The sequence below is a fragment of the Homalodisca vitripennis genome, chromosome 3 (genome assembly GCF_021130785.1).
Source record: "Homalodisca vitripennis isolate AUS2020 chromosome 3, UT_GWSS_2.1, whole genome shotgun sequence".
NCBI classification, from domain to species: domain Eukaryota; kingdom Metazoa; phylum Arthropoda; class Insecta; order Hemiptera; family Cicadellidae; genus Homalodisca; species Homalodisca vitripennis.
In genome coordinates, this window is record NC_060209.1 from 198,852,936 (window position 1) to 198,925,024 (window position 72,089).

The following is a 72,089-nucleotide window of genomic DNA, read 5'->3' on the forward strand; positions in this document are numbered from 1 at the left end:
TACAAAATATTCTAATTAACCCCGCTCAGTTTTTTAAAATAGACTATCCTCATACTGACCGTACTAAGTTCAAGTGAGATAATTATTTTCTTGTCTTCTACTGAAACTAAAAATTGGTTTTGACATACATTGTTAACACCACATATTAATTATTAATTTATTAGTTTTAAGTTTAATTTCGGTTTAAATTCTGTGCACTAAAGATGGATTCCCACAATGAAGCCCAGTCATTCATAAATTCAATAATTGTATAAGCAATATTATGAAAATGTTTAAACCAGAAGCCATAGATGTTAGTTATATAGAATCGTTAGTTATATTGTTCAGTTTTGCATCTACCGTTTTCCCCTAGTTACAATACAATTGTATACGCGATGTTACGATGATGTGAACCATACGACAGATATTAGTTACCCAGAATCGATAGTTGTATAGTTCAGTTATGTATTATTTATAAAACTTCTATTTAAAAATAGTCTTTACTATATGACAAAAACTATTGTTATAACGAGATAAAATAACGAATTAATATTTCGAAGTTATTTAAAAGAACAATGCTGGGGCAGCATTTAACTAGTTTGCCCTCGGATATGCAGTTTTGAATCGAGAGATTTGGAATTGCGAAATAGGAAACCTTTCTGATCTCAAATGAAACTCTTTGTTGAGGAAATGGAGGTCGTCTGGGACTGATTGTAATTATCGGACTTTATTCAGTATCGAAACCATTGAGTAACACCTAACATTGTAATTTCGGGGGTGTGAAGTTTTGCATTTTACAATAACTTTCCAAAAACTCATGGAGTATTAAATTTATTGTGTGAGTTTCTTTTATAAACTTTCTATGCGCTTTTAAATAATTTAATCAAATTAGCTAAGTGTTATTAATACTCAATTATTTACATCTCATATATATATATATATATATATATATATATATATATATATATGAAATTATATGAAGTAATTGAGAGCTGCCTTTTATTCAGTAATTCAGTGTTTGTATTGTTGGCAATTCACTGAAAACCTCAATGTGGCCCACGTCTTGTCACAGCAAATCTGCTCTAAATCACCTACTTATCATTTGATTTAAAAAATGTTGGTGTTATTAGCTTTTTGACAAAATCCTACAAATACTGTTATTCTTATGATTCTAGAGAAAAATTGCTGGTTTTTAAGATATTTTTAAATTAAAAGGTTTTAATGGCCGCCATTTTAATAATAATTTCATGATAATATTTTAAGTAACTGGCCGTCTTATTATAATTATTTGAGCCAAATTGGGTATTATTTTATTTATTACTTTTTAAGATATTAACGAAAACAAACACATACAGACAGACAGATGGGAAACTAAGTATCGGAGACCCATGTTCATATGGTGAAATATGTTTGTCTCGACTTGAGCAATAACGTGATATACCTTTGTCCAGAGAGTTACGGGATACCCTGTACATACGAGTAAATACTAATACAAAATTGAACACAGTAAAATATATAAGCATACATTCAGACAATACTGTATAAAAAAATAAGTACCAGTATGGGTTTTAAGCCTTTGCTCTAGTACTAGTAAAATATAGGTATAATAAGGAGAACACTCAAAATCTAGAATAAATAAAAGAATAAATTCCACTTCTCACTTAATCACTTTTATAATGCATTACACGAATTTAAACATAGTACAATATTGCTACATAGACTTCATCAGAAATTGTTTGAACTAGATAATCAAACGTAATCGTGGAATAAAAATGTACCATGGACAACAGTTGTACGATAACCCAAGTAGTGAACACCGTACAACCGTCGTAACGGTTACAATTACGACCATACAACCATATTCGTATGGTCGTTTATAGGAGAGTGAAGTATCAGAGTCGGATTGGCGAGAGTCAGGACAGTCTGTCTATAGTCCGACACTCAGCCACGTCTCTATACTTGGCTGAGCGTTAGGCAATATTTTTACAATGGTCTTATGAGTAGCAATGATGGCTACGAGAAAATTCTAAAATTATTATTATAAATGCGAAAGTGTCTTTGTTTGTTTGTTTCTTTTTCTTTCACGTAAACTGTACAATCGATTGTAATGAAATTTTACATGGACATTCTTACGGTCCTTGGAATGGATACAGGGCTACTCTTATATTGGATATCCCTCTGAGATATGCCCCACTGGTGTCTAAGGTAGCGAAATCCCATTTTGATCTCTAAAATTGTGGAATCTTAATGGAAAGGGCCTGTCAAATGTAATCAACTGTTCTGTGTAAATATTGCATTTATAACAGCACAACTTTATATTTACTTAATTTAACAATTTTTTAATTTTTTACATTTACAGTGTATATCGTTTCTAAGAAGTAACGATTAACTCTTACGCAGCTTTTTTATATTAGCGATTAGATAATGTGCTCTACCTTAGAAAATGTCCTAAAACATAGATGATCAGAATTTTACTCCGAAGACTTCCTTTGAAACAGTCGGCAAGAACTATACCAGATGACAGTTCGCTGGACTGCGATTTGGAACAAAGGTACCAACTCCAGCTCTAAATATTCTAAAATATTTAAATATATTTTTAACTTTATAAAGAAACAAACATGTAAGGCAAACTCACCGTGTACCTCAACGTTGGCGTCGGAAATATAACTCACTCCAACCAGCAGTGCTGAAACAGGTACAAAACCTGCAAAATTGCAGGTGATGCCGTGGGTAACTGCTAGTAGTGCAAGCATAAAACATAAATGTGTTCAAACTTTACTATACATTTAAACACTTATCTTAGTTTTCTTTGACAAAAGTATGCTTCTCAAAGCTGTTTATTTATATATTTTTTCACGATCGGGAAAAAGCAAAATCAGCTATAAAACAAGATATACTAAGACCGGAGTAAATTACACTGGCCATAAATATAAACTTTTTAACATATTTTCTTGATCGTGAAAAGATGGCAAACTGAACAGTGGCGTCAGAAATAGAATTCATTCTTACCTGAAGTGCAAACTGTATGACAGGTGCAAACCTGCGAAATTGCGGATAAAGCCGCGGGTAACTGCTAGTGCAGAGTGAATAAATTTTTAAACATACTGAGTACAATCATAAGAGATTTTAAACATATCACTTTTTTATGCATAGAGTTAAAGAAAAAAGTAATAGAGTGGAAATTTAATGTTATACTTTGGCGCCCTTGCTTTGTTATTTAGCTCACTGGACCTGGTATTATTTGAACAGTGCTGTGAAATTTAACTTAATGAACGTATGTGAATGCATCATGTGGCAAGATATCCCGAGAAATGGTTTCATTCGTAGACTTTTAATTTTGCACAAAACTTTATTTTTACATGCACAAAAAAGTATTCTATGATATTGCATGTCCAGTCATAGAATTTGGCTGAACGTAAATGTTGTGTAAACTCCCTTTTCTGTATGATTGCATGTCTTTCGTCTGTCTGCAGAACTTCTCGAGAGCGAAATGAGCTTCAGATTTGACATTTTGCACGCGATTTCAAGGAAGCCTGTTCGTGACATGTACACCACCCGTCAATCCTTCTATCTTGTTAATATCCATTTGTGTACTAACATCTAGCAATCCTCTTACATTCCTCAAGTAGTTCACTTAAGCAGTGTGTACTTACAACAGATTTCTCGTAGGAACTATATTTACTTTGGTGTCTATACTTACCTAACCCACACTCTATGTAAAGTACGTACATGAGTCCTATTAAGTTTTTGGATTCTTGTAAATATATAGTACAATTGTTTTAACGAGAACTCAACAAACAAATCGGTTGTGGAAATTGTCCTTACTCACAAATGAGTAGTAAATTTTTGGATCTACATGCGCAGCTTCAAGAATCTACTATTTCTTAAGAAAACAAGTGCAAGGGTTGAGCTATTAAATATGATTTTGCCAGTCGGGACATGCAAATTGTCGTCCATCATTAGTCTCATTGTATTGTCGTCCACTATTGGAGGTCTTCCATCTTTAGAGGCTCACTGCATTACTGTCCACCTTTAGAGGTCCACTGTGTTGTTCACCGTCAGAGTTCCACTGTATTGTTGTCAATCAATGGTACCCACTGACTAGTCGTTCATCACTGAATATGTACTGTCTTGCAGTCCTGTCGTGCTTAAAAATAACTAAGCAATATTAAATATAGAATATACATGTTGTATACTGATACCCTGTTTTCACTTAAAATTAATGGTGTTCTTGCCGTTTCTCGATCTGTAGGGACGCCGCGCCACTATCGCGGTCGTTTATTCGACACTAAAGTAAGTCCCTTTTTCTCGTAAATCATGTTTCCCATATTTAATACACGATGTGTGATAATGCAGTTTATAAACTTGACAACCAAATCTGTATCCTTCACTTTGAAACCATACGATGAAAGTATAAATTAACAACACATCTCATTGTTCTGAAAGAAAAAGAATTATCAGTCTGTTTGTTTAAATTTAAATTGAACAAGATAAATGTAGGCAGCAAGAGGTCTTACAGATAATATCTAGGACGTTACACAGATAAGATAACGAGACGCTTCCTTATTGGGAAACTGATAGCGATCAGGTTTTTACCGTGACTTGGGTCAAGTTTCAAACATTTAAAAAGTAAACATTGTAACAGAACAATAATACATAAATGGTCCAGGAATTAAAGGGATATAGAACCATTTTAGCAAACACTTCGGAAGCTAATATAAGTCCGCAAATGTTGCAATACAATACCAGAGAGCAATGATTGGCAATTAGTGAAAATGTAGCTTTCGCGTGTTAGAGCTTTTAAATGCGTTAAATTGCATGCCAAAACGCTTGCAACGTAATGTTCGCTTTTCCAATTTTTAACAAAAATGAATTTAGCTCTTTCTCTTCCCTCTGCCTTAAATGTAGGTATAATGGTTTAACATTATTGGACTTTATTCAATCCTAACTAAACAGGAGCATCCAAAACTCAGTTGCCATCACTGTCTTTTCTAGACGTTTTGACCAACTGGAATAAAAGATCCCCACTTTGTAGGTTAATGTGCTTTACTTTTTTGCGTTTCAAAAAATGTAAGAGGTGCTCCATAGCTCCAAGGTGACAGGCGTTAAATGGCGGAAATGGAGCTATTTATTTGTACGGAACTTGGTTTGTCGGTTTTTTTTTACCATTAGTTATTTGCTAAGCACCAATGAAAAACTAAAAGTTAAACTAACCAAAAACTATTTTATTTTGTTGCTAAAAAGTCTCCGTAATAGAATCGTAACGTAAGTAAAACATAGTAAAATTATCATAAACTTTAAGTACATTCACCATCACGTAATCACATATCCCACAAATTTAATTTTTACATAGTATAATCTCGTTTTTAAATTATGAGAAGCAAGGTAATAATTTTAGTGAGAATTAGAATTTCGGTGTTCATATTGGTGTTGCGTTTATAACAATATGATTAGTTACAATTTTACAGTTTAAAATGTAGGGTCATATTACAAACCCTTGGATTTTTGAATGTATTATGATATCTGAATAATGTAATAGTAAAAAAGTAAATTTCCTTTTTTGTAGCAATAAGGCCTACGGAGGTTTTACGAACTATTTTATTAATTAAATAAAAAAAATTAATGAATTAATTAAAATTAAACATTAAATTAAAGCTGAATTTTAATTTAGAAATAGTCTATAAATTAATCAACACCATAAAATATATTATTGGTTAAAATTAGTTTTAATTTAGATTTAGACAACTGAGAATGTTGTTAATTTTTAATCTTTTCGGGTAAAAGATTAGAAAGACATCCTTCAGAATAAGGTGGAAGATTTTCATACATGTTCAGTTTATGCTGATGTGGCCTAAAATGTCCATTAAATCTAGTAATACATAATCGAATAATTTTCTCTAAAGTGAATGAAGGGAATGAGAAGATTTGTCTTCTACAAAGAAACACGTAATCATTAGTTCAAATTCAAGTGCATAGATACAGGATATTCTTATACGCGGTGTACTTAGGGACAACTTTAATATTTGATTTATATTCTGCTCAACATAAACACGAATATAAGTAATGAAATTTGTTACCTAAAGTAAGACACCGCCCAAGGATCATAAATAATTGCGCAAACTGAGGCCTTAAATGTCAAGGACCAAGTTGATTGGTCACGTTCGCCAAAGTTGATTAGCTTCTTCTTCTGCTTGTCAAAACCGTGGCGGAAGGACTTCATATTGCTGCCGCAACCAGGAGAAGGAACTAATTAAGTTTTACGTAATGAGTCACGTTGGTTTTGCATATCGCCTTGTATAAATTTTGTGTTTAAAATAACTGGAGTGTCCTTATGATTTGGATTTGACCTATATTTGATTTTGTAATGAGAATTATTGAGTTAAACGAAGATTGTAGTGAAACACTCGTAATTATTATTTATAATTAGGTGTTATGTAACCAAATCTTAAGATTCAAAATGAGATAATTGTAGTTTTTAAAATTATAAAATATGATTATATACAAGAATATCGTACCTACACTTAACATTAGGGAGGTAAAGTTTTACTGTGTTTAAAAAAGAATGTGTTTTCGACAACATTTTATTCAATAAAACCTAAACCCATAAGAGGACATAACTGGAGTGTCCTTGTGATTTGGATTTTAACTGTATTTCATTTTGTAATGAAAAGTATTAAGCTAAAGGAAGATTACAGTGAAAAACTCGTAATTATTATTTATAAATGGCTGTTATGTAACAAAATCTTAAGATTCAAAGAGAATTCCCATTAGTTTTAAAATTATAAAATATAATTATTTACAAGAACATCGTAACTATATTCCATCATAGCGAGATCAAATCTTACTGTTTGAATTACTTTGGTGCTAAAACATTTTAGTCAATAAATTAAAAATTCATCAAACACTTGTCTTTTTTCCATTTAATCATTATAATTGAGGTTAAGTAGTAGAGAGGACTTTATAGTCCTAACTTCGCCTCTAATACAGGCATGTTTCATTTCATTATCATAAACAAATTTCCATATAAAACAAAATTATAACACTTCCTTCAATTTATGTATTTGAATGTCTAGTTTTTCTAAAACATAATGTTAGCATATTTCCCAATATTTGAACTGGTTACACGCTGCGCCATACTGATTACCAGTATCCAATACATAACTTAAACTTTACGAGGAAGGAGCTTATTACTCCGATATGAAATTTTTCAATGCCCTTCCAATGCATCTGAAGCGTGAGATCTTTTAGGGCTTCCCTCAGAAACCACCTCATAAGCAAGGCGTTTTACTCTGTGGCTGAAATTTTAAATAACGGATAACTAGTTTGTTTATGTCAGATATTTTAGTTTGTTTGTGTAATTAGTTCGTAGATTTCTAAAGTGTAATAAGTGTAATCTCTACAGTTTTGGAACCATTGGAGATAGAGACAAACTTTAAATGTAGGAAATGGTTATTTTTTAAAGACCTTTCTAATTATGTACAACATAACCTAGGTTGCTATTTTTTTTTTTTTTAGATTGAGGCTGTTAAGTATTTTAAAATTCTATGTATTTTTAAAATGTGTAAATTTTGGGGTAGGGTGGCATTTGATGATATTTTTTCGATAAGCCGTCTCATCATTAGTTTTGAATAAAAATATTGTCTCTCTACATTTGTGCAGATAGTTGCAATAAATTTACCCACAAACCCCTGATTCTTTAACTTTTGGTGAACCCTGTACGTAAGCGGCAAGATTGGTTCAAACTTTTGCATCAAAATAATCAGTGAAGAAATACCTTTAAAATGAGGGTATAACTCAACATACCTGTACATTTGAAAATTTTCCAAAAACCACCCCTACCCCCCAAAAACTACCCTTTTGGGGAGTTTTAGAGATTTCAAAATAATTTGTCCAAATCCTTTGGGGTGGAAATAGGGGGGTTTAAGTTATTACGAATAATCTACCTCGTTTGGCCGCTATAGGTACTATACGGGTGGTGTGCCTCACCCAATAATTACTGACAATTAATTCACAAGTTTACTTCATGTATTTACGTGCATCTTTTAACATATGTAAAGCTAATAAAGAAATAAAATAAATTATTTCCTAGCAACGTTCATTATGTTGTTCCAAGCTAGTGCATGTCACTTGAAAATTTGATTTCCTAGAAGATATATTATGAACATAAAATTCCTTGCCTGTAAAATAAGTTTGTAACTCACTGATTACACCTTTGAGTTAACTCGCCAACTCGTGAAGGGGCGCCACATCAAACATGGCTTTGAATGTCGGTAGGGTTGAGTGAGTTCGGTGTTGTTAGTTCTACGTAGTATAACTAGTTAAATTGTTGCTCATATAATTCATAGGGAGGGCAATAATTGTTCACAGGAGCGAAAACGTGTACTTAACCATAAGGTTGACGATGTGGAATGGGGAAACGGTATAAATAAAGTCGATGCTAATATAAATGTTGCTTCCAAAAACTTTTTCAACGTGGTATTAAACTAAGAAGGGTTATTATTGGGAAAAAGACACTTCTTTTACAGAGAGCTATGCTCTTTCACTTTTTGTGCAATTCAGGAAATGTGAAGCACCAATGTGTGCGTGAAATTGTTACTTCTACTAATAATAATTTATTTAAAGAATTATACTTTTTTGCACTGGAAAAATTCTGTTTTTTATCACATTTTATGAAATAGTACAGTATATTAAACAAGTATGAAAACATGGCGGTATACATACATACTCCGTTATTGAGGTCTTATTAGGTATTTAGGTGCTATTAAAGGTAATTAAATATTCTTTACCAAAATAAGCAATTAAAAATTAAATTTGAATTTAAACCTTTATTATGTATAATTTTTTTAACACTAGACATTTTTATGGCATTTAATTTAGAAAATTTGCCTGCTGCACGATTTCAAAATATATTATTGATCAAATATAAATTTTTAATCAAGTACTTTATTTGAATACTTAATACTAATAATTTATTTCGACGTCAAAGGATATTTTTAAAATTTTAATTTGTCTCCTCAAACCGCGTCTGAAAAATTAATTATTTTTTTTTTTAGAAAAATGTGACTACCAGATTAATTGACAATTATAGAGCCTGTTTTCTTATATTGATTTAAGGAACAATATCCTGAAATAATGGAACAATAGTATGGATTCACCTAAACAGGGTACAGCGATATTGTAGTTTTAAAATATTCTTAGTCTTTTACAGTCTTTGAACATAATGTAAGCATTAAAGAAATTCGAATATTAAATATTAGGTTCTGTCTCCAGAGTGTAGCTTTTAATATGATTAGTGAATTTTTCAGTGTTTGTGGAACACCATTGTACTACTCCTACCATATTTGGAACTGAACTCGTTAACTGTTTATTGTTTTTGTGTATAGTTATCCAGTAGGTTGTACATGAAAATCGAGCTTAAGAAATCAGTGTTTTAATTGACACCTGCGCCTATTTACGACTGCACCCATTGACAACTGCGCCCATTGACACCTGCTCCTATTCACAACTTCACCCATTGATACATGCGCCCATTGACACATGCGCCCATTTCCAGATACGCCTATTGACACCTGCTCCTATTGACACCTGCTCCTATTGACATATGCGCCCATTGTCACATGCGCATATTGACGCTTGCTCCTATTGACATCTGCTCCTATTGACATCTGCGCCTATTGACAAATGTTTCTATTGACACCTGCGCCCATTGACACGTCATGTTTCTATTGACACCTGCGCCCATTGACACCTGCTCCCATTAACAATTGCGCCTATTGATACCTGCGCCCATTGACACATGCGCCCATTGACAGATTGATTTTAATATTGTAATATTCATTTACGTTAAAAAAATCATTTGTTTCCAAAGCCTAGTTTAATTTAAAGAACTTTCCAAGGCTGAACACCGACAAACAAATAAAATAGTAAAAAGATGTTATAGATGTTCAGAGTAAATGTTATAGATAACACGTGTGTTGTGACGCTAGAATGAACTTGTTTGAAGTTTACAACGCTCTGCCTCGTATCGTAACATACGAGTACGAGTAGCTCGTGCACTATGGCTATCGTAATACGAGCATCACTGTCCCGTGTCTTTTACACCTCTCTTCCATTTTTATAAAGCTCTCCGACTAAATACCGGCAAAAGGTTCATTTTATACGACGGAAACTAAACAATTACAGTATAATATGTATAACGTTTTATTGATTTCAGTTTTTATTTTTGTTTATTTATAGTTTTTAATTTACAACTGCAACAACGTATAAAATATTTTTCATGAAAAAGTCATTATATTTTAAGTATTTCATAATAGTTCCTAAATTTAGTAAATAAGACGTTTTATAATTACTATATTGATGTTAAATTTTCAAAATGTAATAAGTACCGATAACAATTTTATTTTGTTACAATCGTTGAATAGCGTAACGCAAAGTATTGATTTACCCTTGTAAAACATTACCTACTATCTCTAAATAAAACTTCGTAACACATAATGAGCATGACAATTGCTACTAGTACAATCGTTGAATCCCGTGACATAAAGTATTGATTGACATTTTTAAAATATTACCGATTATCTCTAAATAAAACTTCGTAACATATAATGACCATGATATATTGTTACTATTACAATCATCACGTAACATAAAGTATTGATTGTCTTTCGAAAAATAAATTAAAATATATCTTTTTCTTTATTCCTTCTAAATATTAACTACTATAACTAATTATAACATCGAAACCACAATGAGCACGATCATTGCTACTAGTACAATCGTTGAATCCCGTAACATAACGTATTAATTGACCATTAAACATATGGACTATAACTAAATAAAACGTTTTAATCCATAATGACTATGATAAATGACTATTACAATCACTAAATCACGTAACAAAGTATTGATTGAAAGTATTGAGTGATTTGATTGACAAATATTAATTACTATCACTAAATAAAACGTTGTAACCCACAGTAAGCTAATAATTACTTTACGAATTTACTTTGGAAGTGAACCGATTACCGATAGAAAAGGAACAGGTCTGTGGTTAATTACTTCACTCTCAATTCCCCTTTTTAAAATTGGCGTTATTTTGGCGAGTTTACATTTTTCTGGAAAAGCTAGTTTTCAAACATACGTTAAGATTAATCTGAATAAATTATTTGTCAAGACATTTCGAGAAAGATTATAAGAGATTATAAAAGATTTTATTCGTATGCATTATATTTTGCATGAAACTTAGTTTCCACGAAACAAGATTATCAAACCATGTAATTTGGCTGAGCGTTATTTTTGTTTCAATTACGTTTTTGTATGATTGCCTATATTTGTGTCCCACAAAACATTTTGAGAGTTATAGATTAGAAAATTTTCACCCAAGCCTTGTAAAATAAATATAACTTCGGTTTGTAGAACAAAATATTTAAGACTGCTAATGTACCTGTAGACAGTTACTGCAGATGACAACCGTACACGGAATGTACCTTCCTTCCGAGTGTGCGGAGCGGAAATTACGTTCATTTCTATATTCCTTATCATGAGTTTCAGTTTGAGAGAAGAATATAAAGTTCCCTATTCTACTGCTCAGGGCATTTCCGATTCTTCAATCTCCAACAGAACATCAGAAAGACTGATGATGACAGATGGGTGTATGTTGGCGTGATTTCACTTCTTTATTCACAATATCCTGATACCGCTGTAAGTTTTCCAGTTTCAAACAGAATGATGAATCGCTGAATTATTCTATCAGTTTTCTCATCACTTTACATTAAACATGGCAACCCTCTCCGGAGTTAATTAACAGGGTAAAATATCTGAATAACAGTTAATTAAGTTTAGTTATGATAATAAAACGTGTAGATAAATCATCTGGAATATCATTTTGAATATAATTGGTTGCTCGATAATAATACTTTATTTAAGTAATAAAAAATCAATCTAGTCTTCATACTAGATTTTGCATTAATATTATTTAAACAATAGAAATAATATAGATTGTTACTGTAATCATGTAAAATATCTGAATTACATTTAAATAAGTTTAGTTATGATAAAAAAACATATAGATAAAACATCTGGAATGTTATTTTGAATATAATTGATTGTTCATTAATAATACTTTATTTAAATCAAGCAAAAAGTCAAAAATGTTTTCATACTAGATTTTCATTATTAATTTATAAATAATATAAACAATGCGGATTGTTATTATTTGAAATTGTAAGAAAAAAGTTGTATACTTAAAATTTTTCCTGAGGAGGAAAAAATATCATATTCCGGAATGGTTAGTACAAAGTCTGCAGTAAATAGGAATAATACAAACGTAAACAAATAACATTTTAATCTATGATAATTATAATGTGTTATAAATGTCATAAAATAAATATCCAAACTGCGTCTGTTTGTTTTACTCTACTTCGAAATGTTTACAAAGGGAGATCCTTCCGAGATGTCTTTAATTGATAACGGTCGGTCAATGTAGATAACGGAAGCAAACCGGAGATTATCGTTTCTCAGAACTAAAGCATCTCTCCTATGAAGTATCGCTCACTTGCCGTTATCTGCTCTGTATTATCTGACTTGACCTAATTTTCTAAGTGGTAAACATCTGAAATTTATGAAATTATACATTTAACCTTTTAGATCAGCGGTTTAGGTAAGGTTTACACTTTTATTTCTAAAAGTAGGATGCTGCAATGGCTTCCCGCAAATTATAACTACATCTTGACCAAGTGAAAAGCTCCCGTTTATGTCTAAATTCCGAAGAAATATATTTGTAACTTTTACCAGTAGAAGTTTCATCCTTTATGTTCAACAACGTTATCAAGAAGTCTGAAATAGTATACTTTCTGAAGCTAGTTGTAAATAAAAATACTGTGTTTAGTAGAGGGCACGATAGAATTTATTATTCGCCTAACTCTTTCTCTCGTTATATATAAAATACAAACATCGCTAAATTTCCTGAGAAAATGTAATAAATACACTACAAGTTTTGTGATAAAAATAAACAACATTGTTGAATAGATTGTGATTGCAAAAGTATTTTAATTAGTTCAAATTTGTAAGCAACTATTTATTAGAAATCTCTTGAAAAAGAATCAAAAAACCAAAACCAGATGTCAAAAATTCCATTAAAAATGCCAAAGAATTACTCAAGTTGCAAAGTCAATACTTGCTAGCTTTGATAAAGGACCAATAAATCCTGCCTGTGTTTTTATACTTGATAGCTACGACGATATTTACAAGTCGAAAATCTTTCTTTCATTCCAGACATTTGAAGGACTGGCAGTATTTCGGACTAAAAATACGGCAACGAATTAAACCTATAAGTATCCCACACACAGGGGAGAGTATAATAATTTTAGAATGTCCCTAAATGTATCATCAACCGAATTTAAATTTAAAAGAACGTACTTTAAAAGGGTATAACCACGTCACTTTTTTGTAATGTCTAGAGGAAATTCCCCTAAGAAAGCAACCTACCCTCAGCCGCTAGTTTTGGTGAATGTCAAAAAAGGAGAGTATCAAAGGGGTAAAAACAATAAATTAATAATTTCTTTCAGAGATTATATTTTTGGCTTGATACTGTTACGTTGACATTGACTACCTCTGTGTTAGTTCCGCACGGCCTCTGAATGTGGTAATGTTCACGCTAGAGTGCACTGTTCTTTTGTCTAGCCGAGCTTTAGAATTCATCCCCTCGCAATAATGAATCATCAGGCCAGTGGACAGGCTTTGTTTGTATTCTGTACCGTTTCCTGAGTCATATTATATTTTTATATATTCAGTATTTATTTTTTGTTTAATTTAAAGAATTTATAAAATCGAAATTTGCATACGTTTTTAAATATTTTGATTCCTTCCTAATGCAAGGTTACTAATGCAATAACTTGTAACTAAAGTTTCCTAGATTTTATGACTAGCTAGATTTGTGAACATATTACTTCCGTTTATGTTCTTGACAATGTTAAAAAACGTATTATTGTTACAGTGTTACACGTACTTCGTTACTGTTGTAACAAATGTCATCAATATCTGATGAGAGATCATGAGTTTCTTTGTATACGGTCTTAACTACCCTTTCTTATCAAGAAGTTTGGAATCTTATATGCTTCTGAAGCCAATGGCGTAGTCTAGCGTGTACAACGGTTATCGCAAGATAACCGGATCAAGCAACGTCGAGCGTGGCTGCTGCTTTGATGGGTGACCGCCGAGCGATCCTGTCCTTGCAAGCAGCCCGCCTGCCCGGCCATTGGTGGTGGTTCGGAAGTCCCCTTTAAGCCGTTGGTCCCCAGGTTAAGTGTTAGAGAGGGCTTCTTAGCCCTAATTTCACCTGGTAAATTAAGACATCTTTAAATGAGTTTTTTTTTTAAATTATACGTCCTAGGATGATTATGGATTGACCGCGACGTCATTTATTAGTATTTTGGAGTTAATAAAAATAAAATATGAAATTTAATATAAATAACGCAAACCTCGAGGACAAGGTTGTGGGGGGGGGGGTAAAATCCATAATGGTTCATTTGCTCTATCAGTGATTGTGAATATTTTAACATCAGGTGTTTCTTATTGAGAGATGCAAAACAAAATTAACATAAAGATTATAATAAGATTCAATAATACGAGATTTTAAGCAATAAAATGAATTTACCATAATTTGTATCTGGAAGGACGAGAGCCCATCCGCTTAGGTCCTTTCGCACCGGATTTTACAAAACAGTTACTCGTACTTGGTGTAAGCTGTTGATTACTTATCGTTTGGGGGTGGGAACCGATTTCATCGATAAGAAGATTGATACTTATAGAATAATGATCCAATATGGGTCGTAATCCGCGCAAATTGAGTGGAATGAGGGTTGAAATGAGAGGATTAAATTACAAAATTTTTCACAGATAATACTTTTTTATCTTGATACACTTATAACCATTGACCAGATGCGTCGTTTAATAACCGTCAACGAGCGCAAGAAAAAACGAGACCGTTCAATCTATACCTCGTTGCTAATGCTGATATAAATTTGTTCTTTATGTCTAGCAGTTTCAATTATATAAAGGTAATAAAGTATCGCTTCTGAAAATGCATGTTTTGGAATTTGTACTGTTGGTCAAAGTTAAAGTAATAGCGCTATAACTTTGCATTACTGGTTGGTTTCAAAACGATGATAAGTTTATAACAAATTTCACACAAAATTGTCTAATTTAAAAAGGATAAGACACTCACGATAACAAATTGGTTTCCTTCCATAATCATTATTTTGAATAAATGGTTAAGGAATGTGTAAGAGAATGTATTTTTCCAACTAACTTAAAACATTTACTCCAGATTTATATTCAGTTTAGCTGTAATAATAGTTGTTATTTTTACTTTTATCTCATCTCAAGAAATGAGATAACAGAAGATTAATATCGATATCTCATGATATGTTTGATATTGCATTAGTGTTTCTGAAATTTTTATTGAACATGTTATATTGCAACTCTTTTATTATCAATGAGAATACACAACCTTTACATCCGAAATATTTTTTATATTTTAAAACATTAAAATTAAAGTGTGATAAAGTGAGTCATTTCAGGTTGTATTTTAAATTTGAAAAACCACACAAAATAAACACAATTAGATGGAACATAATGGTTACGGAAGTATTGTTAATTACTTGTATGTCTCTTACATATTAAAGGTGGCTTCTACCTACAGGTTGAGGTTAGTTTACGTATGTGAAGGGTCGAAGCAATGTCGCTTAACAGGATTCGCTAAGGTTACATGCAAAATGTCTAGTCTATAGCTCATTCCTTTAGGCTACATATGTTACTGTGTCATGATGAGATATCATATGATCGTACTACTTTTAAAAATTCATTTTTATGCTACTCTCTCGTTGCCATCGTGGTCGATATAACATCACATAAGAGTTATTTTAAAATGTTCGTTAATTCTCCAGAAAAATCTATAGATATCGTGCTGACAGACAAATAAACAGATAGATGTACAGAAATAAAATTTGTCTAACCCTCGAGCAATAAGCTTTGATAACGCTCAGCCGGTAATTTTTACACGTGAAATGTTATAGCAAATAGCAATATCCTACACATTACCGGTAAATCTAATAACGGTAGTTTCCTCGTCTCTGAGTGAGACTGGGGCAATAAGCTTCCAGTGAACGTTGACGCAGACAGCAATATTCAAGTTTGTTTGATATAAGCTTATCGGAGCGCCTGTAATTACCGAACGACAATATCCGCCTTTCACTGCTGTCATGTCATTGCCTACGTCATCTGTTGAAGGAAACGAGTAATACGAGCGGGGAATAATATATAATCCAGTGTCTGTAACAGTTGATTTGTCATGGAGCATGTTACAATATTTGGTTACACATTTGTTACAACAAAGTTCTAGAACATTTGGCGTTACTATAGATTCATACCTAATATACAGTAGTAATGTATGTTACATTATTGTTATTTACTATCAATGTTAGTCAATAAAGTATTACTGCCCTACTAAAAAGTAAAGTAAAGACTTATTTTACCAGGTGAAGTTAGGGCTACGAAGAACTCTCTAACACTTAACCTAGGGACCAAAGGCTAAAGGTGACTTCCGAACCACCACCAATGGCCGGGCAGGCGGGCTGCTTGCAAGGACAGGATTGCTCAGCGGCCACCCATCCAAGCAGTAGCCACGCTCGACGTTGCTTTATCTTGTGATAACCGTTGTACCCGTTACACTACGCCAATGGTAGCTCTTTTGCTACTGGCAATGCTCAAAATATACTCTTTTTTTCAAAGTATTTAATGATCCACGCCTTGGTTTAATGAGTGCATAAAATTGAAGCCAAAGACTAGACTTCTTGCTCTGTTCTGACCTACTTAGATAGACGTAGGATACGTCTATCACAGGCCTCGAATTTAATCCACCTATTTAAATACATTCTCCTAAGGATCCTTAAATACAATTCTTTGATGAAAGTTGTAAAATTGAATAAACTACTAGTAGTTTTCTTAGATGAAAAGAAATTGGTCGAAAGTTATTTGTATTGGACACTACTACAGCTATACATAGCTAGCTTATAAAGCTATGAGATTGCATTCTTTGAAGTTGCATCTTTAGAAGTAATAATATTCAAGTGTTTGAATATAAAACTGTCTCGTTGTGCTCTTATAGCAATTCAGGTCAAAGCAGTTTTTTTATTGATTCATAATTTAATAAAATCATATTGAACTTAATGTCATTTTATGTCGTTATTTCTCAGTGAAATATTTTGCGAAGCATCTTCCTTAGTTTATGAATTGCTTTTCTACAAAACTGATGTATTCGTATAGTAATATAGTAGTTTTACTCAAATAAATTTAATATTTATAAAAATACAATTAATTTCTTCTAAACTTTTAAAGAACTTTTAAGAAAATGTCGTACTTAGCCTTTTTAGATCTAACACAATACCAATAAATAATATAAAATTGCCAATGGCGCAGTGTAGTGAGTACGGCGGTTACCGCGAGCTAACCGAATCAAGTAACGTCGAGCGTGGCTGCTGCTTGGATGGGTGACCGCTGAGCGATCATGTCCTTGCAAGCAGCCCGCCTGCCCGGCCATTGGTGGTGGTTCGTAAGTCACCTTTAAGCCGTTGATCCTCAGGTTAAGAGTTAGAGAGGGCCCTAACTTTACCTGATAAAATAAGACATTACTTTACTTTAGTCTTTTATAAATATTGCGTTACTGAATAAATTACGCTTAATATTTTATTCCGTGCATGAAAAAGTTATAGAATTATTTTAAAGAATATTTTTAGACTATTAACACCTTCACTTCAACACGGGTCATATACCGACTTTATGGCAATGAGGATAGTAGCAAGGTGAGTTTACCGCAGTCAATGGGTTAACATACAGTAACTACAAAGTTTCATTAAATATAGGCTAATATGAAAGAACTTTTTCACACCCCAAAAGAGATTCAGTATAGCGATTATCTCAAGAGTACACGAAATTCATTGCCATGCCTAACAGGAAATCAGTGGCGAATTTGATGAATATATGTAGATTTATTGATATTCTCCGTATATTATTTATACTATGTAAAGTATATTAGATATATCGTAAGAAAGCCTCTTTTGTACACACTAAAACCCTACCCCAGTCACCCCAGTGATATAAGGATTTAAGAGAGTTTAATATGGCGTCCGAACCATACAGTTATTGCTCTGATTGACATTGCTGCTCTCATAGTCATCCAGATGAATTCCCAAATAATTCAACTAAAGTCGCCGTTCACAAAAAATAATATGAAATACGTGTACAACGTATGAATACCGACACATGTGTGAACCGCAATGAAAGAATCGAGTAATGTTGATCAATTCGCAGTGTTGCCAACATAAAGTGACAGTTTGTTCTGGCGTAATTACTTTTTTGATTACTCCCCGGTGTATTGGTTTTATCGCTCCACGCTTCTTCTCATTGCTACAATAATTACCAACATGAAATACTAATTTTCAACTTGGACCACTAATATTTTATTGTGATTTACGCTCTATACAACACTAATAATTATCGTAGCTGTGGTTGGAAGGGTTCATTGAATGCGAATGTTAAACTCAGCTCGAATTCATCTTCTGCTTAGAGCAGAGTCTGAAGCCTGACATTGTCACAGACTTGACTCCTTGGAATCTGGAGTCCAAGACCGTCTGAAGAGATGAAAAAACCCTAGGCGAAGTAGAAGCTCTAAACAAATTCTTTGCATCGTCTCGTCACCAGAGGCACCCAGATCACAAATATAATGTAATCTAAATGAAGTTTATAATGAGAAACGATGGAAGAAGTTATCGTTTAGGTTTCTTCGTCGCTCGCTTTTTTATCTTTTCAGACGGACGTGAACTCCAAATTTCAGGAGTCAACTCTGTGACAGCGTCAGATTTCAGACGGAAATGAATTGGAGTTTAATTCAACATTCGCACTCATAACTACGTAGGCCTATTACAATCTAAATTGATGTAAGAAAGAACGTGATTAGAAGTCGTTATACATTAAATGCTGAAGCTTAAAAATGTATGGAGGAAACCACGTAATTTAAAATATTACTATCAAATTGTGGAATGAAGTTTAGTGCAACACACGGTGTTACAAGTCCCACAACCGCAGCTCACATGTCGTTGTCACGCATCGTAAAATCTCTTTAAATACACAAATATGCCACAGTATGGCGAGCTGACATACAGTATGTCGAAGGTTGGCGTATTATTTCTAACATCTACTACAACCAGCTTTGAAAATTTTCAGGTCATTTGCGAAACATTGTTTCTGCAAACTTCTATTACTACATTTGCAAGTATACTCGAGACATCTTTTTAAATAATCAATGATAACCGTGTATTGTTTAACAATGTATTAAAATTTGCATTTGCCCATCATTAACACCTAAGCACGAGTTGTTAAAAATAAATTCATAAGTTATGATACATCGATTAAAAATAATAAAACACCGTGGTCATTGGTGAAGAAATATTTTCGACACTTTTTTTATAATTGTTTTGTTAAAAATTAAAATCTTATAAACAATATAGTTTATAATATTTTGTATGATTCAGTAGCGATGATATGTGGCAGCTGTTATCCGATATTTCTCTCAAACTATCCCACATTGTACAATTATGATTAGACTGTCACATTAATTAAACATGGCATATTGATTAAGGCCCGTAATTGAACACTGATTAGATATTAGACTTCCGTGCAGGGCGTCTAGACTCCGATATGTCCCTCTAAACTTCCGTGTAGGGCACCTAGACTCCGATATGTCCCTCTAAACTTCCGTGCAGGGCGCCTAGACTCCGATATGTCCCTCTAAACTTCTGTGCAGGACGCCTAGACACCGATATGTCCCTCTAAACTTCCGTGCAGGGCGCCTAGACTCCGATATGTCCCTCTAAACTTCCGTGCATGGCGCCTAAACTCCGATATGTCCCTCTAAACTTCCGTGCAGGGCGCCTAGACTCCGATATGTCCCTCTAAACTTCCGTGCATGGCGCCTAGACTCCGATATGTCCCTCTAAACTTCCGTGCATGGCGCCTAAACTCCGATATGTCCCTCTAAACTTCCGTGTAGGGCACCTAGACTCCGATATGTCCCTCTAAACTTCCGTGCAGGGCGCCTAGACTCCGATATGTCCCTCTAAACTTCCGTGCATGGCGCCTAAACTCCGATATGTCCCTCTAAACTTCCGTGCAGGGCGTCTAGACTCCGATATGTCCCTCTAAACTTCCGTGCATGGCGCCTAGACTCCGATATGTCCCTCTAAACTTCCGTGCATGGCGCCTAAACTCCGATATGTCCCTCTAAACTTCCGTGTAGGGCACCTAGACTCCGATATGTCCCTCTAAACTTCCGTGCAGGGCGCCTAGACTCCGATATGTCCCTCTAAACTTCCGTGCATGGCGCCTAAACTCCGATATGTCCCTCTAAACTTCCGTGCAGGGCGCCTAGACTCCGATATGTCCCTCTAAACTTCCGTGCACGGCGCCTAGACTCCGATATATCCCTCTAAACTTCCGTGCACGGCGCCTAGACTCCGATATGTCCCTCTAAACTTCCGTGCATGGCGCCTAAACTCCGATATGTCCCTCTAAACTTCCGTGCAGGGCGCCTAAACTCCGATATGTCCCTCTAAACTTCCGTGCAGGGCGCCTAGACTCCGATATGTCCCTCTAAACTTCCGTGCAGGGCGCCTAGACTCCGATATGTCCCTCTAAACTTCCGTGCATGGCGCCATGACTCCGATATGTCCCTCTAAACTTCCGTGCATGGCGCCTAAACTCCGATATGTCCCTCTAAACTTCCGTGCAGGGCGCCTAGACTCCGATATGTCCCTCTAAACTTCCGTGCATGGCGCCTAGACTCCGAAATGTCCCTCTAAACTTCCGTGCATGGCGCCTAAACTCCGATATGTCCCTCTAAACTTCCGTGTAGGGCACCTAGACTCCGATATGTCCCTCTAAACTTCCGTGCAGGGCGCCTAGACTCCGATATGTCCCTCTAAACTTCCGTGCAGGGCGCCTAGACTCCGATATGTCCCTCTAAACTTCCGTGCATGGCGCCTAGACTCCGATATGTCCCTCTAAACTTCCGTGCATGGCGCCTAAACTCCGATATGTCCCTCTAAACTTCCGTGCAGGGCGCCTAGACTCCGATATGTCCCTCTAAACTTCCGTGCATGGCGCCTAGACTCCGATATGTCCCTCTAAACTTCCGTGCATGGCGCTTAAACTCCGATATGTCCCTCTAACCTTCCGTGCAGGGCGCCTAGACTCCGATATGTCCCTCTAAACTTCCGTGCATGGCGCCTAGACTCCGATATGTCCCTCTAAACTTCCGTGCATGGCGCCTAAACTCCGATATGTCCCTCTAAACTTCCGTGCAGGGCGCCTAAACTCCGATATGTCCCTCTAAACTTCCGTGCAGGGCGCCTAGACTCCGATATGTCCCTCTAAACTTCCGTGCATGGCGCCTAAACTCCGATATGTCCCTATAAACTTCCGTGCAGGGCGCCTAGACTCCGATATGTCCCTCTAAACTTCCGTGCAGGGCGCCTAGACCCCGATATGTCCCTCTAAACTTCCGTGCAGGGCACCTAGACTCCGATATTTCCCTCTAAACTTCTGTGCAGGGTACCTAGACTCCGATATTTCCCTCTAGACTTCCGTACAGGGCACTTAGACTCCGATATTTCCCTATATTCACTGGATAGCTTTCCGCAGAACTCGGAATCACGAATGCAGGCAAGAATGGTGTCGGCAGATACGACACATCCTTGGACAGTCTAGCTGATGAGATACCTACTAGATTAAGGTGAACATGACACCTTTTTCTAGGAGGCAAGCTTTACAGATAAACAAATGAAAATATCAATGGGGCACTGTTCATCATGGTAAGGTATTTTTGCCGCTGCATGTTAGACCAGAAAAAATCACATGTCGTTTTTACTGGGCTGCAATATATCGTACAGATTTTTGTCGAGGAATGAAAATGATTTATCTATGTTATTTGTGTTTTGTCAGGTAGCCTGTAGTGAAAATATTGTTATTAATTAAGAATTTAGAAAAAGCGTTAGTATCATGGATATTATTAATAAACAAGTAATAATGTACATATTTAAAAATTTACAATTTCCTCTAGGATATTTTTATTAGTGTTCTATTTCCATTACAATTATCCCAGTTTATAGGAATTACAATTAGAAAGAAACGTTATTATTGTCGACCAGCCATCTAATAAGTTAAACATCTATTTTTAGTGGCGATCAATACGAATAATTCATTCCGAAGTTTGTGGTTTAAAAATAAAAATTCTTCCGGTTTGAATTCACTATGTTCCCAATAAAAAATTACGATGAGTTATGTGCTCTTTATTACGTGGTGATGAAATGGGCAGGAGGTAGGTCAGCAGGTAGGCCGGTCTAAAAGTGAAATCTCATCCCGAGGTGTTGCGACTACCAAAACGTAGACTGGTAGACTGCTGTGGGGCAGGATACAACAGGTTCACAGAGGCCGTGCCAAGGCAGGCTTCTACAACTGGTTCCGTTCGACCTTCCATCTCGCACTGTCACCGTATGTCCAGTGTGTGTAGTATGGCCGTTCTGTACTGGGTAGTGGTGCTCTGTACCGTCGTGCAGGGCTCCAGTGTGTACAAGGTGCCCAGGAGATCGCCCCCGGAACTGCCCCCGGCGCCGCCCCCTCGATCACCTCTGCAGCCCCCGTGGGTGGCTGACGCCCTTAGTGAAGCCATAGGCAGGTTTATCCCCCAGGGAGGCTCAGCTGACTGTCGCAGACATGCACAACTCTACCGCGAGTCTCTGGATAACCTCACTCTGTGGGCCGTACAAAGTGAGTAGTGATCTGTTGTCAATATTCAGGTATTACTGAGAATTTCCTTGACCATTCTTGTTAAGGAAAACTTGTTGTATTCCTACACCTGTATGCAGCTAAAATGTTGCACAGATCTTCTTCTCCGAGATATTTTGGATGAGTTCGTTCACAGATGAAATGCGATAAAACGATTTAGACACTTCTTTACAAAGATTGTAATTGTTCCTCCAAAAATGGACATTAAGAACTGTAAGCACATACATATTAGCATTTATAGTAGCAACACTTGACGAAAATATTGAAATTTCGTGGAAGAGAGGAGTTTGGACTCCTTGCTTTGTGACTTTTAAATTTTCGTACCGAAATAGGTGAAACAGTAGGCTTCATACAACATATCAAAAGAGTAATCCTAAACCTATAAAAAGAAAAATATGTGTGCAAGAGATCTTGCCAAAACTCAGTTTAAAATGTGCCATAGATTCATCTCCTTGCAGGGGACGGTGATAAAGAAAAGGGGGTACTTAAGTCAAACATTGATAAGTTGACTTATAATTTTTTGTCTTCATTAGAAGTAATTTGTCTTGATAGTTTTCCTTAAAAGATAGTAAATGTCCAGTATAGAATTCCAGAATACTGTTTGTTGTAGGAGCACAAGTAGATTTATACTTAATGTTATTTTGAAGTATATTTTCAAACACTGGAATACAGGCTTTTATTATATTATAACCTACATTGTTGCGATAATGCCTTACATGTAATTTAGCGATGATTCAGCAAAGTTTTAGACTTGAAAGTGGAGTAATATAAACTGATAACTTAAGTATTAATTGAATATTTTAAGTAATTTTAAAATGATTCGAACAAAAATACCATTTTAAATACCTTTTGCTTTGGGATTTGTCCATAATAGTTGGCAGGAATACAGGCTGTTATTATATTATAACCTACATTGTTGCGATAATGCCTTACATGTAATTTAGCGATGATTCAGCAAAGTTTTAGACGTGAAAGTGGAGTAATATAAACTGATAACTTAAGTAGGTACTAATTGAATATTTTAAGTAATTTTAGAATGATTTGAACAGAAAAACCATTTTAAAAACCTTTTGCTTTGGGATTAGTCCATAATGGTTGGCTGGAATACAGGCTTTTATTATATTATAACCTACATTGTTGCGATAATGCCTTACATGTAATTTAGCGATGATTCAGCAAAGTTTTAGACGTGAAAGTGGAGTAATATAAACTGATAACTTAAGTATTAATTGAATATTTTAAGTAATTTTAAAATGATTTGAACAAAAATACCATTTTAAATACCTTTTGCTTTGGGATTTGTCCATAATAGTTGGCTGGAATACAGGCTGTTATTATATTATAACCTACATTGTTGCGATAATGCCTTTCATGTAATTTAGCGATGATTCAGCAAATTTTTAGACGTGAAAGTGGAGTAATATAAACTGATAACTTAAGTACTAATTGAATATTTTAAGTAATTTTAGAATGATTTGAACAGAAAAACCATTTTAAAAACCTTTTGTTTTGGGATTAGTCCATAATAGTTGGCTTGAATACAGGCTTTTATTATATTATAACCTACATTGTTGCGATAATGCCTTACATGTAATTTAGCGATGATTCAGTAAAGTGTTAGACGTGAAAGTGGAGTAATATAAACTGATAACTTAAGTACTAATTGAATATTTTAAGTAATTTTAGAATGATTTGAACAGAAAAACCATTTTAAAAACCTTTTGCTTTGGGATTTTTCCATAATGGTTGGCTTAGTCCTAAAAGTATTAATCATTTAAGAACACTTCTCACTTTACTGGTACATTTTGAGAATAAATAATAAAAACATCGTACTTTCTTTCGAGCGTTGGCGCGCTCGGTCTCTGGTTGTAGTTTATTATTGTTCCGATATCGTCACAGTTTCTGAGCTGTAAGGTGAATTACCTTCTAGTATGTTGTGATGTGTGATGTCATAGCAGGAATAAGATATGTAGCTTATGTATGTTTATATAAACCATATCTTAGGGTGGGGGGATATTACATTGCCTATAAACTTCGGCCTGTATATGTTTCCATTCGGGGCTGTTATCCCCTTCTAAAATAGGCTATACGAAAAATAGTGATTGACGAAAAGTTATGAAATTTTAATCTATTTAGCCTGATTTTAAGTATTACAATATCTGCTCCGCTCTAAAAATTATAGAAATAGTCCAAGGAAAGAGTGTTAGTGCTTTGTTACGAAATTTAGTTTTTAAGATAATAGGTGATAAGAACAAAGAAAATCATTAGATTCGTTTCAATGTATTTGAACGATAAAATTGATTAAAGGTTTGCACCTCAGAATCCGATGAATGAAACTGCTCAATGGAGTAAACGTTGACCCCTACAGTTCCTTAGGGAACCATTTGTGATCCATATTCATGTTTATGGGCAGTCAAAGATTCATTTAGAGCTTTAGAATTCGCTCTCGAAAATTTTTGCTTCATAAACACGCTGCAAAAAGTTAATGTTTTGAACAGACTTATGTATTGAGCGACTGGCCCGTAAGCGACTAGGTAAGCTAAGGAATCTAAAGTGTATCAATTGGACTTGAACATCCGATTGTATTGGCAACACCGACATACAATCGATAATATAGACTCGATTGATGCAATTTCCAACAGAGAAGTCTCTAAGCCGGAGAGTTTAATTGTTTCTTATTGGACATATCTTCATAAGATTTAATGGTATCTATTTCATTAACTTCTTGGATTTCAGTCGTAATTTTAAAGGCCAGTGGGGAGGGGAACTAAATTAAAAAACATGACGATTTATAAGAGTTGGACCCCATGATCATGCGAATTTACATTTTATTTCGGTTACAAATTTTATTCGGAAGTTCAAGAGGGAAGATATTCTATTGATGAATATGTGTAAATTAAGAAAAGTTTTTAATTTTTAACGTTTTTAGTTAAGTGAAAATGAAAATCTTATAACTTTAGATCTCAGTGAGGCACAATTGTAAAACTAAAGTTAAATAAAACTTCTTAATGAGCTAGTAAGTAAGATAATAACTAAGAACTGAATTTAAAGATAGGTTTTCTAAAGGTAAATCAGCCTCTCCTTAAAAAAAGCAATATATTTTTTAGTAACATGCAAAGTTACCTTACTTTATAGGTATTTTTGTCAAGCAATTTGGAGATTTTGCCTTTCAACATATAAACCAGTTAAGCATAGTCCTGAATTTGGACACAATAACAGAACCTAAGTGAAAACCTCGAAAGTAACACGAAAGTACAAGTTGTACAAATATTTGAAGTTGCTTAAGAATTTCTAGCTTTTTGACAGTCGTTTTTTTTCTGTACTGTTCAAATACAGAAGATTTATAGCATTTACAAGTTTCAAAGGCTTTTGACGCATTAAAATTGTAAAATACGATATGATATGGAAAATTCCACTTCAACAGAATCACTGATATTGTCTTCTAATCTGATTGTTGCTCGTAATCAAATGTTTTCTATTTATATATGATATTATATAATGTATATATGGGGAAAGTTCCAATTCAACAAGTCCAATAATATCTGATTGCTCTTAATGAAATGTTTTATATTTATATATGATATGATATGATGTATATATGGGGAAAGTTTCAATTCAACAGATCCAATGATATCTGATTGCTCGTAATGAAATGTTTTATATTTATATATGATATGATATAATGCATATATGGGGAAAGTTCCAATTAAACAGATCCAATGATATCTGATTGCTCTTAATAAAATGTTTTATATTTATATATGATATGATATGATATAATGCAAATATGGGGAAAGTTCCAATTCAACAGATTCAATGATATCTGATTGCTCGTAATGAAATGTTTTATATTTATATATGATATGATATAATGTATATATGGGGAAATTTCCAATTCAACAAATCCAATGATATCTGATTGATCTTAATGAAATGTTTTATATTTATATATGATATGATATGATGTATATATGGGGAAAGTTCCAATTCAACAGATCCAATGATATCTGATTGCTCGTAACGAAATGTTTTATATTTATATATGATATGATAGAATGTATATATGGGGAAAGTTCCAATTCAACAAATCCAATGATATCTGATTGCTCGTAATAAAATGTTTTATATTTATATATGATATGATATGATGTATATATGGGGAAAGTTCCCATTCAACAGATCCAATGATATCTGATTGCTCGTAACGAAATGTTTTATATTTATATATGATATGATAGAATGTATATATGGGGAAAGTTCCAATTCAACAAATCCAATGATATCTGATTGCTCGTAATGAAATGTTTTATATTTATATATGATATGATATGATGTATATATGGGGAAAGTTCCAATTCAACAAGTCCAATGATATCTGATTGCTCTTAATGAAATGTTTTATATTTATATATGATATGATATGATGTATATATGGGGAAAGTTCCCATTCAACAGATCCAATGATATCTGATTGCTCGTAATGAAATGTTTTATATTTATATGCGATACAATGTATATGGGGAGGGTTCCATTTCAACAGAAGTAATGCAGTTGCAATTTGGAATTCTGAAACCACAAAAACACAAATATTTCGCTTGCAAAAAATAATTAGGCTGATGTTTTGGATGATAACATCTTATTCCTGTAGAGGGGGTTTTAGAATCATAATATTTTGACATTTTTTTAGTATGTACATTCTTAACATCCAACTTTTTAAATTCTACATAAGAACATATTCCAACCTACTAATAGTAACATATACAATCGAAACTCCAGTTCTTAATTTATACCAAAGCACAAGACTACATGTACTTAAAGACCTATTCTGCAGTTACATTATTAATGCCCTTCCTCCACAGCTTAGATAGGAGTCGGATGTGGTTTTGTTTCGGAGGAGTCTTAGAGAATGTTTAGTCCGTTCTGAATGTTACATTGTCCGAGAATATTATGCCCAACTGTCCTATCTGTAAAATACTATAGTAACATATCTAATAAATAATTATCATATCTGAAGTTTAATATAGTAAACTGTAGGTAGGTTCTTTATAGTAATAATAATAATACACTTTATTGCGAACATAAAATGCACATATTGTATCACAATCGCCCTACCTAACCTAATCATTCATTCTGACAATAGACCATTCAGACATACATTATATCACTCACGCATCTTTTACACAATTGACAGGCCCGATAAATTTATTTATTTTGCTGGTCTTAGAAAATGTTTTGTTTCAATCATCCCAGCGATCCATCATAAACTCGCCAACTGAGTAAAATGGTCTCGAAATCAGAAGGGTTTTCAACTGAGTTTTGAATTGTTTTCAATTTCGTTGTTTGATGTGTGCAGGGAGACTATTGATCAATCTGACACCAACTTGGGATGGTCAGTTTCTGAACGCATTTGTCCTGCGCTGTTGGACGGGAAAGTTGTCCCTGCCTCTCGTCCCGTGTTTGTGAATATCCTCTCCCTAAACCAAAGCACACCTTGACACGGAGTAGAGAATCACCTCGAGAATGTATAATTCTTATTTCAAATATTGCTATCTAATAATAAAATTGAATGGACCTTTATCAATGCTGAATATAGTCATGCATGTAGCTGTATATAGTCGGATGACAATAAAACAAATTTGGCTTTGACTCTTGTTACCTTATTGCTGGGAATGAAAATGTGTACCAATATTTGCATGACTCAGTGCACGACAGTTCTGCGACCTCTGCCGTGGGTCTGCTGCCCGGCAACAGCTACCAGCTCGGACACTACGACTCCTGTACATCCCTCAGTGTGCCAAGTCTCCAGCTGTCTGGTCGCTACTGTCTCGCCGACATCCAGTTCTGGCCTGGCCCTGACATCTACCCGGGCTTCCAGTCTCCACACCCGGCCTCCAAGTTCGTGCCTCCGGACAACCGCCTCTCTGTCTGGGAGAGGTTGAGGGTAAGAAACTGGTGTTCCATTACAGAAACTTATAGAGAAAAACAGTTTCCATATTTTGCTCTCTTACCCGTTACTTGATGACATGTAAAACATGCATATTTTGACCTATATTCTTCCAATTAGACAAAAATCCAACTAAGATCATTTTAATTTGGTTGGTTCTAATAAGTGTACTCGATATATTATAGCTTTATAACCTAAGACATAATTGCAGTAACATATTATTTATTTTATAGGAAAAGTGATCAAAATTCCGGATCTTAAAACCTTAAAAAACGTAAATATCTTAACTATATATTGTATGTTATCTTCAAAAAGGAACATGACAAAATAGTTACATTTACTATATTTGATATAGAGACTTTGAGGACAAATCCAACGACACCAATTTTGAGACTATCTAACCTACCCCAATCTATTCTAACCCAACCCAACCTAATAAAACTTAACTGAACCAAAGCTTACCTAAACCAAATCAACCGTACAAACATAATCGATCAAACCCGACCAGATCCTATCCGAACCTTACAAAACATAACCTAACCTAACGTACCGCGAGGTAACGTGACCTATTGTAACGTAACGTCACCAAACCTAACTGAACATAATGTAACCTAAACTAATCTTACATAACATAAAATAACTAAACCTAAACTAACCTAACGCAACGTAACCTAACGCAACGTAACCTAACCTAAGCTAAGTTAACCTAACCTAACGTTAACTAATAGAAGCTAATCTAACGTAATCTAACATAACCAAACCTAACCTAGACTAACATAACCTTATCTTATTTATTTTAACCTAATCTAATATATCCTAACGTTCCCTAACCTAACGTTCCCCAACCTAACATATCCGAACCTAACCTAACCTAATCATTTAATAAATAATGGAGGTTACTCATTTTGACGTGACAACGTCTTAAATTAGGTTGCGGCTCGGAGTCACTCATGAAAAAGTGTAACGCCCGGTAACGTTACGATGCCCGTCCAGTGGGTCCGCCGCACCGGATCCGCACGGGATAAAGCAGATAACTGTGGGTCCGCCGCACGGGATAAAGCAGATAACTATGTTTATTCGTGAAAATGTGGAGTGCTTAGATTCGTCATTTACAACAACTACAACAATAAAGGTAAATAATTGTACACTGATATTTCATTATCGTAAACTATGATTGATTGATTAATTGTTAGATTGACACAAAAGTTGAGAAACTGAGTTTATAGGTTATGTCATACTATTGACAAATGTACAACAATAAAGGTAAATAATTGTACACTGATATTTCATTATCGTAAACTATGATTGATTGATTAATTGTTAGATTGACACAAAAGTTGAGAAACTGAGTTTATAGGTTATGTCATACTATTGACAAATGTTGATAGTGTTAAGTAAATTATTAGTTTAAATCACTCTGCAATCAATCGTAATTCAGTCGATTGAGAAGAAACAGCGCGTATTGCTAGTCAAACATTTAAAATAACAAATTATAACCTCTAACCTGTCATAACAGTGCGACCAAAACAAACGAACTAAACCGACCAATCACCACGCGCGGAGTTAGTATTTAACTGTGTTTAGCAAGAATTTCAAATTCCAATTTTAGTAAATGTTTTATTCAACTTTTCCATTTACAATAACAAATTTTAATTAATTTCAAATTATGTACAATGTTTTAGTAAACAAAATATATTTCTATAGTTAAAATTTGTGCAATTCTTATTTTCATTCAATTCCTTGTTCCTATTGTGCAATTTAATAATATTCATATCAATAAATATTCTACCGAGAAAAAGACGTTGTCACGTAAAATCTTCGCCCGTAAAACCGACTTTACTGGCAACCACAATTTTTTTAAAAAGCTGGTTACTTAACAATGGCGACTGTCATTATGTGAAACCGCAGCTTGTTAGCCACAACAATCAGCTGGTTTAATGTGGCTGCTCTAACCAGCTGATTAAAACATTGCATTATTTTCTTGTGATCATAATGCCTGTAGTATTTAGGCCCATTATTAGTGAATAAAAGTATTATTTCGATTATCTACTAAAATATGCCTTGGAGTTTGATGTACTTGAGAAGATCATTATACAGGTCTACTGTATGTCCCTATCCTATTGCAGATGAACTCTGACCTGTCCCACCGCAGACGAGAAGTGCTGCACTGGGCGGTCTGTGTGCCGGCCTCGTGCGACGCCGAGGTCGTGGCGACCTCACTTAACCTCGCTCTCCACAACTCGGTCCCCGGCCTCGGCTTCAACGTCAGCCTCAGTCCACACCGTTGCCACGCCAAGACTGACGAGAGACCACCCTCCCTCGGCTTCTACATTGTATGGTCAGTGGCGTAATCTAAGTTGGGCAGAATATAACAATCTAGATATTAAAAAATTTTACAATTGATGCGAAGTTTTTCTGTATTCAAAATTTAACATAGTAGATTTATTTATATGCTTGTCTGTATGTCCTTTATAGATTCAAAAATTATTTTACCGATAATTATGAAAATATGTGTGTATATGTATTTCTCCAGGGAAGGTTTATAATTCTATGCCCATTGATGTAACTCACCACCAGGCGGCGCTGCAAAATATGTTTTCAAAGCGCCTGCATAATTTAACCTGCAATTACGAGGCAGCTACGTATATAAAATAGCCAAACACTATTTGAAGGCAAAAAATTTGGATGTATAGTTGTCTTTTAAGTAAATTACTGATTGGAGTTAAAGCTTGAGTGTTAGACCACTTTATAATAAAGTAAATGTACGTGTACAATAGTATTAAATATACACTTTCCACAGATTTCCTTCATCGTGGAAACAAGGTAAACTCTATATCCGTGTTGGAAATTTAATTCACTTGAACCTGAATTGCTCATACACGAGTAAAGTTTACGAAAAGCGCGCGACGCTGCGGGAAACAACTAGTTATATATAATTTTAATATTACTTAGCCATATTAATGAGTCAATAATTTACATAACCAAAAAAACTATTTTTAACCCTATAAAAGCACACAGGGATGTTTTATTCAGCTGAAGTTAGGCTTACTAAGATTAGCTAATGGAAACTTTGTAAAATATCATTAATTTTGAACTTCTTTAAGTCAAATTCAAATTAGATTTATTAACTTTACTGATGCTGAACCTTAAAAACTATTTCAATTTTCATAAAAATTATTCAAATTTCAAAGTAAAATATAATATAAATGCAGTTAAATTAGCAAAAATTATAGTATTTGTAAAAGTTTATATAAATTGGTAATGTAGTTTACAATTTGAAATAAAGGCAGTAGTTCTCTATAATCTTGATATATGTATTTCAACCCTAACGTGATTTATAAAGTTGACATTCAACTTGACAAATGACACTAGCGTCAAGGCTGCCGCGTTCGGGTCTGTATGGAGCTTATTTAATAACATTTCCAATCTTTTTCCTGTGCTAATCTTGTGCATGATCATAAATCGGTAAATCGTTTTGTTGTGGTGTTGTGTTTTGTCTTTTAACATAAATTTGGCGCGAGAGTGATGTCGGGAAGTGTAAGATGACGTTTCCGACGAAGAACTGGCAGAGGAGCTGTGAGGCGATTACGTGTGACAACTTTTTTAATATAAAAAATTAGCATCTTTTCAGAACAAAAATTTAACAAACCTACAGAACATTTTTATTATCATAGACTTTAACAGGTACCAGCCATAATGGTCTCTTACCCTGCTAAACGTCCTCGCACAGGCCACTGGCCCGTGACAACAGACAGAATAAGGCTTGGAAGAGAGTCAGCCTCTCCTTATAAAAAAAATAAAACGCTTCACCACTGCTTGACTGTCATCATGTGCTTTATCACGCCATGAAACCAAACTTGACACTAGACTTTTGATTGGTGCATGTACTGATTTTCACAAACAATTTGTTCATTTTCAAGTTCCTAAATAAATGTTGCTTGTTCACATGCAACAAGAAGGTGGACATAAGCTTCATCGGGGAATACGATTATCTTTTTTCTATCAAGTTGATGATAATTTCCATAGACCAAAGTAAGTAAGAGCAAAGTTGTAGGAATTTAAATGTAAATCATTGGTCAGAATAAGCTTCGCTATGAGTAAAGGTCTGAAGGGAATGTTAGAAATAATGGCGAATGAAAATTGAGTGCTTTTACACTAGCGCTGTTCACAATTTTTTCGAGGCCTTTAAATAGAGCAGGCAGAATAATAATTGGTCTGAAGTCTTGGCAAGATGTTGGAACTGAGGTCTTGTTCAAGGGGCGGGCAATAGCAGAATTCCAAAGTGAAGAGAAAATACCCTGTCTCAGTGACATGTTGAACATGTATGTGACTATTGGGAGAGTTGTAAAAAGAATGTTTTTTATTAATTGGATTTTAATGCCGTCAGACCCTTCAGCATTACTGCCAATACGGCGAATGGCTTTCAAAACATCCGATTGTGTTACAGGTTTGAAAATTAATTTTTCACGTTCGTGCCGATTGATAGGCATATTTAGAAGTTCATTAACATAATCCGTAACTTGGTTTGTATTGACAGTCTGACAACATGAAACAAAATAGTCATTAAGATCATTTAAGGGTAATTGGATCGGAGGAGAAGCGCGGTGTTTGCCCAAACCAAGTTTCCTAACATTGCGCCACAAATCGCTAGATGGCTGTTTCTTTTCAAAAAGTTTACGCGTGTATTTCAGTCTGAAATTTCGTATAAGTTCTTTGACTCTATTTCTAATTTGTCGATATTGAACCATTAAAACGGGGTCACGAACTCGTCGAGCTCTCCTATACAGGGAATCACGTTGAGCCATCAAGCTAAGAATTTCACACGTGATCCAAGGCACTGGGCGCCGCCTCGTTATACGTTTGGTAACAACTGGTGCATGTTTATCGTGTAGCCCCAGAATTGGGAGTGCCGATGGCCGAGCGGTCTAAGTCGTTGGTCTTTGGGTCTGGGTTAGATATAGCGCAGGTTCAAATCCTGTCTGTGAACGTTGCACTTTTTATCAGTACAATCAACCTCGTACTGTATCGACTCTCCCCCTTATTCTGTTTGATAAGATCCTCGCACAGGCCAGTGGCCCATGAGGAAGGACAGAATAAGGCCTAAAAGGGGATCGGCCTCTCCTTAAAAAAAAAAAAAACAAAAAAAAACAATGGTGGTGTTAAATACTTCAACCATGTCATCGACAGATTGCAATGTTTGTAGATTCTGCCATGGGGACGAATAAACATCATACATAAAAGAGGCTTCGTCAATTTTTTTTATCTCTGTATTTAATAAATTTTATGTTTGGCTTTGGAACTTTGACCTTGATAACACAGTACACAAGATCGTGACGTGAAACGGCTGGAATTCGAGGCTGCCCTAGATGCGTCACGTCAGAGGGGTCTGTAACAACTAGAAGGTCTAGAAGGGTGTCTGACTCGGCAGTGTGATGTGTCGGGCCTAGTGGCAGTATAGTCATGTTAGTAGAGTCGAACATTGTTATCAGTTGCCTAGTATTGTAATTTGTTAGTAAGTTTGTGTTAAAGTCACCCATGATCAAGACTCGACTGTAGCCGGGCAAGTGGTGTAAGAGAGCATTTTCAAAATCTATCAGATGACCTATTCTGGTAGCACACACCGATCAATAGGACATCTGATACAGATAAACCAATTTCACTGAACATGAACTCAGGCCTGGCCGAGTATTCAGAGGGAGATGCGGACAAAAGCTTACACCTCAGACCCTCTCTGACATAAACTGCAACACCCACCAATTTTTAGAATTTTGTCATTTCTTAGCAGTACATAGCCAGAGAGGGCCACCTCACCTGACAAAACACTCGGCTTAAGGGGGGTCGGGAAGCCGTATCTTAGCAATGTTAATTTGCTGATTTTTAAGGAACATTTATTTTTATAATATTACAGATAACATGGTAATTCTTTTTTATATTATTTTGTATACCATTTTACAAATTTTGACACAGGGATTTTTAAATTATTCAAAAAATACCCTAAAACCATTTTTTTAACATTAATCAAAAAAAATACAAATCTTAAAATTAAAATATCTTTAAAAGCCTGTGTTAAGTCTTGAAAATCATCTCCACCTACAAAATAAAAAAAAATATCAATTTTTCTTTTACAGGTACTGAGAAAATGTTCCTTTAGTGGGGAAAAAAACTAACTTTCGGGAAATCAAAGATAAAGGTTACACTTACAATCATCCTACCTTTTAGTGCATTCCAGCCCCATAAGATGGATTGTCAGGGTCTTCTGCAGCCTCATATTGGTCTTCTAATCTCCTTTTAAGCCAGAGCTAGCTTCTTCTTCCTGCACTTTTTCTCTATTTCATCAACAGCTTTATTACTTTCTTAATCCGTATATTGTCCAAATCTTGAAGGGTTTTTACACAATTATCTCCAGAAACAATCCCTAGTTTGTCAAACACTTCACACCTTACAATATTACCTTAATTGAAGCATGCTACTGCTTCATGAACTCCAAGTTCCAAAGTAGAGTACATGACATATGTACGTTTTGGTACCAGAGCCCATATCATATTGTTGAGAGACTCGCTTGGGTTTTGAGTACTCCCATGTAAGCATCGCCTCAACAGATCCCTTGAAAATGTTTGATTACCTCCATAATAACCTGAGGTAGATGAAAGTGGTCATTATGACAGTACCTAAAAATGATTACTATATAAAGTTGCAGCGTTGAAGAATGCAACTTAAAAAATGGTCTGGATTGTGGTTGCAGTACTTCATAAAATAATTAATAAAAAAACTACTCTTCAGAATTGCATAAATTTGGTCTTAAATTAAAGGTCATGAAATTTATATTAATATGCAATATAATTTAAAAAAGTATTTTTTATTTTTTTTCCTCCCGACACCCCTTAAGCCATGATTCTGATACGCCAATAATGTCAAATGTTTGAGGCCGAAACATTTCTATGATTTCGTCTATATGTCCAGGTAGTGATTGAGCGTTAATATGAGCAGCTTTAAAGAGTTTATGATAAGGAGACAGTGTTGAGGACAAGAGTTGAGCTGTTGAGAGCATGTTTAAAGGAAGGGAAGAGAGGGCCGGCCCAGGACAGCGGTCGTCACCGCGCGAACCCGCTAAAATGGATCCGCTGGTAGCAGCGGCGGGACACGGCCGACCAGGCAACCGCACACAAGCTGAACCGGCAGGAGCTCCTGTACACGCACACACTCACACTTACATTCATACAACATATCATAAAAACCAGATTCCAGAAATAGATATATACAAAAGAAAAAACAAACAATTTTATGATAACTAATGATCACAACAATGATGATCTATAGCACTTTAAAGCTAAGTTCATTAGTATAGAAAAAATTATATTTACAATTTCTAGGAGGTCGAGGAGATTAAGTAAATTAATAAAATTGCATAAATTAGGACAGTGATGTAATCAATTAACTATAAGTATATAGTAAAAACAAATTTAGAAATATAATTAAGCATAAATAAACAGTAAATTTAGTATTAGCTATCCTGACATATAATTTAAAAATATAAGATTAAGAAACAATATGGATCTATAACAATATTAAATTGGCATTATATTATACAGACAAAAATATTACATTAAATTATAAACGCATTGTTAGTTGTTAAAAATTTAAATTCACTCATATAAATTGCAATTCAGGTTTATGTGTCAGTAAATAGTCATTTATCAATCCATAACAAGATAGAATATAACTGAAGCTTATAAAACTTAAAAAAAGTAAATTTAACAAAAAATAAAATTTAACAAAATATAAAATGTGTGTGTTTTTGTATGGAGTTTCTAAGCAGAAGGAATGTCATCTATTGATGTGATAACTCTCCTTTATCCATCCCTGCCAACCCAGAAAACCCTGCCATCCAGAGTCCAGACACTCCTGGGCCCAAAAATTTTCAGTGGTTCTCTTGAACGTCTCCATCCTGGCAGCAGTGAGGTCCTCCCGTATTGTTATTTTTTGTTCCCTTGAGTTTATTTTTGTTGGAGTACACTTCCCTCCGCTGTCTGTAGCTGGTGAATTTTACGAAGATGGGACGCGGTCTTTTGTCTGCTTCGGCGCCTAACTGTGGTACACGGCCAACCCTTTGGGGTCGGCAAATGTTCTGGAGCTCGATTTTGACACCAAGCCTCTCACTGAAGACATCCAGAGCCAAAGCGTCCGTGTCTTCCCCCGGAGACTCAGGTACACCGAAAAGCCGGAGGCTGTTACGTCGCTGGTACTGAGCAAGATCGTCTAATGCTCGCTGCCTCTGTTGCGCTTCAGTCCTCAATCTGCTCACCTCGGACATCAGTTGGTCGATGCGATTGTTAGCAGCGGTCAGCGCGGTTGTCAGGTTTGCGATGACTATCTCGGAGACTCTAGCCGAGATGTCAGCCACAAGCCGCTGGGATGAGATGGCTTTGTTTACTGCCAGCTCTATTGCCGCAGTAACCTGCGAGATTTCATTGCCGATACCGGTATCAGATAAGGTGTGCTTGAGCTCCTTATCAGTTGGCTCCTTATCTGTCGACCTTGAGCGGGTCACTGCAGGTGAGGCAACGGGGGATCGAATCATTGGCATAATTAACACTGATAAATAATTTCAGGTTGAAAAATAAAAAAGGTGATAAACTAATCTTACCCTCGTGTCCAAAAGATACTTGAGCCTCACTGTGCACAATATTCACAAAACAAATACGAAAAAACCCACTGGAATTGTAATAAAACACAGGAGCAGTAGTGCCACGTGCAGTCTTATCTGTCCATCAGCTGTATAGTCTACTCTATAGTAATACAATATGCAAAATAAATATTTTTGCTATTTTTACATTGAAATATAAAATTGTTCAAATACACATCATAGTCTATTGTACTGTTTGACAAATGGCGGGCTATAATTCAGTGGTTTTCACGAGAAAATCCCTATCCACGCACATCATCGGTTCTAATAAAGTATAACTCTCGAATTGTAGTTCGCAAAAGCGCAGCGACAGACTTTGTCGTTAAAAGCGCCGCTGTCCAGCGCAGAGCCGTGTGTCATTGTCCCGTTTTTAATTGCGTTTCCGTTCCGTGAACGGAAAATAGTTCAATATTTCGCCATAGATAGCGCAGCTATGTCCTTCTCATGTGTTTAACAAGGATTTTACCGCATAAGCTGTATATACCCTATTGTGTGTTTATTCTTTTCTGTTCGCTTTCGTTTATTATAACTTATTATTCCCGCCATATGTGTTTATTTGAGAAAGATTAATTAGATATACTAACAACGAAACTAACTATAAATTAAAATTTGATACTCTATTTTAAACACTTGCCATGGGTTATCATATGCATTAACCAGAGTTATATTACTATGTATGTCCTTTCCGTTTTTAATACCTTAAATGTCTTCTTCATCTCTGACCAACGAAGCTGGTTAGATTGCGTCAACAATGAATAAAACTAGTATTTATAGACTTGTGAAGCTGAATAAACTGCGTAAACAATAAATAAAACTAATATTTACAAACTTGCGAAGCCGGATAGACTGTGTCAACATTGTACAAACTAATATTTACAAACTTTCGAAACCAGATAGACTGTGTCAACATTGTACAAACTAATATTTACAAACTTGCGAAGCCGGATAGACTGTGTCAACATTGTAAATTAAACTAATGCTTACAAAACTTGTGAAGCCGGATAGACTGTGTCACCAATAAATACAAACTAACATTTACCAACTTGCGAAGCCGAATAGACTGCGTGAACAATAAATACAAACTAATATTTACAAACTTGCGAAGCCGGATAGACTGCGTGAAAAATAAATACAAACTAATATTTACAAACTTGCGAAGCCGGATAGACTGTGTCAACATTGTACAAACTAATATTTACAAACTTGCGAAGCCGGATAGACTGTGTCAACATTGTACAAACTAATATTTACAAACTTGCGAAGCCGGATAGACTGTGTCAACATTGTACAAACTAATATTTACAATCTTGCGAAGCCGGATAGACTGCGTCAACATTGTACAAACTAATATTTACAATCTTGCGAAGCCGGATAGACTGTGTCAACATTGTACAAACTAATATTTACAAACTTGCGAAGCCGGATAGACTGCGTCAACACTGTACAAACTAATATTTACAATCTTGCGAAGCCGGATAGACTGTGTCAACACTGTACAAACTAATATTTACAATCTTGCGAAGCCGGATAGACTGTGTCAACATTGTACAAACTAATATTTACAATCTTGCGAAGCCGGATAGACTGTGTCAACATTGTACAAACTAATATTTACAAACTTGCGAAGCCGGATAGACTGTGTCAACATTGTACAAACTAATATTTACAAACTTGCGAAACCGGATAGACTGCGTCAACATTGTACAAAGTAATATTTACAAAATTGTGAAGCCGGATAGACTGCGTCAACAATGAATAAAACTAATATTTACAAACTTGCGAATGCAGATAGACTGCGTTAATAATAAACAATACTAATATTTATAGTAAGTACATTCTCTAAGAAATAACCATTATTTTTTACATCGTTTTAGATTTCAGCGATTATGTAAGTACTGATCTACCTAAGAAAAGTCCTAAAACATAACATGGTCAGAATTTGACCCCAAAGACGGCCTTTGAAGCAGTTGGCAAGAACTGTACTAGATGAAAATTCTCTGTACTGTGCTTTTGAACTATTTGACCTATTTTAGCTCGAAATTTACAAAAATACTAAAAATACTTTTCAATTTATAAAGAAAAAAACGCGTAGTATCATTGTTAATGTACTTTTAACAGTACATTTTTACCAAATATTAAGTATTAGACCTAAAATAAAATTTTACTATCTAACTCTTACTATAAATTTAAAAACTGATATGAAACCCAAATCAGTTTACTTTTAACAGAAGTAGGTTTCTCTGATATGTGATATGTATTTTCCTGATCGGCAAACAAGGCAAACTCAATTTTGGAATAAAACTAAGAACGGAGTAAACTGCAATGTTTATAAATATACACTTTTAAAGTATTTCATTGATCGTGGCAACAAGGCAAACTGAACATCGGTGTCGGAAATGTAATTCACTCAAACCAGCACTGATCATACCTATGAAACTACGGGTAAAGCCCTGGGTTACTACTAGTAAATCCTCAAAGAAAATAGTTTAAAATTGTACCAATATTTAATTTTCAAGATTTTCCTAAACGTAGTAAAGCTTTACGTTGGAGCTTTTATATAATGAATAAAAACAACACAAATCTTGTGTGTAGAAAAAATGGATTAACATTTTCGAGCATATGATGGAATTTTAATCCAAAGTCAACATTGGAATAACCATGCAACTCGTAAAAGTAACTAGTAACTAATCATTTATCACATATGTTTTTGACTGTTATATATTAAAAAGTTGGTTTTATCTATTTATTTTGTTTTAGACTGCATTTAAAGCGTAATTTCGTATATTCAATTGCGAGCCTGATAAGCAAGATATTAGTTCTTTAAATTAAATACTATACTTAATATCTCATAAAGAATGGTTCATATTGAATAAAAACTTTAATTTTAAATCAAATACCTGCCGATATTGTCAAACTTTTTAGGAAGTAACAAGTCAAGATTTTGTGATAGAGGAAAAATATTTAGAAATACCGTTTGCGCGAACAACAAAATTTTAATAAAGTCTGGCCCTTTCAAACGAAACTGCGTTGTATTATGATGAAACATTATCTCAAAATGTCAGACTTATTTCCATCAAACATAATGAAGTAGATAGAGTGTGAACTTATAATTAGTTAAGTTGAAAGTTATTTAAAGTTGGGTGTTTGAAAACTGAATTGAATCCATCATTGCAAGTTCGCTCAGAGACTTCATTTATCACTTTGCTTTCAGGAAAACATATGTTGATAATTAATATTATAGCTTGGTTCATTATAAGACGCCATGCTGCTAGAAATGTTGATGAAAGTATTTAGGGATTTTTATGCTTATCAGAATTTTAAAAGTTTTTTTATTGCATCTGTAGTTTAATATTAATACACCTGTCTTTCTCGTGTGATAACTAAATTTCAAGAAGTGCTCTTACTTAGATGTATAAAGTTTCCAAGTAAACCCAAGTAAGGTTATTGTTAATTTGTGTTTGAAAATTATCACAACTATTCATATCAGGCCAGGACTCTCTCTGGTGTGATGACTTTTCCTTTACTAGGAATTTATTGCATTGTTTCGTAATTTTTTTGAATGGAAGATTTGATGTTGCAACTTCTCTTTGCAGTTAATCTTTATTATAACATACCGTATTTTATAAAACTATCTATAAAATATTGGCTAAATTAGTTACTATGAGCGTTTATAACTATTTTATTTGTTGTCTATCGCGTTGTTTTTAATTTTAAAATGGGAAGCTCCTAGACGAGTCAAATTGCACTGTGTTTTACTACATCAAAGGAGAACAAAGCTTAGTGAAAGAAATAAAATAGCTCCCCCAGTATTTTTCCAGAATTTTAAATTGCTTTCGTTTGAAACGTGTTACGTCAAATGTAACGAAAAGAAACAATATAAAAAATAAAAGATAAAATGTCCTAAATATATATTCTTAATATGAAGGCATAAAATTTTAAAAAGTTATAAGTCTAGGTAGGCGCTATTTGATTTTCTCCGGAAGGAAAAATGAAACAGTTCCAACTTCACACAAATTGAAATTAATTTTTTCAAAAAGCCATTTCAACCTTGTGGTTGGTTCTTCTATTCAATATGCTACTAACGCTAGCATCGGTTAAAGCCGGTATTACCGTGTTGCGTACTGCATATTTATTGTAACTGCCACATGTTGTTTAAAAAACTTGGGAAGAAGTATCCCTTTCATGAAAACTGACATGACATTGAATGCCACGGTCTTCACCTTAGGGTACAGATTCTCGTTTTGAGGCAGTTGGTAAAGGACTGGTGTAAAGGCCAAAAGAACTGAAATAATAAAGTAATTAAAGCAAATAGGCAAGCTGTATTTATCAGTCCAGATCATACGAATGAAAATCATCCCATGAGACCAGAGGCTACCACATAACAGAATTATATTCTAGAGGGGCTGATTACGAATTTCCGATAGAGTTATCAAATACTATCGTAAACTCATTTGCGATTATGTATTTCTTCAGAAAAGATTTGGAATTCCAATCGCAGATGATCAGTTGCAAGTTCGATATATTTTTAGCGATAAGACGTTTTACCGAAAAGATAACGCAGTAAAACTTATTCTCGTTAGTCGTTAATAATGTAAGATAATACATGAAATTGTTTTAGCGTTAAATAGCCTTATAGAAAATGCTTTAAATTTAGGAACTTAATGTCTCCAACTTCGAAATGCATGAAGTATGCAGCAAGAGTAACTTAAAAAGCATGAGTAATGTGTACAAGTTTAAATCGTCAAATGATGATAGTTTTGGCAATAAAAGTAGTTATATCTATTTTCAGGACATTAAAAAAAGTTCAAGGTAAGATTCCATGTGTTGAGAGCATTCAAAGCGAAACTGATAGTTGCCCTCTGACCAACCCAACACCTTGTTAGCAAATATCCGGTTCTACTGACTAAACTTGGAGCAGGACAAAGCAAAGTCTGACGCTCTTCTCTTTCCCTGAAACACCAATAATTGAGTTTCGACGCAGAGCGCTGAATTTAGTTACGTCACAATGCTTGCGCAACAATTCTAGGAATACTTTTGACATGGTGCGAATTCAATTAAATTAATCCTATGCGTTATTAAATCATTTGTATGGTTATTATAAAACCCAAGAGTCAGTATCATTTAATATGATAAGTGGCGAGTAATATACTGTTTTATTTAAAGCATTGTAGTTTTTAAGATTGCAAAATATATCAAAGTTGCAGTGATACTTTTTTTAGAAAAAAAATTTCATTTATATTCAATAGTAAATCGAAAATTATAAAGTATTGTTGCAAAGAGGAAAGAAATGAAAAATATGTCAATCTTTATTTATAATAGTTCGCATTTCAGTGTAAAAACTTGTGCCTTTTAAGATTAGTTGAATTAGCAGGTATGATAAGATTTTAAATTCAGTTGCATTAATGGTAAATGCGAAATATTCAGGCACTTTGCGAAGTAAAGTTCACCAATTCAACGTGCTCGCTTTGTTTAAATTAAAAGGGTGATGATTGTTGTAACATTCAACAGTTTCTATACCGTCACACGTACAAGTATGTTGTGGTCTCTATTCTGACCTATCATTATCACAAAGTTTCAGATTTAGTCTGAACTGTAATCACCTTAAATGCTAACTGAAAAATATCATTGTAACGAACGTAACCGCAGCGTTAGGTACTAAGGCTTGTGGTCTCTACTCTCACCTAACATTACCACAAAGTATCGATCAGCTTTCTGCTGAACCGTAATCAGCTTCAACTGCTAACTGCAGAACTACCAGTGTTACAAACGTGACCACAGCGTTAGTTACTAGTACTTGTGGTCTCTACTCTGACCTAACATTACCACAAAGTATCGATCAGCTTTCTGCTGAACCGTAATCAGCTTCAACTGCTAACTGCAGAACTACCAGTGTTACAAACGTGACCACAGCGTTAGTTACTAGTACTTGTGGTCACTGCTCTGACCTAACATGACCACAATGTATCGGCTTTAGTCTGAACCGCAATCAGCCTCAACTGCTAACTGCAGAACTACCAGTGATACAAACGTAACCACAGCGTTAGTTACTAGTACTTGTGGTCACTGCTCTGACCTAACATTACCACAATGTATCGGCTTTAGTCTGAACCGTAATCAGCCTCAACTGCTTACTGCAGAACTACCAGTGTTACAAACGTGACCACAGCGTTAGTTACTAGTACTTGTGGTCTCTGCTCTGACCAAACATTACCACAAAGTATCGGCTTTAGTCTGAACCGTAATCAGCTTCAACTGCTAACTGCAGAACTACCAGTGTTACAAACGTAACCGCAGCGTTAGTTACTAGTACTTGTGGTCTCTGCTCTGACCTAACATTACCACAACGTATCGGCTTTAGTCTGAACCGTAATCAGCCTCAACTGCTAACTGCAGAACTACCAGTGTTACAAACGTAACCACAGCGTTAGTTACTAGTACTTGTGGTCACTGCTCTGACCTAACATTACCACAATGTATCGGCTTTAGTCTGAACCGTAATCAGCCTCAACTGCTAACTGCAGAACTACCAGTGTTGCAAACGTGACCACAGCGTTAGTTACTAGTACTTGTGGTCTCTGCTCTGACCAAACATTACCACAAAGTATCGGCTTTAGTCTCAACCGTAATCAGCCTCAACTGCTTACTGCAGAACTACCAGTGTTACAAACGTAACCACAGCGTTAGTTACTATTACTTGTGGTCACTGCTCTGACCTAACATTACCACAATGTATCGGCTTTAGTCTGAACCGTAATCAGCCTCAACTGCTAACTGCAGAACTACCAGTGTTACAAACGTAACCACAGCGTTAGTTACTAGTACTTGTGGTCACTGCTCTGACCTAACATTACCACAATGTATCGGCTTTAGTCTGAACCGTAATCAGCCTCAACTGCTAACTGCAGAACTACCAGTGTTACAAACGTGACCACAGCGTTAGTTACTAGTACTTGTGGTCTCTGCTCTGACCAAACATTACCACAAAGTATCGGCTTTAGTCTGAACCGTAATCAGCTTCAACTGCTAACTGCAGAACTACCAGTGTTACAAACGTAACCGCAGCGTTAGTTACTAGTACTTGTGGTCTCTGCTCTGACCTAACATTACCACAATGTATCGGCTTTAGTCTGAACCGTAATCAGCCTCAACTGCTAACTGCAGAACTACCAGTGTTACAAACGTAACCACAGCGTTAGTTACTAGTACTTGTGGTCACTGCTCTGACCTAACATTACCACAATGTATCGGCTTTAGTCTGAACCGTAATCAGCCTCAACTGCTAACTGCAGAACTACCAGTGTTACAAACGTAACCACAGCGTTAGTTACTAGTACTTGTGGTCACTGCTCTGACCTAACATTACCACAATGTATCGGCTTTAGTCTGAACCGTAATCAGCCTCAACTGCTAACTGCAGAACTACCAGTGTTACAAACGTAACCACAGCGTTAGTTACTAGTACTTGTGGTCACTGCTCTGACCTAACATTACCACAATGTATCGGCTTTAGTCTGAACCGTAATCAGCCTCAACTGCTAACTGCAGAACTACCAGTGTTACAAACGTAACCACAGCGTTAGTTACTAGTACTTGTGGTCACTGCTCTGACCTAACATTACCACAATGTATCGGCTTTAGTCTGAACCGTAATCAGCCTCAACTGCTAACTGCAGAACTACCAGTGTTACAAACGTAACCACAGCGTTAGTTACTAGTACTTGTGGTCACTGCTCTGACCTAACATTACCACAATGTATCGGCTTTAGTCTGAACCGTAATCAGCTTCAACTGCTAACTGCAGAACTACCAGTGTTACAAACGTAACCACAGCGTTAGTTACTAGTACTTGTGGTCTCTGCTCTGACCTAACATTACCACAATGTATCGGCTTTAGTCTGAACCGTAATCAGCCTCAACTGCTAACTGCAGAACTACCAGTGTTACAAACGTAACCACAGCGTTAGTTACTAGTACTTGTGGTCTCTGCTCTGACCTAACATTACCACAATGTATCGGCTTTAGTCTGAACCGTAATCAGCCTCAACTGCTAACTGCAGAACTACCAGTGTTACAAACGTAACCACAGCGTTAGTTACTAGTACTTGTGGTCTCTGCTCTGACCTAACATTACCACAATGTATCGGCTTTAGTCTGAACCGTAATCAGCCTCAACTGCTTACTGCAGAACTACCAGTGTTACAAACGTAACCACAGCGTTAGTTACTAGTACTTGTGGTCACTGCTCTGACCTAACATTACCACAATGTATCGGCTTTAGTCTGAACCGTAATCAGCCTCAACTGCTAACTGCAGAACTACCAGTGTTACAAACGTGACCACAGCGTTAGTTACTAGTACTTGTGGTCTCTGCTCTGACCAAACATTACCACAAAGTATCGGCTTTAGTCTGAACCGTAATCAGCCTCAACTGCTAACTGCAGAACTACCAGTGTTACAAACGTAACCACAGCGTTAGTTACTAGTACTTGTGGTCACTGCTCTGACCTAACATTACCACAATGTATCGGCTTTAGTCTGAACCGTAATCAGCCTCAACTGCTAACTGCAGAACTACCAGTGTTACAAACGTAACCACAGCGTTAGTTACTAGTACTTGTGGTCACTGCTCTGACCTAACATTACCACAATGTATCGGCTTTAGTCTGAACCGTAATCAGCCTCAACTGCTAACTGCAGAACTACCAGTGTTACAAACGTAACCACAGCGTTAGTTACTAGTACTTGTGGTCACTGCTCTGACCTAACATTACCACAATGTATCGGCTTTAGTCTGAACCGTAATCAGCCTCAACTGCTAACTGCAGAACTACCAGTGTTACAAACGTAACCACAGCGTTAGTTACTAGTACTTGTGGTCACTGCTCTGACCTAACATTACCACAATGTATCGGCTTTAGTCTGAACCGTAATCAGCTTCAACTGCTAACTGCAGAACTACCAGTGTTACAAACGTAACCACAGCGTTAGTTACTAGTACTTGTGGTCACTGCTCTGACCTAACATTACCACAATGTATCGGCTTTAGTCTGAACCGTAATCAGCCTCAACTGCTAACTACAGAACTATCGGTGTTACAAACGTAACTACAGCGTTAGTTACTAGTACTTGTGGTCACTGCTCTGACCTAACATTACCACAATGTATCGGCTTTAGTCTGAACCGTAATCAGCCTCAACTGCTAACTACAGAACTATCGGTGTTACAAACGTAACTACAGCGTTAGTTACTAGTACTTGTGGTCACTGCTCTGACCTAACATTACCACAATGTATCGGCTTTAGTCTGAACCGTAATCAGCCTCAACTGCTAACTGCAGAACTATCGGTGTTACAAACGTAACCACAGCGTTAGTTACTAGTACTTGTGGTCACTGCTCTGACCTAACATTACCACAATGTATCGGCTTTAGTCTGAACCGTAATCAGCCTCAACTGCTAACTACAGAACTATCGGTGTTACAAACGTAACTACAGCGTTAGTTACTAGTACTTGTGGTCACTGCTCTGACCTAACATTACCACAATGTATCGGCTTTAGTCTGAACCGTAATCAGCCTCAACTGCTAACTACAGAACTATCGGTGTTACAAACGTAACTACAGCGTTAGTTACTAGTACTTGTGGTCACTGCTCTGACCTAACATTACCACAATGTATCGGCTTTAGTCTGAACCGTAATCAGCCTCAACTGCTAACTACAGAACTATCGGTGTTACAAACGTAACTACAGCGTTAGTTACTAGTACTTGTGGTCACTGCTCTGACCTTACATTACCACAATGTATCGGCTTTAGTCTGAACCGTAATCAGCCTCAACTGCTAACTACAGAACTATCGGTGTTACAAACGTAACCACAGCGTTAGTTACTAGTACTTGTGGTCACTGCTCCGACCTAACATTACCACAAAATATCGGCTTTAGTCTGAACCGTAATCAGCCTCAACGCTAACTGCAGAACTATCACAAATCTCGTTAGATCTTTAGTTACAATTACGTTGCAGTGTTAATGTTGCTAAGAATTTTATTGTGTACCACTTGTAATCAAAAGCGTATAACTTTCACGTTACAATTTTTATTTCTCTGTTTTCTTTATATCCTGAAATTGGCAAAATGGACATGTATTATGGACATGGAGAAGAAGAGGAAAAATGTAATACCACTGTGATACACTTCTTACATCTGATATCAAGTACTATATAGGAGCTTATGCTGGTTACGTATCTCTATTATTGAGAATAGATTATTGTACATTAAGGAGTTTAATTTCCAACATGTGAAGTATCACCTGCGTGCTAACCTTCATGATGCCAAATGCTAACCTCCGTAATCTCATGACTATCCAACCTGAACATTGAACGCTTTACGTGTCCTAGCAGCTCATAGCATTAATTTCCAAGTATTACTCTACGCAATGTCAGGAAAGCCAGTCTACGCGGTCAGATTATGTAGATGAATACTGGCAAAAATGGCTTTGTTCTGAAAAAAATGCTATTTTAACACAAAATTTGCGATTCCCTTAACTAGAATATTTTAAGTTGGAAATGGGTTACTAAAAAACATAAGTAACTTTAAAAATTACAATTAAATTGTTCATGTAATTTTGTTTCCGTTAAATATAATTTTAAAATGTAATATCACAAGAAAGGGTTTGATATTTGAAAATTTAAAGTAACCCCCTTTGAAAAGGAGGGTGAAATTGTATTTACCTTTTAAAATCTCCGAAATAGTAATTTAATTAATATTTAATCCGTTTGGAATATATTCAGGCGTATCATGACTTAATTTACACCCTTATATGTAAGAGATTGTTTGCCTATAACTTTTGCTAAGATCGGCGTAGAGATGTTTTGTTCATGTCTTTGTGTTTCTTTAGAATTTACCTTTAAAATGACATCCCAAGATAGAGGTTGCAGTTTGAAAATTTAAATTTTCCTTTGAAAAGGGGGTTGAAATTATTTTTACGCTCCAAAAATTCCAAAATAGTAATTTAATTTGTGTGGATTATATTCAGGCGTATCAGAACTTAATTTACACCCTTATACGTAAGGGGTTGCTTGTAATAACTTTTCCTAAGATCGTCGTAGAGGTATTTTGTCCATGCCATTTGTTTCTTTTAAATTTACCTCAAAAATTGTATTTTACAAGATAGAGGTTGAAAATTAAAAAAAGTAACCCTCCTCTAACCCAATTTGAAAAAGTATGGAAATATCTTTATCCTCCAAAAAGTCCAAAAGAGTATTTTAATACGTATGGTGAAGTTTGGACATCGATGTCCCAATCCGTTTGGATCATATCCAGACGTATCAGGACTTAATTTACACCCTGTTTATATGTTGTATTTTTTAATTTCAGGATGATAATTGCTGTAGCAATTTTAATCGCGTTCGTCGCCACTGGAATGGACTTTTTCATCTACCAACCTGGGCGAAACCACAACCGCAGCGTCAGTAAGTACCGCAACGTAACTACGTAAGTGTATTTAGTGGAAGACAAGTTTAAGAGTAAGTCAAGACCGACAGTTACTGCTTGTTACTCGTGTCGGCAGTTAAGTGTACGAATGTTGACCATATTAATTTGGGCTTTATTATTAATTAGCACATAAATATCACTCCAATCGCAATAGAGTGCACCCAATACGGGCTTTAAACTGGCTAGAGGAATGGAGAAACAGTCCAGATAATCTGAAGATCACAAGTAAAGGCGAATCTATGAAATTTGTGACAAATTTGTAAAGGAACATAGTATACTAAACGTCTCTTATGGCCTTCATCGAGTTTAAATTTAGGTATTTTCAAAGTCGGAGACTGTTACTTCATTACAGTTTTATCATAACTTTTAGCCAACAATTGAAACAAATTTTCTCTGGATTCGATGGAGTTCTTGCCTAAGGTAAACCTGATGAGGAAACCATACAGTGGAAAAATAATCCAAGAGAGGGCAGATGTGCGAAACATATATGGCTGTTAATGACATTAGTTCAATTAGATTTCAAGAGACCCTTTACAACATTCCTAATATTCTCAAAATCTTGCCACAGTCACTACGAATATGCTTATCAACAGGGAAAGAATATACCAGATCTTTTACTGATGACTGCCGGTTTAGTAGATGATCCGATACATAAAAATCACAAATCACTGGAAATTTCCCTGCTGTGAAATGACACAAAAGGGTATTTTTCGAATTCCTGCCTGCATAAATGCTTAACCTCACGTGCACCATCCTACAAGAAAGAGCAATCACTCATAGATCCAATCTGGTAGTATAGCTTAATATTATCAGCAAAGAAAAGGCAATGTACTTTCTGTTTGACTGTGATGTCATTTGAACAGATTGAACAACAAAGGGCCAAAGTGGGAACCCTAAAGCACCCCTGAAGATGCTATGAAGTCATTTTACAAAAAAATAAAAAAAATTCTATCAACGTCTTCTGGTAAAAGTCTCCTTTCAGCCAGATAGGATCCATAACAGTAGTGCCCCACCATAGGTTTTAAGCATAAAATTCAGAATGGAATGATGAAATTTGTTGAAGGCCAAATCAAAATAGATGACATCCAGTTGACTTCGCTCTGAGAAGGACTCTGATATACTATATACTGAACACAACTGGTCGGTGGTTGGTTAAAATTTAGCCAATCACGAAATATCGACTCTCCCTCAAATCGGCTATACAGACGACTGTTTATTATTGGCAGTTTCGGTTTTACATCTGTTGACTGAGTAGGGCTCTCCTCGGTGAAACCAAAATTCATCAAGAGTTTGATTGTGTGAGCAATGTTTCACGCGCTGTGAACTATAAGACGTGTAAGTCTAAAAAATAAGAGTTTTCAGAATTTGTTTAGACAAAAACTTATTTTTTTACAATAATTCACTTCCCGTAGTCACTGAATATCTACCAGCCCAAACGATCAATACAAAACAAAATGTTTAATTTGTTCTCTATCCGTTGTGATATGGCTTTTAAACTAGTAAGAAACTAATTTAAACTTGCTTCACTAAACACAGTATATTTTACTTAGTTACTAAAGAAAGTTGTACCTGATTACTTCTCTAAGTTTAAGCAAGATTTAGTACGTTAGCAGATACAAAGAAAACCTTTGACAAAGCTGTCACCACCAACTTTGGTAATGTAGAACAAAGCCATCTAGATCAAACATAACACCGAATCAGACACTCCAGTCTCTCTAGTTTCCAAGTAGCTGGATTAATTATTTAGTGTGTCATCAAAGACACAAAAAATCATTAACAATGGTGTCACCACCAACGTTGGTAATCTAGAAAAAAGCCATCTAGACCAAACATGACTCAAAGCTAGACACTCTAGTGTCTCTAGATTCCAAGTCGCGGGAAAAATTATATAGTGTGTCATTAGAGACACAAAAAATCATTAAAAAGAGTGTCACCACCAACTTTGGTAATCTAGAACAAAGCCATCTAGACCAAAAATGACTCAAAACCAGACACTCCAGTCACTCTAGTTTCCAAGTCATTATTTATTTAGTGTGTCATCAGAGACACAAAAAATCATTAACAATGGTGTCACCACCAACTTTGGTAATCTAGAACAAAGCCATTTAGATCAAACATGACTCAAAACCAGATACTCCAGTCCCTCTAGTTTCTAATTCGCTTGATTATTTATTTAGTGTGTCACCAGAGACACAAAGAAACCTTTCCCATTGTGTAAAATATTTTATCAAATAATGTCTCCATGATAAATTTTGACTATGTGATTCTGTTCGCTTTAGACACTATGATTAGTTAATAACTTTTACACATAGTAAGATTAATACATGGTTTTTGAAGTTCTAGAATCGTTATTACCTACAAATTTTTATTAGGCTAGAACTACGCATAGATATACGCTATTAGACAAAATCCACTACAAACATCTGTCAATGCAGTACTGACAACCAACTTCTTTAAACTTTACAGGAAGGTGGCTTAGGCCTTTCTCCATGTACAAGAACATGAGCAAACTCGTGACCCCCAACGCTAACTCAGAGTTCGCAGAGTTTCACGTGTACAAGCTGATCGCCATCTTGTTTGTTATCTCTGGCCATCGGCAGATGTACGCCATCGGGCAGACTCCGCTGTATAACGTCGACTGGGTAGAGGAGGTACTTTTTCTTAATTTTGTTACATTATTTACTCTATTATGTTATTACTCCACATTATATGGTTATCTTTATGTTAGAATAATTAATAGTGAACTAAAACCCTTTTTTGAAATAAAATTAATTTTCAAAAAAGGGTTTTTTAGTTAACCATTAATTATTCTATTTGCTCTGTGTTTATGTATAGTTGCTTTATAACAATAATATTGTGTATTCATTTTAATTTAATGGTTTATACTGACCTGACCGCTGTTTGCAAACACAACGATAACTGTAGTGTAGGCAATGTTAACTATTTGACTACCGACGACACAATGGGTAATACTGACCTGACCGCTGTTTCCAAACACAACGATAACTGTAGTGTAGGCAATGTTAACTATTTGACTACCGACGACACAATGGTTTATACTGACCTGACCGCTGTTTGCAAACACAACGATAACGTAGTGTAGGCAATGTTAACTCTTTGACTACCGACGACACAATGGTTTATACTGACCTGACCGCTGTTTCCAAACACAACGATAACTGTGGTGTAGGCAATGTTAACTATTTGACTACCGACGACACAATGGTTTATACTGACCTGACCGCTGTTTCCAAACACAACGATAACTGTAGTGTAGGCAATGTTAACTATTTGACTACCGACGACACAATGGGTAATACTGACCTGACCGCTGTTTGCAAACACAACGATAACTGTAGTGTAGGCAATGTTAACTATTTGACTACCGACGACACAATGGTTTATACTGACCTGACCGCTGTTTGCAAACACAACGATAACTGTAGTGTAGGCAATGTTAACTATTTGACTACCGACGACACAATGGGTAATACTGACCTGACCGCTGTTTGCAAACACTACGATAACTACAGTGTACTCAATGTTAACTATTTGACTACCGACGACACAATGGGTAATACTGACCTGACCGCTGTTTGCAAACACTACGATAACTGCAGTGTACTCAATGTTAACTCTTTGACTGCAGAGCGACACAATGGTTTATGTTGGTGACAACTCACAAAGCTACTTTAACCTTTGTTACTACATGTGTTAAAGTTACCAGTTCAAAGTCGTGCGTTAGAAATATTTATATGAAAATTTTGGATCCTTCCCTTTTAAAAGTTTCAAACTAAATTCTGGACTAATAGCAATAAACATATTTCCTTATTTTGAAAATCAATTAATAAATGGAAAACAAAGCTTGATACTTTCTATCCAATCTATCGCAATGAGTAGGTAATTCTACAAGTAGTTCAGGAATGAAACATTATTTTCATCTACAGGTTTACGTCTCTTTACATAGCTCAAATTAACTGATAAACTTCAGTAATAAAACTTTTGTTTTAATTATAACACATCACCATATTCGTATACTCTCTATATCAATTCTGAGGTGGTCAACCTGCGCTAATTGCCATTATTTAATTTACAAAACAAAATAAATTTATTGCTACCCATACTTAATGGTCATATCCTTAGAACCTTTTAATTAATTCTTTGTTTTTAGTTTGTTTTTTAACACAAAAATACATATTTTCAAACTAACAAAAGGAAAAATGATATATAAAACTTATTGATACAAAAATAACGATTACCTAATGAAATTAAAATAATACTTAGTACTATGAGCGAGTATCATTGTAACAAACATTATTACATTTTTCAAATAAAATACAGGACATTTAAATATAATTTGCTTCTTAATTCTTCTTCTTCTTGATTATTGGCGAGAAACTTTAGGACGTCAGAAGGCTAAGCCTGTTTAGAAGGTTCTATTTTTAACCTTAAATATTACGTTACTGAAATTTACCACGCTCATAAATAACATAAATGCCCTTATCACTCAACATCATTATACCATTTATATTAAATAAACATTGGGGAAATGAAATAAAATTTCACACATTATCTGTTTTCGTAAAAGAACAAGAAAACATCTATTTTATACTTGAATGCCCATAAGATTTAGGGTTTTCTAAAGATAGTAACCAGTCTTTAAGTTTAAAAAAAATAAATATATACTATTTGATTTTTTTGTATAATCAGGATTTTATTATAGAATCAGGGTGCTAGAAAATTTAAGATTTTCGGGAAAACCATTATTTTATGGTTTAGGCGTAACTATTAGTTCCGGAATTTAAGGTCTGTTTTTCTATGAATTGCAGTGCTGAGAAGCATTTTCACTTTTATTGTAAAAAAGTCTCAATAATTTGTAAAAAAGGTTTTTCAGGTGCAATATTTTTTTGAATGAGGCCAGTGAAGGTTCTCTTTTTGACAATTAATGAGAAGTATAACATTCTTAAAATTTTTTCACTCCAAATGTCTTGTAAAATATAAAAGTATCTTATTGAATTGTTAATTGCTCTTTAAATCTGAAACATGAATTTTCGAATTTATTTCTTGGTCCAATATCAAACTCAACTATTGGAACGCCAGTTAAATGTATTATAAATACGATTTTGTATGGAAGAGGTGGACGGGCGTTAACGCCTACTGCTCTGCCACCATAGCCGTCCTGAAAGCTCGACAATAGAGCTCTTGTTACGATTCAAACATATTCCAGAAGTGCGTACGAGTCCCAAAACCAAGCTGAATACATTTTTATTTTATTCTATTTTCAGATATCTATTCAGTAGTATGGAATCTTACGAACTGGTCGGTTCTATACGATTGTCATTTGTTCATTTGCACTTCCTTTTTATTAGTAATCTGTAAAATAAATGTCAAAAATTCTTTATTTAAAAATCAATAAATTTACTGGCATTGGTTTATCAAAGATCGTTCTTCCATGAATAAACAAACATAGCTTTTTATGTATCTGAATATTTCCAAATGTAGTCCCTTGCTTATACAATTCGATATACTTCTTTGTGTATTTTATATTTTTTTTCACATAATTTTTTAGTAATTTTTTTAAGAGGCCCCTTGTTTTTCCTCTCTAATCTTTTTTGGATTGGAATGGTTAGTATATGAAAAAAAAACAATTATTTTAGAAGTCAAACCTACAGAACATATAAATAAATTGAGACAAAATTTAAAGCATATATCTTGGTTTTCTGAAAATTACTAAATTTATGTCGCAAATGCTAGAAAAGAACACTTTCCTTGTTTAGCTTGGGAATAAAGATCATATTGGAGGCAATATGAGGAATCCGTGCTGAAAAAAACGGAACAGGGGAAAGTGTAAAGTTTGGAATTTTCAGATAACCATAAAGTGCCTCAGAGTTGCTAGGGAACCTCCCCAGGGGTACAAAGATTCTATTACTATGTCATGCAGAGCAATGTAGATGCAATAAACTGCAGTGATCGAAGTAATCGTTTAGGTTTCTAGTTAAAATGTTTTCGAAATGTATGATAATAGACTGTCGATATTGCTATTTCTTTGCATGACCGAAAAACCTGAGGTATGGTACGGGAAGTGTGCCTAGTTCAGATTCAACTTCACATTTTTAGTTGGAAGTTAATTACTCGTCCTGTTTCATTAGGAAGGGACCTGCAGTACCCAAGTCAGGTGAAGATTTATTGCCCAGATTGATAGATTTTTAAATACACACGTAAAATTGAAATGTTCTTCCATAAAGTATGACAGTCAGTGAATATTTTTCATCTGGATTCCCAATTGCATGATTAAAAACATGTATTAAAATTAATGCAAATTTTGGAATAAATGCTGACCCCCCCCCCACCCCCCCCCCCCCCCACCCCCCCCCCCCCCCACCCCCCCCCCCCCCCACCCCCCCCCCCCCCCACCCCCCCCCCCCCCCACCCCCCCCCATGGTCGTCAAAACTTATTAAAAGGACGTACAACTGGCCGTGGGTAAAAACAGTCAGTGCGAAGATCGACTCCGACAAGATCGATTGTCTGACCTTGGCTCTTGTGACCGGTCATCGAGTATGCCAGCATCAGAGGAAACTGACGTCGACGGACAAGTAACGGCGAACCTTCACGATCGCGAACCTAAACATTATTCTAGGAATGCCGATAGGTTGCGCGTCGTGAGGGCGTCTGACGGTGACCAACGGTTGGTTATAGCCGTCACAATGACCTTAGTGCCGTTAACGAGTCCGTCGGCGATGTTAAGATTCCTCATGATTAGACACATGAACCGATCTTAAGTCGCAGTACGTGATCTGGAATACCTTGCCTGTAGCTGGTTTAGCAGAGGAACTTCGACGCCAAGATGATCATCGTTCTCAGTGTCCACTGAGTCGGCGCTTCTCAACTCATGAAGGCGACCGTCAACGGAGTCTAGGATGATTGTCGTTGATTTCCTTGACATTCACATTCATGGTAGAGAGGATCGCGCGACGAGCACACTGATCGGGATCGCGTAGGACTTCAACAGGGAAGACTTTGGAGATTAGGGCTTGTAGAGAAGTAACGTAATTTACTCCGGTCAGAGGAATAAGAGCGCCACTCTCTTTGCCTCCCCGAAAGTTGTGGACGGAACAGTGCCGTTGCTACTGCGAGAAGGAAGTCGGAGTAGTCAACGGAACTGCTCGTCCTGTGTGGTGTGGTCAGAGAGAAGATGCGGAACAGTCGCCACAGACGCGAGGCCCGAAGAGAAACGCACGCAACGGCAGCTGCCGTCCGTGCTTTTACAACAACGGGTGCGATTTGCCGGAAGTCCCCAGAGCACAGAAAGATCTTTCCTCCGAATGGCTCATCGCTATTCATGAGATCTCGAAGTGAGCGGTCGAGGATCTCGAAGATGTAGCGATGGGCCATTGGGGCTCGTCAAAGACGATAAGCTGTGCGGCTCTGATTCAGTTCCGCGCGCTGGGATCCGTTGGTTATGTTCCACACGCCAGTTCCGTCGCCGAGATCGAGCGGGAGAGCCGAAAACATGCTATGGGCAGTTGAGCACCCGGCATATTCCCGGCAGCAATGCCGAACTGGCGACGGCTAGTGCAACCTGCGACCACTACGACGTGTGCCAGTATGACACGAAGGAGGGATGTTTTTCCATATCCCCCGGGACCATAAGAGGAAGATGACCTTCGAAGTTCGGCGGTCACCGGGGTTGTCGAGAAGGGGAACGAACGTGTTGCAGAACGCGTCTCTTGATCTCGTGAGAGCTTTGGTTCCCAATCCTCGACAATGGCCCGCTGTTGGTTCTCGCCATAGTCCAACAGCTCCCTTCCCAGTTCAGTCGTGTCATCCTGTACATCGGGGAGACCACATTCCACCAAAGATAATCCCTGTCGACGTAGACTTCGATCGATTTCAATTAAAGACAGTTTGTATGCTTTTTCTGGGTTCAAGCGGGTTTCTTTCCAAGTGGTCTCGCTAGTGTGTCGCGGAACGCGTCCAAGAAGAGCTGCGGGAGCACCATGTTGCAGAGGAGCACAAAGAATGAACGCAGCCTTGTAGCTACCATAAACCCAGAGGCTTCGCGCAGTGCTTCGCGGTGCTCATCTTCATCCTCCACCAAGCGAGATGACGACAGACCTCCTGAAATGTGCGGCAGCCAGGACACCTCGTGACAGGAGGTCAGAGTAGCCGCGGCAAGGCAGTGGACATTCAGGAGCATCCGCAGGTAGTACAGCTCACCCACGATTGGGCGAGACCAAAAAGTCTGCATACCTTCTCTCCACGATGGCGAGCAGTGATGAAGTGTTTTCCATCTGTATGTGTGTATAATTCTTCCGTGTTAGGTCGTTTCAGTGTAAAATGAATTTTTCAAAAAAAGATTGATATGTTATATTGTCGAAGATGTTGTCAACAGGTCTGTTAAAGTTACAGTAATAACTTGGAACTTGATCTACTAATTGCGTCTGTCAGATCACCGGGACGAAAATACACATGCTGCTTTCCCTCAAGATGAACAGGTAGACACTCGACCGACGGTTCTGACTTGGAGATTGAAAGTCCAAGAGACGCCAGCAAGCGTCGCTTGCACCAACCATTCTCTTAGTCACATAGTTTTCTACCTCGTCATCTTGTTGCACAAAGGTGTAACTGTGACGTTTTGAAGGGATCCACCCTTCATCAGGTATTTAAATAAGTATTTTATGACGCGACGAGTAGACGCAAGTTCCAAGTTAATATGGGCTTCGTACTTCAGCAATAGTGTGGCGTTATAAGGAACGACCCATCCATCGTGAACAGCAACAGACCTGTTGCGTGACGTAATTTGATCAGTATTACCATAGTCTCGTCTGTACTGTACAAAACCTCTTTCGTCTACGTGAGTGGTCTGGCACGAAGGCTTGGGATAAAACTTTGTACAGTGACCCTTTACAGCGTCCAGCACAGGAAGTCGGTGCGATGATCAGTGCCACAAGGACACGTGGATCATGTGCTGCAACACCAACTTCCTTAGTCTTCCACGGCTTCTTCTTCCGAGGGGATGTCTGCGCGGATTACAGAGTCGATTTCGTCTGCTTGTACTGGACCGTCTCCGTCAATCTTAAACACAATGTGGGCGTGAGGAAGGGCCCCTCATTTGCATTTCGATGACGTAGACGATATAGCTCGTGCAGCCGAACATCGCTCCGCTCCGCAGATCTCGGAGAGAAGCTCTAGAAGTTTAATCTGGAACACTCTGCAAGCCGTGCTAGGGTCACTGCGTCCACTGCCGTGGGGACACGCTCTCTTGTTCTCTTCCCAAGTAGCGCTATACGTAAACGTAAGAAAGTACGTTGGTGAACCCAGACGTGATACGAGAGCCATCGCGTTTTCGTAGTGTATCTTCATGTACCTGGGCCCACCAGTAAACGTACTTGGGAGGTAAATCTTTCCAGGCTGTGCCCCACCTCGCCTTGGACTGTTTCATCCCGAGCGATGTCATCTCTAACCTGCCTTCCTGCTGGACCACTGCGTTGAGCGTTAAGAAGCTCGTTCAGTTGTGTCCTATCCGCATGGCATTTTGGGCTGAGGACTTAGTCTGTGAAAATTTATAAAACGTAGTTCTCCTCTTCAAACCTCGCAAACATCTCGACCTGCCAAGTTGAGATAAGACGTCCAAGATAAGAAAAACGAGGGGATTGGAGAGCAAAAGACAACGAGCATAACAGTACTGGGAAAGCTTTTTCCCGTTGTTGTCCAGCATGCCGATATGCAGCCCAAATTGCCTTGCGGATAGAGCAGTGGGTACTGAAAGGGCTCCATCAAAGGACTGAAGAGGTCAAATTGTTGATGGCCTTCCAGCGCCCACCTTCCAGACAGTAAGTTTTCGAGGTTCAACAAATGTGTCTTCAGTGCTAAGCACGGCGTGCACTTCAACGCCTCTTTGCCTGTCGCCAAGAGCAGGACCATGAGTAGCTCGACTTGTTATCTGGAAATCCAAGTGAGCTTTGACGAGGGCTCATCACTCAACCGCCGAAAATTCATGGACATAAGGGTTCTGTGAATCTAAATAACTTTTAATGTCATCAACTATGGTGGCATCAAGTGATCTACTCATGGCCATGTTCCTGCGTTCTTCTCCATCATTATATACAAGCGGCACCGGTTTACGAGTTGGACGTCACCGCCTTAGTAACGAATTTTTGACCGGGGGCGTCCAACTGTACACTTGGTGGTACATCTCCCTTCGATTTTGAAGAAGGAGAGGCCACTAGGATGCCGATATCCGCCAGATATTTCGAGGGCACAGAGTGCAAAGAGATCGTTGTAGGCTCGTGCTCTGTCGAGGAAGCGTCGGTTAGAGTAGAATGGTGCATTGAGAGGTGGTAAACTGGTCACATTGTATGCTCCCTCGCCGCAACACCATTTTCTTCTCTCCTCTTCTTCCTCAAACAGAGGTGCTTGGCAGTGAGAGCAAATAAGAAATCGTCATCCCAAAGACAAGTTTTCTTTAGTTTGTAAGCAGAAATATTAAAAAGTAATACACCATTCCAATGTGCCATTGGTCCGTGCGCAACGATGAGTCGAGCAAGTGAAATTGGCAAGTGACGAAGTTCAGCTAGTTTAGGGTTAACTAAACGAAAACCTTGAAGTCTTTTGCGACTGGCGTCCGCATTTTTGTGTGTCGTAGCGATGAACAGCTTCTCTGTGAACTCAGGATGCTGTAGGTTGTAACGCCGAACAGCATCTCTGTGGATCTAGGATGAAGTTCGTCGTATCGGCGAACAGCCTCCTATGTATATGAGGGTGCTGTTGGCTGTAACGACGGACAGCCTCTCTATTAATTTCAGGATGCTGTTGGCTGTAACGACGGACAGATTCCCTGTGGACTTCGGGGTGTTGTTCAAGATACCGGCCAAGTGCGTCACGACTTATTTTGGGATTCCGTTGAACGTATCTTCTGTTCGCCTCTCTCAATTGCTCGTCTCTCTTAGTTCTTAGTAGTTTGGGGCGTCCACGGCGTATTTTTTTGGGTCTCCCAATGGCATTACGTTTTGCCACAGATGTTAATGGCGATGGAGATACTGTAGGGAGTGGGACTGGTTCATTGGCACTGAGAGTCGAATGAGAAAATCTTAGTCGAGTTACAGTAAACTGTCTCACCGACCCATCCAGCGCAGCATTTGACAATAACAACGAGGCCAATGCAGAATAACTCTCAATGGAAGAGCCGTGCCAGATTGTTATTGTCATTATTCAATCATGCTTTCTGTTATCATCCACTGGATGAGGATCAAAACAGGTACAGCTGATCCTGAGAGCGCCAGAAAGCCACTGTCACTGTTTGTCCAGTGAATAAGAAACCAATGTCCTGAACGTTCTCTGCCATCAGATATTCTAGAACATTGGACAGAGACACAATGCTTTCTGCTATGTCTCCTTCTGCAAGAGGATATAGGGCGTCGTGTACAATGAATTTTCTACAACGGTGATAGTCCTGTCCCTGAATAACAAAATTGCTAGGGAGTTCATCAGGGCACAGGTACCGGTTTCCACCCATGCGATTCTCATCGCGCAATGTACAATAAATATTTATCACCCGTGATGAGATCGTTATCGATTACTGCTGTTGAAAATTCCAATCTAAGGGTCTTCCAGGCAATGGCACAAGCAGAAATCGCAGTTGCACTGAGAGTTTTTGCTTGTCGGAAACAGCTGTTCGTTCCCTTGATGGAAAGAGCCTTAGCAACGCAACTAAAAGACATAGTTTCTACAGTAATAAGTATATGTAGATGTAATATATGTATAAAAACCTATAACAGTTGTACAAAAATTTAATAAAAGTTTGTAAATCTATTCGTAGTGTTCTTGAAGACAAATGAAGATTTCTCAAATAATTAGTAAAAACAAAGCAACAAAATATAATTATTGCAACAGTGTTTGATATGGCATAAGGTACGTTGTTACGTACCGTACAGAGCTCACCAGGCTCTACTACACACCGTGAACCAAAGATTTCACTATGAGGGCGTTTTGTCGCTTAACCGATGGAGATAGGATAAAAAGTGACTTCTATTTTTGTAAGTAAATATAATTATTTTGAAACGTTCTGTCCTGAGATATTATAGTAGCTATAACCACTAGTTAGACCGGTATTACTTATTTAAGAAAAGTCTGCATAGTAAAGAATGAATTCAAATTGTAAACATACACGGTATAACATTTACTATATCCATATCTACAACCGAGTTTCACAAATCACTTTATTTTAATAAGAGGTGCTGAGATAAAGTTTAGACTATAATGAATCACTCAACTTTTATCGAGCTTTAGATGTCAGGAAAGGAATAACAGGTTAGAGCAAAACAATTATTGAAACGGTGTTTGACGCGGCATAACGTACGTTGATACGTACCGTACAGAGCTGCCAGGCTTTATTCTACTTCATGTCGTGAACCAAGATTTCACTTTAAGGGGGTTTTGTCGTTAAAACCCCCTCGAAATGAGATAAAAAAAAGAAGGGCAAATTTTGTAGAAATGGGCAGGGGGGAAAAATCCGGGGGGGTTTGGGGTTAAAAATTTTTTTTAAAAATTTTGGGGGAAAAACCCCTTTTTAAAATTTTTTTGGGGGCAAGGAAAAAAAAGGGGGGAAAAATTTTTGGGGAAAAGCTTTTTTTTAAAAAGGTTTTTTTGGAAAAAAAAGGGTTTTTTTTAAAAAAGGGGAAAAAAAATTTTTAAAAAACCCAAAAAAAAAAAAATTTTTTTTTTTAAAAATTTTTTTTGGGGGGAAAAAAATTTTTTTTTCCCAAAAAAAAAAAAGAAAAAAAAAAAAATTTTTTTTTAATAAATAATTTGGTTTTTTTCCCCAACCCGGTTTTTTCCCCCAAAAAATTTTGGGGGCCGGGGTTTTAAACCCCTTTAAAAAAAAAAAATTTTTTTTTGGGAAAAAAATTTTTTTTTTTTCCCCTTCTTTAAGAAAAAAAATTTTTTTTTTTTAAAAAAAAAAAAAGGTTTGAAAGGGGGGGTTTTGAAAAAAGGGTTTTTTTTTAAAAAACCCCCCAAAAAATTTTTTTTTTTTAAAAACCCCAAAAATTTTTTTTTTTTAAAAATTTTTTTTTTTTAAAAAAAAATTTTTTTAAAAAAAATTTTTTTTGGTTTTTAAAAAAAAAATTTTTTTTAAGGAAAGGGGGTTTTTTTTTTTTTTTTAAAAAAATTTTTTTAAGGGTTTTTGGTTTTTTCAAAATTTTTAAAAATTTTTTTTTGGAAAATTTTTTTGGGCCCCCGGTTTTTCCCCCCCTTTTGGGAAAAAAAAAAAAGGGGGGGTTTTTTTTCCCTTTTTTGGGGGGGGGGGGCCCCGGGGTTAAAAAATTTTGGGGGGTTTTTTTTAAAAAATTTTTTTTTTTTTTTTTTTTTTTAAAATTTTTTTTTGGGGGGTTTTTTTTTTCCCCCCCCTTTTTTAAAAAAAGGGGGTTTTTTTTTTTTTTTAAAAAAAAATTTTAAAAAAAAAAAATTTTTTGGGGGTTTTAATTTTTTTGGGGAATTTTTTTTGGGGGGAAAAATACCCCCCGGGGGGGGGAAAAAAAAAAAAACCCCGGGGAAAAATTTTTTTTTTTTGGGGGGGGTTTAAAAAAAAATTTTTTAAAAAAACCCCCTTTTTTTTGGGGGGAAAAAATTTAAATTTTTTCCCCAAAAAGGGGAAGAAAATTTGGGTTTGGGGGGGGGGGGAAAAGGTTTTTCCTTTTTTTCCCCCCTTCCCCGGGGGGGCCCACCCAAAAAAAATTTTTTTTTGGGGGGGGAAAAAAAAAGGGGGCCCAAAAAAATTAGGGGGAAAAAAAATTTTTTTTTTTTTTCCTTTTTAAAAAAAGGGGGTTTTCCTTTTTCTTTAAAAAATAAAAAAAAAAAAAATTTTTTAAAAAAAAAATTTTTTTTTTTTTCCCTTTTTAAAAAAAAAAAAAAAGGGGAAAAAAAAAGGGGGGGAAAAAAAGGGCCCGGGGCTAAAAAGGTTTGGAAAAAAAAAAAAAAAAAAAGGGTTTTTTTTAAAAATTTAAATTTTTAAAAAAATTTTAAAAAAAAATTTGGGTTTTAATTAAAAAAAAAAAAAGGGGGGGGGTTAAAAAAAAAAAAAAAAAAAAAAAAAGGGGAAAAAAAGGGGTTTTTTTTTTTTTTTTTAAAAAAAACCCCCCCAAAAAAAATTTTTTTTTTTTTAAAAAAAATTAAAAATTTTTTTTAAAATTTGGGGGGGGGAAAAAAAAAAAGGTAAAAAAAAAAAAAAAAAAAAGGGGGGGGGGGAAAAAAGGGGGGGGAAAAAAAATTTTTTGGGGAAATTTAAAAAAAAAAGGGGGGGGGTTTTTTTTGGGGGAAAAAACCCCCCTTTTTTTTAAAAAAAGGGTTTAAAATTTTTTTTTTGGGCCCCAAAAATTTTTTAAAAAACCCAAAAAATAATTTCCCTTTTTTTTAAAAAAAAAAAAAAAAAAATTTTTTTTTTTTTTTAAAAACCGTTTTTTTTTTTTTTTAAAAAAAAAAAAAAATTTTTTTAACTTAACCCCCCCCCCCAAAAAAAAAATTTTTTAAAAAAAAAAATTTTTTTTTTTGGGTGGGGGGTTTTCCTAAAAAAAAATTTTTTTTGGGGGGGAAATTTCCCCTTAAAAAAAAAATTTTTCCAAAAATTTTTTTTTTTTTTTTTTGGGTTTTTAAAAAAAAAGGGGGGGTTTTTTTTTTTTTTAAAAAAGGGGGGGGGGTTTTTTTTCAAAAATTTAAAGGGGGGTTTTTTTTTTTAAAAAAAAAATTTTAAATTTTTTTAAAAAAAAGGGGGAAAAAAATTTTATTTTTTTTTGGGGAAAAAATTTTTTCCCCCTTTTTTTTTGGGGGTTCCCCCCCCAAAAAAAAAATTTTGGGGGGGGTTTTTTTTTTGGGGGGGAAAAAACCAAAAAAAAGGGGGGGGGGGTTTTGGGGGGTTTTTCCCCCGGGTTTTTTTGGGGGTTATTTTTTGGGTTAAAAAATTTTTTTTTTTTAAGGGAAATTTAAAACCCCAATTTTTTGGGGGTTTTTTTTTTTAAAAAATTTTTTTTTTAAAATTTTTTTTAAAATTTTTTAAAAAAAAATTTTTTTTTTTTGGGGGAAAAAGGTAAACTTTTAAAAAATTTTCCCGGGGAAAAAAAAATTTAAAAAAAATTTTGGGGTTTTTGGGGGTTTTTTTTTAAAAAAAAATTTTTTTTTTAAAAAAGGGGGGTTTTTGGAAAAAAAAAAATTTGGGAAAAAAAAAAAAAAGGTTTTTTTTTTTAAAAAAAAAATTTTTTTTTTTTAAAAAAACCCCCTTTTTTTTTTAAAAAAAAAGGCCCTTTTTTTTTTTTTTTAAATTTTTTTTCCAAATTTTTTTAAAATTTTTTTTTTTTTAAAAAAAAGGAAAAAAATTTTTAAAATTTTTTTTTTTCATAAAAAAATTTTTTTTAAAGGAAGGGGGGGTTTTTTTTTTTAAAAAAATTTTTTTTTTTTTTGGGGGTTTTTTTGGGGGTTTTGGAAAAAAAAATTTTTGGGGGGTTTTTTTTTTTTTAAAAAAAAATTTTTTTAAAAAAAAAAAAAAGGGGTTTTTTTTTTTTTAAAAAAAAAATTTTTTTTTGGGGGGCCCGGGGGGGGGGTTTTTTTTTTTAGGGGGGGGTTTTGGGGGGGGAAAAAAAAAAAAAATTTTTTTTTTGGGGGTTTTTTTTAAAATTTTTTTTTTTAAAAAAGGGTTTTTTTTTTTTAAAAAAAAAATTTTTTTAAAAGGCCCCCTTTTTTTTTTTTTTAAAAAAAATTTTTTTTTTTTTTTTAAAAAAAAAATTTTTTTTTTAAATTTTTAGGGTTTTTTTTTTTAAAAACCCTTTTTTTTTAAAAAAGGGGGTTTTTTTTTTTTTTCCCCCAGTTTTTTAAGGGGAAATCTTTTGGGGGGGGTTAAAAAATTTTTTTACCCCCTTTTATTTTTTGGCAAAAAAAAATTTTTTTGGGGGGCCCCCTTTTGGGGGGGTTTTGGCGGGTTAAAACCCCCCTTTTGGGGGGTTTCCAGGTTTTTTTTTGGGGGGGCCCTTTGGGTAAAAAAAAGGGGGGGGAAAAAAAAGGGGGGGGCCCCCCAAAAAACCGAACGTAAACGGGGGGAAATTTCCCATAGGTTGCGTGTTTTCCCTAAGTCTGACCCGGGGATCAGTCGGTGCTGATCCCGTCAAATGATTTTGGGGGTTCACGAGTCCCTCACCCTATTTAAGTTTTTATGATAAGCATTTCGGAGCCGACTTGAGACGCAGGACGTGATCGGACTCCCTTTTCCATTTGGGTTTTGGTTTAGGAGATTTACGTCCCCATCCCGCCGTCGTTGGGGTTTTTTTGTCCCCGGTTTTCCGCGTTTAATATGGGAAAGGGCCCCTCCTGAGGTCTAGGGGTGGCCCGTTGGGTCTCCTTGACGTTTTTAAATTAGGTTGAGAGTATTGCCGTCTTTGCACAAAGATGGATCTGCAGAAACCAGGAGGAAACAAAATGTTTTTTAAGTCCCCGAGGAAGTGAGGGCATTACCCCCGTGAGGGGAAAAGAGAGACTTTTCTTTGGGCCCCTTTTCCAAAAAGTAATTGGAAATTTTTTGTTCCATGCCTACTCCAAAGGGGGGAAGTTTGGAGGGAGTCAATGGAACCCCTAGTTTTGGGGTTGTGGGAGGGAAAATTTGTTGAAAAAGTCGCCACAGATGGGGAGCCCGAAAAGGGCACGCACGCGACATCAGCTGGTGGGCGAGCCTTTCAACGAGGGGGGCAATTGAGGAAGTCCGGGCGATGAAGATCTTTATTCCCCAAAGGACCATTTCTTGAATCCCCGGAGGGATTTCGATCATTGAAGATGTTGCGGTGTTTCATCGGGGCCTATCAAACACAATGAGCTGTGTGTTGATGAGTTTTGCTCGGGGACCCCTTGGTGATGTTCCCCACCCCCTTTTGCGTGAAACCAAAGGGTTTGAGGGGAAATGGAACATGCTTGTGCTGTTGTTCCCCATCCGTCCCTTTCAGCAATCCCCGAGCTAGCCCCGGGAGTGAATGTGAAACCACGGACATTTCGCGGGATGCACGAATCAGGGGGTCTTCCATAACCCGGGACCCTCAGAAAAATGATTCTGAATGGTCGGTTCGGGGGTTGAAAAAGAAAAGGGCGAACGTATAAAAAACCGGCGCTGGTCTGGGGAGGGTTGGGCCCCAGTCCCCAAAAGATGGGTTTGCTTGGGGAGGTTCCGCCGTAGTTGGTAGTCTTACCTAAATAGTCTTTTTCATTTTTCGAGTAGGGGGTCCCTGTTTTTAAGCCCATCCCCGCTGGGGAGGCTCGATCGATGTCTATAAGGGTTTAAATTTCACCCCCAGTTCCGGGTTTGAGGGGGGTTCCCTTTTAAGTGATTTCCCCGTAAGGTTGGTTTTTTGAAGATCCCACAGAAGAGAGGGGGGAGCTTTCCCCTGTTGCGGGGGATACGAAGAAAGGGCCCGGAAATAGGGGCCAGTCAAATTTAAAGTAGATGCCTCGGCCCGGCGGGGATTGTTTCTTCTTCGTCTTTTCCCCCAGGCCGAGGGTTGCGGGCAAAGTCCGGAAAGTCCCGGAACCAGGGGGCCCGAGCCGAAGATCAACGTAAACCCCGGCAAGGGGGGTAGACATAAGTAGAAACGAAGTAGTATTTTTTCTCCCCGGTTGGGAGAGGGGCCCAAAATCAACCTACATACCTTTTACCCCCGCTGGGGGGTCGTTTTCCCAAAATGATGGCCATCGGGGTGTTGTACAATTCCAAATTTTTGTGGGCGTTAGTGTGCCTGAATTCTCGTAAATGTCTGGTAGTGAAAATTGTCAAAAAATTTATGGTGCGGGCGGGTTTAAGTTTGAACCCTAAATTGGAGCTTTTTTGAGTGACGCATCAGGGTGTCTGGCCGAAAAAAAAACAACTTTTTTTTGCCCCAAATTTCACGGGAAGAAACTCAAAAGGTTTGGGGTCGAGCTTTGACAAGGGAAAATCGAGGGAAGGCGCCCGGATGCGTCGCTGGAAACCCCCCATTTCTTGTCACGTAAAAGTTTGACCCCATCCCCTTGTTTCCCCGGGGGTGACGGTTAGTTTGGGAGAGAACGTTTATGGGTATTAAAGGGTATTGATTTGCGACGAGTAAGAAGCAAGCTCCCAAATTTATTGGCCCCGTTTTGGCCCGTAATGGGGAAATTTTAGGAAAAAGACCAGCATTGCACTTTGCTTGTCTCTCCGTGATGTGATTTAAAAACCCTTTGTTTGTGTAGTCTGTTTGTTTTTTGGCGAACCCCCCCTTTTCCACCCTTGGGGGGTTTTTGGGGGGCAGGTTGGGGGTTTTGAAATTTTTTGGCGTGCCCCCTTTTCAGAGTTTCCCCGCAAGGAAGTCGGTCGGTGGTCAGTACCCCAAAGGACCCTGAATATGTGTTTCAGCACCAAATTCCTGAGTCTTCCAAACGGCTTTCCCCCCGAAGGGATGTCTGCGGTATTACGGAGTCAAAGTCAGTGGCCCGTAGGGCCCCTCGCCCTCAATTTAAAAAACAAAAGTGGGGGTGAGGAAGGCCTCTTTGATTTCAAAGACATAGACGATGTAAAAGGAAGGGCCCCAAAACATTTTCCCCCGCTGCGCCCATTCGGGAAAGGGGTTCGCCCAAATTTAAATTTGGAAAATTTTGAAAGGGTGTTGGGGGGGCAATGCGCCCCTGTTGTGGGGGGAGGGGCCCTTTTTGTTTTCCCCCCAAGTAGAGAAGGTGAAGTCGGAAAAAAAGTAGGTGAACCCCGAGAGCCCAAAGGGCCCCCTTTCGTTCTGTAATTTTATTATTTTTATTGGGTCCGGGTAAACGAATTGGGAGGAAAATTTTTTCCCGGGTGACCCCACCCTCACCCAAAACTGTTTTTCGCGGGTGATGTCGCCCAAAACCCGCCCACCGTTGCTACCCGGGTTTAGCTTCCCAAAGGGGCTGTCCCGTGGTTTCCCATCCTCAAGGAATTTTGAAACGGAGAAGCCCTTTTTGGGAAAAAAGAATAAAAACTTTGGGCGTCCTTCCCCGTACCTCGGAAAACTGAGCCATTTCTTGAGACAGCCCGCCGAAATGCGAGAAACGGGGTTTGGGGAGGGGAGACATCTAGAGTAATTGTATTGTGAAAGTTTCCCCCTGGTTGTCTAAAACCCAATATGACCCTTAAATTTTCCCTTTAAAGGTTTGGCAACGGGAAAATTGGGAAAAGGGTCCTTTTTGGGGTTAAAAAAGGTCAAGGAAAAGACGGAGCTATCAATCTTTTAGATGGTCCCAAATTTTTTTGGATCAATTTTGGTGTCTTTTATTGTCAATACAGGGGTTTCCTTCAAAAGGCCTTTTTTGCCAATTTTCCCCAAAAAACGGGGCCATGGGTGATCTTGGGTCACTTCAAAATTTCCAAAAGGGGCGTTGATGAGGCTCATCCAAAAATTCGGAAAATTTATTGATGAAAGGATTAAGGAAAAAAGATTGTTTAATTTCATCAATGACTTTAGTTAATGTTACCCCTGGGGGAATGTTTTTGCGCTCCCCGCCATATTATGTACAGGCGGCCCCCGGTTCACAAAATGGACATTTACCTCCCCTTTGGGCCTAAACTTTTTTAAAGGAGGGTCCCCCGGGGCTTGAAACCCGGGGGGGTAATCTTATTCGATCTTAAAGAAGGCGAGGCCCGAAGGTGACGGTTTCCCCCCCCTTTACCTCGAGAAACCAGAAGGCAAACAAATCTTTTAGGCACGGGCTCGTTCGATGAACCCGACGGTTTTGAATAGAAATGGCGGGCCCGAGGAGGTAAAATTTTGGGGCTTTTTAAGGGTCCCTAAACCCCAAACCATTTTTCTATCCTTTCTTACGAAAGGGCCCCTTTCATGAAAAGAGGACATTTGAAAAGTTTTCGTCCATAAAAATTTTTTTTTTTTAGTTTGTTGAATTAAAATTTGATAAATTATCTATTTTCCCCAAAAGCCAAAAGGGGGCCCGTTAACTACACGGGGTGCTAGAAAGTTTGGGAAATTTTGCCCTTTAAATTTGTCAATTTTTTGGGTTTTTTATTCGAAAAAATTTGTAAAATTTTTTTAAAATTTTTGTCCGGATTTTTTCTGGATAAAAGCTGAACAGCACCCCTTTAATTGGATGCTGCTCAGGTTCGCCTGAACCCGCATCTCGATGGCCTGAGGGTTTTTGCCCCAAGGGGTAACGTGGGGCGACTCGGGGCCTGAGGGTTTTGCTAGTGTAACGTTGAACGGATCCCGTTTACTTGGGGGATTGTTTGAAAGGGTACTTTTTCTTTGAATTTTTTTTTTGCTCCCCCTTATGGGTTTAAAGAGTTTTTGGGCGGCCCCGTTTCATTTTTTAGGTTACCCGGGCCCCCTTTTTTAAAAAGGGCACAGGCGGACTGGTAAATTATTTTTAAAAGGGGGTAAAGATTGACAATGTTAAAAGTAGAATTAGGATCTTTGTTATTAGTCAGGGGAGAGGCATGATAGGTAGGGGGGATATCCAGTTACCCGTGCGCGGGATTTCGGGCCCAAAAGGGGGCGCATTTATGGTATTCATAGCGCGTTTTGGGTGGGTCCCGGGCCCAAAGGGAAGTGAAAAGTGCATTAGCAAAAGGCGAATACGGGCCCCAGTAAAAAACCCTTTTCTTGCCCTTTTGGGCGGGAATAAAAAGCTTTGGGAACCCATGGTTTGGGTTTGGGGGAAAAGAAGGGGGGAGCAGTTTTTTTTGGTCTGCAGTGAGGTGGGCACTGTTCAGATGGGCGTAACATACAAAATTTCTGCCCTCGTGGAAGACCCCAATTTTTAAAGACCCATAGAAAAGGGGGTCGATTTCCCCGTGAAAGAATTTGTATGTGAGGTTTTGCGGGGAAACCGAAAAACCCCTTTCCCTTGCATTTAATGGCCAAAAAGCTTACAGGATGAAAACTTGTGTTTTCATCCCGTATTTCTTCCCAATTTTATATGGTCAGTACTAAGGTAGTCCCCAACTTATCTTCCCTTTCCTTCCCCCGAGGAATGCTTCATTTTAAAAGTAAAAAAAAAAGGAATTTAAAAAAAATTAAAAAAATAATTAAAAAGGAATATAAGCTTCAATTAAAAAACAAAAAACACAAAAGAGAAAAAGGGAAAAAGTCAGAAAAAAAGGGGGAAAATGTTGCCTTTAAAAGTACGGGAAGAAGCAGAAATAGTACTTGGGGCGTCAACAACAGGGGCCCCCCCCTTATCTAAAATTTAGTGATTTCAATTTAAAAATTAAAAAGTTAAAAAGGAAAATTATAAGCTTTAACTAAGTTTAAAAAAATTTAAAAAGATATAAGATAAAAAACAAAAGAGAACCAAAAGAAAAAATTTAAAAAAATTTGGGCACAATATTTGGGTAATTTAAAAAAGAAAAAGAAAGCAAAGAAGTGAAAAGAAGTTTGTCACTTGGATGTTAAGAACGATTTAACGTGAATTTTATTTAAACGTTTTAAAAAAATATATTTTTTACTGAAAACCCTTAAGGAAAAAACAAAAAAATTAAAACTTTGTAAAAAAAACCCAAATATTAAACCCGTTAAGAGTACAGAATTCAAGTGTCAATGTAGATGGTAGGAAAGTTTTAAAATTTTAAATTTGGGTTTCATAGACTCAGGGATATCAATCTACGTACCGTAAGAAATCGTAAGGCCATCAAAATTTTCTTCCAAAATAGGATTCCCCAATGGGTTTTCCCGAACAAAATATCATTCGGAAAAACAGCAATGAAATTTTTCTGTTGATTTTGGGAAAGGAATGAAAATGGGTGGGAAAAAAAAGCAAAAAAAAAAGGGGTTTTTTGAAAAAAATTCGTAAACGGTTAAAAAAGATAACGAAAAAAAGACGAAAATTTTTTCCCCCCCTGGACCCACCCCAACCCCCCTTGGAAAAATTTTTTTTCCCAAACTATCGACACCAAAAAAGTTTTCCCAGGGTTTTCTTTTCGTTAAACCCCCCCCCCCCCACCCCCCCCCTCGCAAAGTTATCTTTCTTATCACAAAAATTTTTTATTTTCGGGTTTTGGGGGGAAAAATTTTTGGGGACCCCCCAAATGTTTATTGGTTTTTGAAATTTTACGATGATCTTTGGTTTTTATTATTTATTTTTTAAAAAAATTTTTTTTTTTTTTATTAGAAATTTTTGAAAAAATTTTTAAAAAAAACGTTTTTCAACTTCTCGCGCCCCCTGTATATACACTTTAAGAGATAGAGCAAAAGTTTAAATTGCAAACTTGTAGAGAGTTTCAAGGAGAATTTTGTAAGTGGGCTCCCTTTTTTTTGATGGGGAAAGTTCGTTAAGTCCCCAATCGAGCCCCTACGAAAAGGCCCACAGGGGGGGGAAAATCGTCCGGGCCCTTTTTTTTTTTTAAGGGGGTTGGGAAAAAGAAAAAAAATTTTCATTTTTGGGGTTTTCCTGGTGGTTTAAGGGGGGAAAGTATTGTGTACCCAAAATTTTAGTCCTTTAATATCTGGAAAATAGGTTAGAATTAGTATACGTGAGTTTTAGTCAGTCAGTGGTAGTTAAAACATCCCCCGGGGGGGGGGGGGTTTTTATTGGGGGTTAATGGGCAAAACTTTGGGGCCTTTTTTAGAGGGTATTGTGTCTGTGAACATAATAAATATCCTTCCTGTCCCTATCTACTATTGACGCCCTTAGTAACGCTCAGCCTAACTCTCACCCGAACTCCACTGAAACCCTTTTCTGTAGATTCACGTGATTTCCTAAATAAAACTCCCCGTATAAAATTTGTTTTTGGGAGTTAACGACCAATAACCGTTTTAGCCTTAGCCGCTAACAAGCCCGTAATTTTGTACAATTTTTTTGCGACAAAATGTCCCAATATTTTCACTATAATCGCGTTTTGCGGTCAAACTAAGGGAAAAAATATAGTAAAAAGGTCACTGGACCATTTTTAAGGTCATCATTCTTATAGTTCCTAAAATACAACGATAGTTCTTATTTTGACCTCCGACACCAATGGTATCTTCTCCGCTATCCGGACCCCCTCAAAAACAAAAGTTTCGCGTAAAAAGTTACAACGAAAATTTGTTACATAATCACGATTTTGGCATAAATTTTATCTTTTTTTTTTTTTTTTA

General features: G+C 36.5%; 1 protein-coding gene across 1 annotated transcript; it reads left to right on the plus strand.

Moving 5' to 3' along the window:
* Positions 1-22,573: 22,573 nt before the first annotated feature.
* Positions 22,574-56,520, plus strand: LOC124358547. The gene is made up of 6 exons (XM_046810847.1): positions 22,574-22,857; positions 28,578-28,816; positions 30,946-31,157; positions 48,876-48,970; positions 51,459-51,643; positions 56,428-56,520. The coding sequence occupies exons 1-6, from the start codon at positions 22,584-22,586 to the stop codon at positions 56,518-56,520; spliced, it is 1,098 nt and encodes a 365-aa protein (XP_046666803.1). The 5' UTR covers positions 22,574-22,583.
* Positions 56,521-72,089: the final 15,569 nt, after the last annotated feature.

What these genes read in the sequence shown, in the direction of transcription:
- LOC124358547 (XM_046810847.1), top strand. Translation starts at nt 22,584, where the DNA reads ATGTCCAGTGTGTGTAGTATGGCCGTTCTGTACTGGGTAGTGGTGCTC. An exon ending in CACTCTGTGGGCCGTACAAA is followed by an intron (nt 22,858 to 28,577) that starts GTGAGTAGTGAT and finishes TGCATGACTCAG; the next exon opens with TGCACGACAGTTCTGCGACC. An exon ending in AAACCACAACCGCAGCGTCA is followed by an intron (nt 48,971 to 51,458) that starts GTAAGTACCGCA and finishes TAAACTTTACAG; the next exon opens with GAAGGTGGCTTAGGCCTTTC.